This window comes from Tribolium madens, unplaced genomic scaffold (assembly GCF_015345945.1).
Source record: "Tribolium madens isolate multiple individuals breed KSU strain unplaced genomic scaffold, Tmad_KSU_1.1 Scaffold_71;HRSCAF=194;Tcas5.2_LG6, whole genome shotgun sequence".
NCBI classification, from domain to species: Eukaryota; Metazoa; Arthropoda; class Insecta; order Coleoptera; family Tenebrionidae; genus Tribolium; species Tribolium madens.
In genome coordinates, this window is record NW_025401041.1 from 1,274,918 (window position 1) to 1,338,932 (window position 64,015).

The 64,015-nt window shown below is 30.9% G+C and overlaps 2 protein-coding genes across 5 annotated transcripts; both read left to right on the plus strand.

The window, feature by feature from the left end:
• Positions 1-1,376: 1,376 nt before the first annotated feature.
• Positions 1,377-3,676, plus strand: LOC123008639 (protein regulator of cytokinesis 1-like). Its single transcript, XM_044404564.1, has 4 exons — positions 1,377-1,564; positions 1,617-2,952; positions 2,996-3,322; positions 3,374-3,676. Exons 1-4 carry the CDS (start codon positions 1,512-1,514, stop codon positions 3,521-3,523), a joined length of 1,866 nt encoding a protein of 621 aa, XP_044260499.1. The 5' UTR covers positions 1,377-1,511; the 3' UTR covers positions 3,524-3,676.
• A 6,964-nt stretch (positions 3,677-10,640) lies between these two features.
• LOC123008435 (diacylglycerol lipase-alpha) lies at positions 10,641-59,000 on the plus strand. Of its 4 annotated transcripts, XM_044404230.1 has the most exons (10): positions 13,465-13,652; positions 18,248-18,584; positions 26,336-26,547; positions 29,792-30,077; positions 35,602-36,247; positions 38,028-38,471; positions 38,524-38,750; positions 42,722-42,854; positions 50,865-51,656; positions 58,294-59,000. In XM_044404230.1, the coding sequence occupies exons 2-10, from the start codon at positions 18,490-18,492 to the stop codon at positions 58,786-58,788; spliced, it is 3,330 nt and encodes a 1,109-aa protein (XP_044260165.1). In that variant the 5' UTR covers positions 13,465-13,652; positions 18,248-18,489; the 3' UTR covers positions 58,789-59,000. The 4 variants fall into 4 exon arrangements, with proteins under 4 accessions (XP_044260163.1, XP_044260164.1, XP_044260165.1 ...); XM_044404228.1 differs by lacking the exons at positions 13,465-13,652; positions 50,865-51,656; positions 58,294-59,000 and adding exons at positions 10,641-10,776; positions 38,807-38,830 and having other exon boundaries at positions 42,722-43,111; XM_044404229.1 differs by lacking the exons at positions 13,465-13,652; positions 50,865-51,656; positions 58,294-59,000 and adding exons at positions 12,469-12,514; positions 38,807-38,830 and having other exon boundaries at positions 42,722-43,111.
• Positions 59,001-64,015: the final 5,015 nt, after the last annotated feature.

Sequence of the window (64,015 nt, forward strand, 5' to 3'; positions counted from 1 at the left end):
TAAATTTAAAAATAACATATTTGACTCTAAAAAATGTAAATATAACGTTGTTTTTTAATAAAGGTTTGAAATTAAATGTAGAACTAAACTTAAAAAAAAAAAACGTCATTAAACAAATAAAAAGATTTAAAACAATCATATTAAAACACAAAACCCTGTAAAATAGTGTTTCGTACAAACGCGCAATCAAGAGCTCATAAAAAAAGATATTTTGTCACACGATGTGCAATGTCGTCACTGAATCGTTTAATTTTGGTAAAAAAAATATTTGGAAAAACATTAAAACTGTTAAGTACATTACAATTGTAATTATTAATAAAAAATGAGAAAATTATATGTATATTTAAAAAAAATGTTTGCGGTAGGCAACTTTCAATACATCAAAGAAAACCTACTTTTACTATCAGTAACGTCTGCAGTGTCTTGCTATGGAATCTTACCCCTTTCACGCCAATTTTCCTTCTATATATTCTATGTAGTTCTTTGCCTGCTGTTAAGACCAATTTAAATTAATTATATATTATATATTTTTTAATTTGTGGGCTTTTAACCTAATTTGTTAGCTGCCACAATTAAGAAAAATATTTGTTCTTTTTGTTTAAAAACTAGCATTTTGATGAATTATTTGTTAATTTAAAAATCCATAAACTACAGCGCATGCGCTAAATTTTCGTTTGAAACTCGCAGTTTTTAATACCTATTTTAATTTGCTTAATTGTAACTTTACACATTTTTAATTACTTACTTATGGAAGCGTTTTTTACCCGATTGTTTTTTTTTTTGTTAATTGTATTATTTGTTCATATAATTTTTTTATAAACTCTAGCAACTACACATGCACACCTGTCGCAATAATTTAATAATATATTAATTTTTCCAATTTTTAAATTTGTAGATTTGAACAAAATGTTTTGTTGTCACGATTAAGAAGAATGTGTTCCTTTTTGTTTAATAACTGGCCTTTTTATTATTAATTCTTTGTTCATTTAAAAAAAAAACCTAAACTACTGCGCATGTACCGCACTAGCAATGTTAATAAATTAAAGTTTTTAACTTTTTTATTCGATTAACTGTAATCTTACATTTTTTGACTAACTTGTTTCAGCTTTTCTACCTGAGGGGCATTGTTTATTAATATCACAATGAATATTATTTATTTATTTTTTTTATAAACACTGGCAACTACGCATGTGCACCTGTCACCTGTCAAACGAATTTAAGTTAATTTTTAAATTTTACAATTTGTAGATTATTAAACAAATTCGTATGATGTCAGGATTGAGAAAAATGTTTGTTCTTTTCGTCTAATAACTGGCATTTTTATTGACTATTTGTTTATTTAAAACAGGTATAAACCACTGCGCATGCGCGCTGCCTCTACTGACATTAAATGACGTTAAAAGGAATTCAAAAGTTGTTAGTGTTCTTACCGGTCTCGTGTGTTCAACTCCTGTGCTGTAGTTTTTAAAGTTTTAACATTTTATTATTTTATTTACTTGAATCAAGTCATAATGTGTGACGTAAAGCGTCAATTATCTAAAATGAACGAGTTTGATGAAGAAATGTAAGTGCAATGCAATTACCATAAAAAGTCGTAAAAACCGTTTCGATTGTAGTTTCAAGGGCAAGCCATGGGCCGAAAAACTCCTGGCAGACTCGATAAGCAGCACAAAAAGGGCGGTGTCAAACTGGTGCGATATCGTGTGCAAAATCGGCGAAGCCGATTTAGACCTGGACCAATACGTAAAGATTTTCATCCACCAGATTGAAAATCTTTATGAGGACTTAATTGCCGACATGGACACTATCCAAGAAAAAACCTACGACCAAATCATGAAATCGCTGCAAAAACTGGAGGATTTATGCCGCGACTTGCACCTCCAAATCCCCACATTTAACTACGAGGGGATCCCCTTGTGCGAGCTCCACCGCCAAATCAGCCTAAAAGTGGAAGAGTACGAAGTTTTGGCACAAATTAGGCGTCGTGAGCTGTCGGAGTTAAGCCAGAAACAAGTCAAACTGTGTGCCAGTCTGGGGCGGGCACCCAGACCGCTCGAGGAGTCTCCGCTGCCTCTGCCTAGCCAACTGGAGGATTTCAGGGCATACGTTGAGGGCTTGGAGACCGAAGCCCTCGAGCGTGAAGAAATCTTCTTCCAGTTGAAAGAAAAAATCGTAGAGATTGTCACCGAATTGGACGTTTGCCCCAATCTCGAGTTCGAAAAAGACCTTTTAAACTTGACTAACACTCAAGTCATGATCACGGACGCCGAGATGGCCCAACTGCGGGAGTTCCACGACCAGTTGGTCACACGACTATCAAGTGTGAAGGAAGAGATTGGAGAATTGAGGAGCAAAATCGACGACTTGTGGAAAAAACTTGAGATTGATATGGTTGAGCGGGATATTTTCCTACAAAACAACACCGGTCATTCATTAAAGACGCTCGATGCCCTCAAAATTGAGTTAAATCGGTTAGAGGAGATGAAAAAGGCCAACTTGAGGAATTTTATTGAAAAACAACGAGCCGAGTTGGTGGAATTGTGGGACAAGTGCCATTGCACTCAAGAACAGCGGGATGTCTTCACTTTTTATCACTCGGAGTGTTTTAATGAAGATCTATTTGAGTTACATGACCGCGAAATCGAAAAGTGGAAGCGGTATTATGAAGAGCACATCGACATTTTTACACTACTTGAAGAATTTAAGCAATTGTGGGCCGAACATCTCGAACTGGAAATGAATTCCGGCGGCGCTAACCGATACAAAAATCGCGGAGGGCTACTCTTACTCGAGGAGAAAAATCGCAACAAACTCAAAAAACAACTTCCACTAGTCGAAGAATCGCTTCGAAATTTGGCACAAGTGCACTATTTGCGTATTGGACAGGAATTTTACACTTTTGGACAAACTATACCAGATTATATCCAACAATTGCACCAGGACAAGGAAAAGGTTTGTAAAAACGCAATTTGGATTTTGTTTGATTGAATTTTAGGAATTTAAGCAAAAATTAAGCGCCAAGAAACAGCAAAGGGAGCAGCAGTCGCATCGTATGGTCACTCCTACGTCATTAACCCCTCGTCATTGCTCCAAACGTAAAGTTCCGGGCACTACGATGACAGAGCCGCCCAAAAAGGCGAAAATTTCGGTTAAGAAGGAAGTGTGCAAGACGGGTTTGCCGAAATTGAACATTTCAAAGACTAGGAATCGTCGCAAGTCGGCCCGGAGGGAGCGATTAAGGCAAAGACTGTCATTTAACAGGAGTTCTGATAAAGAAAATCAAAATGTGGGGGAGGTTTCGACCAGTTATCACGATTTTGAGGTAAGTTTTTGAGGAGTTGTAGCGATTTTGTTACATTTTGAGGGTTTGTAGAAGGAAATTTCCGGAAAAGAAGGCTGGCGAAGTACCACATTTGGAGTTAAAGTCACCAATCCTGAGGGAATTTCTATCAAAAATGAGAAGTTTCTTGTTCCTGGAGAGCTGCCCAAGACTCCGAGGCCGAAGAATACGTCCAGATTTTAATCTGTTTTGTTTTGTATTATTTTTATTTTTAAACTGTAAGTTCATTTGTTTTAAACTTTTTGTATTATATACTGTATTAACGAAGTTTTAAGTTGTGTAGGTGCTCTTCTATTTTTGTTAAAAAATTAAAAATATATTTATAACATACTCAAACTTTGCCCACTTCTTTTGTATCAACAATTTAGTCGTTCTTGTGCATCTCCTGGTACGTGTACAGTCACGAGCAGAAAGAATGACACCCCTATAAACCCGGCCGGCTCAAATTGCAGCAATAAATCTCACTATTTACTCAAAATGATTAAAACTGTATTACGTATTACGAGGAATTATTTGATGTGTCAACTTTTTAAGTAAAGTAAAATTTTAATTTTCTATAGATTTCCTACGCAACAAAGTAATCATAATGTGTCGCCCATTAGCTAAGAGTCGTTTTACTGAAGGCGAATTAAAATTTAATAATTTGAAATTAGTCACAAATTAAAATTTGATTGCAATTATACGTGTTGTGTAAATGCAGGATTTTCATTACTTTTTAAAATTTTTGCAAAAACGCTTTTGAAGTTGAGTTAAAATGTAATTTAAAACCCATCGAATTGCATGAAATGGCTCGTCTAAATTAGAGGTCAAAAAATTATTCAAAAAAAATTAATGAATTTTGCACAATACTATACAGAAAAGTTGATTATCTTGGCTAATGATTGAAGTTTGTTAAAAATTTTAATAAATCTTGTCTTAGGCACTTTTATTTTTTTTTCAAGGAAAACATTATTAGCAAAAATTGTTTTCTAATTTGCGTTTATAATACGTTTATTAACGTCTCCAGTAGGAGTCGTTTATGGCTATCTACAAAAGCACACTGTGTTACGTGTAAAAATTCATCCTGACTTAGAAGGGTGCGGTTTTAATGCCCTTGACGGCCTTTGAACGAACGACTGACGTCGGAGCGTCAAAGTTCCTTCTGTGTTGTCCCTTTCTTTGTATCAACTTTCTCATAAGGTTTTCTTCATTTTTTATGTGGCTCGGTGCGTCCAGCATTCAGTCGTGGGCAAACTCGAACGCCATAGCCTTTCAGTGTCCATTATCCCTGTAAATGTCTCTGTTTAAAAACATCTCGAGTTGGTGCTTCATCGTCGGAAATGCTATTCGTTGGGGCCGAATAGCCACCATATTTCCTTTCGCCTGCCCTAGGGATTCCCATGTGGGCTATGGGGGCCTCAGTTTAATTGCCCACGTTGTTGTTTACTTATTAGTCTTCTGTTTTGAACTTGAATCTAACCTTTAAATGTCATTTTCAGTTACATTCTTAAAGTCCCTAGTTTTGCTCTTATCTCTTGTTTGGCGCGTACATTTAAAATCTTTACTTCCGTTATCACTTTTTTCTTCAGGTCGTTCTTTAAAACGCGGAGTGGAAAAACCGTTCAGACATTTTTTGGTTCAGCTCTAGTACGGGAGCCGTGTCTCATCTAGTTGAGGTTCGAGTTAAATCTGGTTGTATCGTGAAAATTCCAAGTCATCGACTTTTAAGTATCGAAATTTAAGTATCGTATCGTTAAGACGATAGCGGGTCTTTTGTTTTCGACTTACAGAGAAAAGTTGACATTTTGGCGAAATCTAAAAAAAAATATATCTTCGTTATTATAGAAGATACGAATTTGAAATAAAGATATTATACAGACACTTTTTTACGAGGAATTTAATAATGTAGTTAACAAATTTTTTCAGTTATTGGTTTAGCCATAATAAGATAAACTTGTATTGTTTTAAATGGAAATCATAGGCGGCTATTGCAATTTTGAAGAGCTTATTTTTTTTTATCTAAAAAATATAAATTTGTAACAGAATATTTTTTTTATAATTATACTTAAAAAGTGAAATACATATTTTGTTTGATAATAGTTGGCCATGGAAAAACTCTTTCACTCCAAATGTGTAAATAATAATAATATAGTCGTCACCAGGAATATTTGAGATTGACGTATGCAAAGCTTTATTGAGGATTAAGCAGCCTTGCGGTCGGCCATAATAATTTTTCACTGCTAGTGGTACTACCCTGAAGATTTACAAAAGAGTCTTATTCAGGAATTTTCGTGGTAGGCTTGTAATTTATTACAGACAAACATTTGGGAATTTATATATTAATTTAATATTAAAGTGATAATGCACATTTGTAAAGAAACAATCTCAAAATATAGCTGAATATTTAAATGAATTATTTTTTTTTTGATGAAAGCCCAAAAACAAATTTCTCTTACGGACCATCTCTTCCTACAAACCTTTGAAACGTGCCTGTCCTAAGAAATGAAAATTTCTTTATGGCATCTCTACCGCAAACCTCTTAGTTTCGGAGATTCCCTATTCGGACATCCAAACTGCAGCGCCCTATACATTAACAAAACCGTAATATTCCTTCTTATTTTTTTCTCTGGCCAAAACATAGATCTATGCGTTTGTGGCAGACAAATTATATAGATTAATTATATAATTAATTCATTTTGCTAGTAACTTTATTTTCTGTTCAGCGGTGACATTTTAGATTTTCAATTTTTTTTAGTAATTTCATTATTAACTTTTGCTTTTAAAACTTAAATTTTTTTTATTACTAAACCTATTTTTCGGGATAACGTTTTTTTCTTTCTTCACCCTTCTAGTTGAGGGAAAACAATTAGTGAGGCCCAATTTTTTTGTTTTCTTCCCCTCCCCACGCCCAATCTGAGAGCCGGCTGGCACCAACGTGTGTTACCGAAATTAGGTATCATCGGAGTCCACTCTAAAAAACAACATTCTAGTCAACAACATAATTATGCATCATTCTTTGGTGTTTACTGTTGGATTATTTACAACAACCCAAATGTCTCTATTGTTAAGAGTAATTCGAGTACCCGACTTAAGATTTACAACAGTTCAAATATCGTGACGAGTAGTATAACAAATGAATTTAGGGTGATTTAGTTTTTGGATGCCGCTTCTGACTTAATTAAATAAACACAAAACTTTATTAAGAAGTGACGTGAAGTCATCTCGAGTCATCTTAAATGTTTAAAAAACTGTAAAAGACGAGGGTGTAGCCTCTAAGATAAATTGCATAACTAAGCCAAAACAAATAAATAACCGTTTAACAAAAAATAAGTTTATAAAAAATACCTGTATCATTTCTTAGCTAGACGGTTGAAAGGCGTACCAAATCATTAATTTTAATGTAAAATAAGTTAATTGAAAGATTCTTCCCGAGCTTCTCCTCGAGCTCGCCCTCCATCTTTAGGGACTTTTGATATACAGAGTCGAATTTTTAACTAGAATAAAATTCATAATTTGAATATAAGCGAATTTTGTAAAAAGTCCTGAAACAGGTCGATTTTTATTTTTCCTTGCGCAACATTTGACACACATGTTTTTGTTGATCTGCTTTCTAAAATGCACAACTACCTATAACTTTTTTTCCAAATGTAATAGTATAACAAGTGACACCTCATTTCAAAGCCCACATCACAAGCAATACAACGCACTATTTGTGTTCTGAATATTTTCAAAGCCTACGTAATAGAAAAATAAGAATAAATCTTTAACTTAAATAAATGAATACTCTTTAATGCAATAAATGTTCAAAATGGGCAACGTTTCTTTCCGGGTACATTGCAAATCAAAAGTAACATGCATTTCGGGTGATTTGCCTAATTTTTTTCCTAAAACGTTCCTTAAGGTCCTCAATGTTATTCGATTTTGTCGCAAATCACACTCGAAATGTTGCAAAATGTAAGGAATACATGTTACAATCGTTTTGTAGTTTGTGAGAAAAGGAACGATATCCATTTTAAATATCTGTTGCATTAAATAGAATTCATCTTATAGGATTGGTTTTATTTTTTTCATATAAGTTTTAAAAACAATCAGAAAATAAATAGTTGTACATTGTATTTCTTGCAAAACGACCTTTCAAACGAAGTGTCACTTGTCATACCGTTACATTTGAAAAAAAAATGGTAGATGGCTGTGCATTTCAGAAAGTAGATAAACAAAAACCATATGTGTGAAATAATGCACAAGGAAAAATAAAAATCGACCTGTTTTAGGATTTTTACAAAAATCGTTTATATTAAAATTATGAATTTTATTCCAGTTAAAAATTTTGTCTACCCAAGTGTAAAGAAAACGTTTAAAAAAAAATCAATTCTCTAGAACTTTTTTCCACCGATTTGTCTATTTTGACTGAATTAGTTATAGTGATCAATCCGGTATAAAACTTTTGCATGTAAACTCCTAGTCAAAAATTCAAAAATAAGCCATTTAGTCTCTGGAGTCACATTTGTTCAAAAACGAAATGCTATCTTGTTTACATTTAAGACATCGACGATATTTAAATAATTTGTATTCAAAATAAAGCAAAAAAAATACAAAGTAATACGAAGGTATTACTTTGAGCTGCGTACACTAATTCACTAATTGTTTCATGTGATCTCCCAAAAAAAACACACGTATTTAAATTTGGTGACCGCGGTGGCCATTGGCGACCAATCCGTCTCTAGGGAAAAAGATTGTTCAATCCATTGGTGACGACTTTGGCATAATCTGATGGAGCTCCATCTTGTAAATACCACATATCTCCCTTCTTGTCGTCAAGGGCACGTCTTCCATCAGATCGGACAACAGATTTTCCAAAAAATCCTGATAAACGGCGCTAGTTAAACGATGAGGTAAATATTAGGGTCCAATTAAAGTGATCTTTAATGATCGCTGCCCAAACATTTTGTGAAAATCGGTCTTGGAAGTGATGCCCGTACAGTTGGAGACAAAATACTTTGGTCGTCAATGTCACTTGAGTGACATTTAATTGTAAAGCATGCTTTAGGACTGTTAACCTTATTTTTAGCTACTGTCAATCATAGTTCACAAGTTGTATGTAGATATTTTTGATAGGAAAATATAATAGCGTCATTAATTTGAAATTGTCATTCATTTTGACGTTAAAGCTTGAATTACATTAAAGTGTCACAAAAGTGACGACCAAAGTATTTTGTCTCCAACTGTACACTAGTCAATTCGGCGTTTGAGTAGTTGGCCATAATGACTTGATTGACAATTTGATTTCAACCTGCTGATAATTTTTTGGGGCAAAAAGTTCTCTTTTTTAAAAAGTTACATGGTCAACATTCAATGCAAATTATTTTCATTGATATTTTCACTTTCAATTGACAAGGACAGACACACTGAACGGCTCGTGAAAATCATGAGGGGGAATTATAATTACAATTCGTGGCTAATATGCGTATTAGTTACGTTGCTAATAGCACACAGGCTAAATTTAGCTTTCTGTCATTTATTTTAAAATTTAATTTAAGTAAATTTTTTTGTGGTGGTTGTAGGAAAAGTACAGTATGTATAGAAAAATCACGTTCCTTTGCAAGTGTTGCTGCACCCACCAGAATAAAACAGGGCCGTATTTAAAACCAAAGTAGTGGTAGAGTTTTACCAAGCTATTATTGAAAAAATCTGATTTATTTAATAATAACTTGTTGATAACCACCTGGCTTTTTTAAATTTCTTAAAATACTTGACTACATCAAAAACTATTAAAATATTTCAAGTATTTTAGACAAAAAGAAAGTAAATAATCCGACCCTGTTAAAAACTGACCTGTTTCCTTGGTTTCTGGATCCGGGTGGGTTCCACTAATTTATGATTTGTTTACATCGGGTTTACTCTTAACAATACCGCATTTAACTTAAAAGTAATAAAATTTTTAGTAGGTCTTAGGAAAATGCTTTTTCTAAAACACGTGTATAAGCTTCTCTAGACATTCGTTTCATTAAACACTCGCTCTGCTGCGCTTCGCTCGTGCCTAATAAAACTCATGTCTAAAGTGGCGTTTATAGTTACATAATATACTATTTTAAAAAACTAACAAATTTAACAATAAATTAATTCTAACGACAACAAAAACAAAAAAAAAATAAGTTGCCTACATGATAATATGAAAATTGATAGTTTTGTGTTTATCAATAAAAAAACATGCTTAAAACAAAAATCTGCATTCATTTTTATGTTTAGCTGAAAGTCTTCTATCACCATTTGAGAGTTGGTTCGACATTTTTGAATCATCCTGTATAAACAAATTTTTGCGCATTTTTAACTACACTTGAGTGCAAAAAATTGTTAAAAACAAAATTGTCAAATTTTTCAGAGATTTACATAGTGTGAAAAAGGTTGTTCCCAAAAAGGTTAGAAAACTATGAAAAGAAATGTCGTATTTGGTGATAGTGTTATAGTCAGTGATAAAAACGAAATGGAAAATTATAGAAAAACTTGATAGAAATTTGGAAGATGCCTCACAGTTATGAACTTGTGAATTGTGACAAAGACAACGTCAAAAAACTAGCATTTATTAACAGGCCAAATTACTCTACCACTTACAGTGGGAGACAAAATACTTTGGTTGTCACTTTTCTGACACTTTAATGTAATTCAAGCTTTAACGTTAAAATGAAAAATAAATGTCAATTTTAAATTATTGACAGCTATTATATCTTTATATCTAAAGCATGCTTTACAATTTAATGTCACTCAAGTGACATTAACGACCAAAGTATTTTGTCTTCAACTGTACACTTGAGTGCAAAAAAAAAACGCAAATCGATTTTTTTTTATATCGACTCTCCCAATGAAAACTATAGTAAGTAACTCAAAATTTACAGTTTTGAGAAAAACTGCATTGAATCTTTGATTGTTAATAAAAAATCAAGGAACTGTTTAATATTATTGAAATTAACTGAGGGTCTAAGTTTTGGTAATAAAATTGTTTATTAAAAAAAAATTTGTTCATTGTTTTTACATTTTGGACCCTGCATAAGCCATCGTAACTCTAAGCCAATTTTTATGAGTTACTATAGTTTTCGTTGGGAGAGTCGATATAAAAAAATCGATTTGCGTTTTTTTGCACTCAAGTGTAAGTGATAAAAGGTAGTGTTCTTTTTAGAAATGTCTGTTACTCAGTGGTGACTAAATCCGAAAGAATTTAGATGTGGTCTCAACGTTGTTTGTGGTCAAATTCTCTATTAACACTAAAAATAACCAACCAACAAGAAAAAAGACAACACCACATTATACAATGGCGAGCATTAAATTCTGGTGGTTTGTCATTGCTTAACATGCTCTCTTGTGAAACGAACGTGTGGATGTCAAATGTCTTGAAATTGACGGAATTTTTTACTAGCCCCAACTGATCAACTATCTCAACTTCAAAAAATCCTTTCTCCATCATGGTAAGTAATTATTTTCACTTTGTTGAAATTAGAGACTGGCTACACAATAAAAAAAAATTTTGTTAACTAGTTTTTGGGGTAGTGTTTTGACATTTATTGTATTCATTTTTGAAAGAAGGTTGACAAGAGATAAAATTAAATTTCAAAATGAAATTACCTACCAAAATTTAATACTCGCCATTGTACAGAGTGAATATAAAGTATGAAACCAAGCGGATTTATTTTTAATCATTTGCCTGCAGAAAATAATAATTAATATAAATTAAGGTAATATAAAAAATGTGATCGTATTTTCAGAACGAAATTTTGTTTTATTTTTGAGTTATGCGATTTTTTTTTGTCAAAATTGCAATTTATGAGAAAAATTAAAAAAAAAAATTAAATATAAATTAGATAGTTGTAATTCTTAGAGTATAGCTTTTATGAGAAAAATGATTTTATAGTGGGTTGCCATTTAAAAAAATTAAGTTTTTTGTAGAACTCAAAAACAAAAGGAAATTTCGAAAAATTTTATTCTTCTTCATCACATTTTTATAGTACTTTATCAATTAGTTTTTTCAAAAAATAAATAGTTTAAGGTTCCATACTTTTTATTCACCTGGTATGTATATTGACATACGAGTTTTTTAACTATGCATTTTGAAATTTGAAATAAGTTCTTAAAAAATATTATAATCTAATAATTATGTTAGTGCATAGAGTACCAAATTATAGCTTACAATTATACAGCGTGTTTTAAAATGATTTTCATCTGGTTGCCTATGGAATTTCCATGCAAAATAAACAATGCCGCTTTAAAAAATATTGAATCTAATTAACCTCAAATGTTAATGTTATTCTAATTGACAGTCGTCACTGATGTTGACAGAACTATCTGATTCAAAAAGAGTAGAGCGACACAGAAAAATTTACATGCAAAGGCGACTAAAAGAAAAATCATTTTAGTTAATATCGTAATAAATTTACAGGGTGTTTCAAAAAGATGTTGCCAAACGTTAGGAGGTTATAGCGGTCAATGCGGTATAAAACTTTTGCATATAAACCCTTAGTCAAAGGTAAGCTATTTGGTCTCTGGAGTCAATTTTGTCCAAAGACAAAATGTTGTCTTGTTTAAATTAAAGAACGTCTACGGTATTTAAATAATTTATTCACAATCACTCTATAAAGAGACTTTTTTTTCTACTTTAGATGCGTATAAAGTACCACTTTATCCACTAGTGGAAGAAAGTAACTTTATTCCACTGTTACTAACCAGCGCACCGCGTAACAGCTTACTACGTTTAACCGAAAGCACATTTGGCGTGACGTTTAAATGTCAGTTTAATTTTTAATTAAGTTTGGAATAATTTGGGCCTGTGATTATAGATAAAACGTTATATTGCAGTCGTGTGTTAGTCGCGTTTTATCCACTTGAGAAATTTAACCGCGTTCTCGCGGTTAAACATTCTTGCGTGGATAAAACGCTACCTAACACACTCTTACAATAAATAACTATTGTGTCTAAAATGGTATAACAAAATAAACATTTAAAATGGCGACATTCAACTTTGTTACATAAATTTGCATAATTTACAAACGCAATAATTAACCGTAAACGTAAATTGGGGGGGGGGGGCATAATCTATTTTCGATGTGCGAAAACGTCCTCGGCGCATTCGCGCAGATGAAGCACTCGCTCCTTTGTCGTTCGTGTGTCAAATAATATGCTCATGCTCGAAAAATGGTCTTCTTGTACTTGGTTCGTAAATAACTATTTTTTTGATTTTTTTTTGTATTGAACTAGGCACCCGCAGAGATTATGGTCAGGGGGGGCAAAAAAAAGAGTCAAAATGAATAATAACAGTTTATTCGTTATTGTTTATTGTGATGTAAATAGTAGTTTCTTGAAAATTTAAGTTAGAACGAGTTTGTAAAAAATCAAAAGAATCTTTTTTTTTATATAAAATAACAACCACTATATCGTGCCTCTCCGCCCATGTTTCTCTTTTTTAACAAAATTAAAACTGACCACAAACGAACGATAAGCAATAATACACTTATTATTCAATCTATTTACAACTTCCAAAATTTTAGATTACTAAGGCATATTCCACAAATGAACAAACAATTGTCTAATGCAAAAAAAGAGTTCTGAATGTGAATTTAAATATAAACTGATTTTTTCCAGATCTTTGTTTTAAATAACTTTTAGTAAATACTTTGCTAAATTAATAGTTTTTTTTTTGGTTTGTTTAGTATCAAAGTTTATTCAGTCTATTACGTGCATGTAGAGTTTACTAAAACAAGGTTTTTGCTATATTGTTGATTAAAATATTCCATTATTTTGTTTTAATAATCTAGATAAGGTTTATATTTTCCCTTGTAATTACCAAAATATTATCAGTCCGTTAGCTGTGGTATAAATAACCAAATTTATTATCACCATTTCCACCTAATAAACCCGTCAAAACTCAAATGAAGAGATCTTTCTACCGATTTATTCACTTCGGTGGTAGGTATATCTGGGCCGTGCATATCGGGGGCGTCGTGGCGCCTGCGTCGCGCACCCCGTGAAAATGCCGACGCCAACAAAGAATTTTCTTTCCTTGTCGTTAGCAAAAGCACCACTATCATTCCTTCTTCATTTCCATACACCCGCGACCTTCTTGTCTTTGTCGGACACATTGTGAACGAACTTCAAGCATTCACCCAGCAGACGCTGACACCGACGTCTTAGTAGGCGACATAGTGCGTAAACGACGGTCGGAATGGTAACTTGATGCAAAAACTGATTTTCTCGTGAATAATATACTATGTGTTAAAAAAAATCGGGGAGAGTGAAAGCATTGATGTTTTTTGTGTTTCATTTATGATCAAATTGTGTCACCGTGACTAAGGTAAATAGCCATTCGATGCCCGATGGGTATAGTGAGGAGTGAGTAATGTAGGTGTTGTACTATTTTTATTACTGTTATTATTGTAATTACATCACAGACGGATGTGTAGCTTGCTCCTATTATGTAGCTCGTGGCTATTCTTATTTTAATCGTGCCCTCAAGTATAAACAAATATTTAAAATGTTTGTGTGTTTTATGATAGATAATACAGAATGTTAGAGATTTTTTTATTGTTGCAAGAAATAATATACAATTTGCATTTTTAGTGGCACGCCTTTCTTCTGAATAAAATTATCATAAATTAACCGATTTTGAACTCTCAGAGGAGAATATTAGATTCGAAGTATTAGATTTTGGAAAATTATGTGTTTTTTTTGTAAACTTTTTCTCCCCAATTTTGTGGCCTAGCTAATGTTGCATTTTCTCAATTATTTTTGATTAAAAGATGGATTTATACATGGTGCACCAGAACTCGCGCCTCAGAGAAAAATGCCATATAAGGTAAGACATCAGGAACATGGAAAAAATGTAAAAAAAAATCTATCTATAAAAATTTCCAAGTTATGAGAGTTTAATTTTACACTTTGACTCTATTTATTTCTGTTGGAAAAATAACTTTCCAAGTTTTTTTGCTACAGACTATTAGAAGAGGAAACAAGGAAGCTGTATCCTAAATTATAACTCTGTTCAATGTTATTTGTGGCTTTTATTGGCAAAATGTTTGTATCTTTACTATTATCGTATCAACAAGAAATTACTCCCTAGGATTTAGGGGTATTCGTAAATAGGTTGCCATAAATTTGGTTAGGTTGGTTTGTAGTGACAAACAAAAGAGATCGTAGCTAGTGTCAAAAATTTAGGTTATGTCACCTGTCGGTTGTATATGACAGCAGGTTAACAGAAAACGTCAACCGTTAACAACAAGGGGTTACCAACCCTAGGCATTCAAAATTACTTCTGAAAATTCAAGTAAAAACTACATGAAAAACGTAATTTTCCTAAAAATTCAAATCCTAGGTGGTAATTTCTTGTTGACAAATCTGTAAATAATTATAAAAAACATATACATGATTATCGGTATCATTAAATAGACATAAAAAATGTCAAATGTCAAAAAATAAATGTCAAAATTATTTGACATAGAATTTTTTAAACATTTTTTCCATGTTCCTGGTGTCGTATTATCTTGCTTGAAAGTTTTCTCTAGAGCGCGAGTTCTGACACATCTACATAAATTATGCTTTTTTACTGTTTTAGGTAACACGAAAGAAATTTTTAAAGATAATATTTTTCTGATGAGGAAATGAATTATTCCAAAAATCAATAAAAATTTAGCATAACGACGGTGATTCGGAAAAACCTTTATGTGCAAAAATTGTTAGTTAGTCAGAAAATGAAAAAAACAGTAGTAAAAGACAATTTTACTATTTTTTTTTTGTTACAATTGGAGATTATACACAACAAAGCAGGTATTACTATATCATGTAGAGCAAGAAAACTTTGAGGATGTGTAATTAGATTGTAAGAAAGTACAATCGACGTAAACGATGCACTTAGTAGGTTTTCTATAATCAATAACTTTATATTGTAACTCATTTCTAAAACAGTTTGTGTTATATAAGTCGTATACTTGAAAATCATTTTAGTTTGGATTAGATTAGACTTTTATACTACATATACTCGTAATATAATAATAGACTACCATTTTTAAGTTTTTAAGTATATCTACGACTACCCGTATTTTATAATAACATCTGTTCAATTAAATTTCCAATCATAGTAATTTGTGATTTTAAAATTAAGTTGGCAACAATAGGAAGCATAAACACAGAAGACATGATCTTCACAAATCTCTTATTTTATGTCTTTATATTATTCAGTACTTCCAATTTGATTTCAAACGAACAGGCCACTAAGATTAGAAATTAAATTGAATACTTGATGAATAGCCATTTACTTTTTCCAATGGAAAATTCGTGCTTTAAAATTAAATGTTCCGTAACATGATTTAGCTGTGACTAACATATGTACAATTTTTTCGTATGTCGGTACTATTTTCTCGATTAAACCTATTTTTAGCTCTCTAGCGTCATCCATGAGCTGCAGTCGCTATTTTTTTGTGATTTTAATTTGCCGCTTCGTGATTTTGACCGTTCATATAATTATGTACATATCTTTAACGAAGAATTTATGATGACACTGCATGCAAAATATTAATTTAAGTGTGTTGCATTGCATTTACTGTTCTTTATCTGACTGTGATAAAACTGACACCTACTGCTGACACTCAACAATTTTATTGCAAAGCTTTTATTACTTAAATAGAAAATCTATGTATAACCTATTTTTTTTTAATAGTTTGAAGAATATTTTTAGGAGTAGAAGCAGTACTATGTTTTGGAACTATACCAAAAATATTAATGTTATATTAGAACTATTATAATTCTATTAACTATACTCATAAAAAGTTGTCTTTTTGCCAAATTCATTCATTTAAGTTTATAATTTTAATAAATTATTATTATTAGTTTAATGACAGATATTTGGATTCATGTCAATACAATACAATACATTTTTTGAAGGTCTGTGGTCAACTACTTTATTTAGTTTATTATTTAAGTTGAAACACCGAATATGGTTTTATTCCTATTTCATAACACAGGGCGACAAAAAAAGTCATGTCGTGACAACTTGACAAATTTTAAATCATTTTGTTCGTCTTAGTGAGACAAATCAAATGCACTAAAAAAAAATTAAAAAGTCCACACACTTTGAACAAAATAATTTTTTCTAGTTTAAATGAATTTAAAATACTTCAATTTAAAAAATCATTACTCAATAACTATTAGGCCGATTTCTTTCAAATAAAGTCCATTCTAAAGGGATGGCTTTGCCCTTTAGAATGATGTAAAATTTGAAGTTGAATATTGGCAAACTTTGCTTCGAACAGTGTTCGAAAAAGTTCGAAGTAAATCGAAATAATCTAAGAAAAACCCTACGAGTAAATTTTTTTTCATCATTATCATTGTGTAGAGCATCTCTTTATTAGTTGTAATCCAAATTAAAAAAAAATATACTTAGTAGTTTTTAAGATATGATTTTTTGAAGTTAAGATTTGCTATTCAGGTATTGCGCCATATAGGAGAAATGCATGTTAATCTTACTTAAAATTGCATTTTTATAAAAGATTTGTTTTAAGACTTTTCTTTTGCTTAAAAATGGTCAATCGCACCTTCTTTGTTCTAATTACAATAAACAAAAACTGTTTGTTCACTTAAAACAAATTGAACTTTTTTTTAAAAATGTTCTGAACAAATGCTGTCTCATCATTTTCGAGTGATGTTAAATGCAATAAGTCACCTGATTTATTTTGTTGGTATATTCTACGATTAGATTCAGTTAGCTTGTAGGTAGTAGTTGTTGTGATAACAGTTGCACACGAAGCAACTGACTTATTGCATTCAACATTAGTAAAAAGTGATGAAAAAGCATTTGCTGAGAACATTTTCAAAAAAAAGTTTAGAAAGCTAGAACAAAGTGAACAATCTGAATGGAAAGTTATTTAATTTGAAAAAGATTTGTTCTTATATTTAGAGCTACTGCTTTAAACTTCTAGATCCTTTTTGTTCAATGATCAGTGATCATTTTTAGAACAAAAAACTCTTTATTTGCTTTAATTAGTACCCAGGTACTCTTTGTTTGTTTTAAGTAAAGAAACAGTTTTTTGTTTATTCTAATTAGAACAAAAAAGGTGCAATTGACCATTTTTAAGCAAAAGAAGAGTCTTAAAACAAATACTTTTATAAAAATGCAATTTTAAGTAAGATTAACATGCATTTCTCCTATATGGAGCCATACGTGAATAGCAAACCTTAACTTCAAAAAATCATATTTTAAAAACTACTCGGTATATTATTTTAAAAATTTGGATTCTTACTAATAAAAAATGCTCTACACGATGGTAATGATGAAAAAAAATTACTCGTAGGGTTTTTCTTAGATTACTTCGATTTACTTCGAACTTCTTCGAACACTGTTCGAATTTCAAATTGCATATTATTCTAAAGGGCAAGTCCATCCCTTTAGAATGGTTTTTATTTGAAGGAAATCGGCCTAATCGTTATTGAGTAATGATTTTTAAAGTTAAAGTATTTTAAATTCATTTAAATTAGAAAAAAATATTTAGTTCAAATTTTGAATTTTTTTAGTGCATTTGATTTGTCTTACTGAGACGAACAAAATCATATAACATTTGTCAAGTTGTCACAACGTGACTTTTTTTTTTGTCGCCCTGTGTAATTAAAAAAAATATTATGACGTTATTTGTTCTTAAAAAATATTTGTATGTGCGAGTGATTGCAAAAATAATCAAACGAAAATATTTATTTAAAATTGGATGTAGTTAAGAGATATTTTACTATGAAGTTTGATAAGAATAAGATAACGATATCTGATTCATGTTTTTCGTTAAATTTTATAAATTTACAGAAATGAAGTTTTTCTAATAAAGCTAATTGTATTTAAATTTGTATTGGCATATACTCTTATCACCCTCTAGTGACATTTAAATAATACTCTGTTGCATCATTTTACAGCCTCAACGAGGACAAATTCAAGGTAACATCAAGTCTGGTCACCACTAACCAACAAACTTTCCTCAAAACCAGCCACGAGAGTTCTTATTGATAAAAATGTGAGTGTGATGTGTTCTCGTACAATGCCAGAGATAATGACAGACGCAACGGCTCCTAAAAGTGATTCCCCCAGTGTTATGTAGCAGTGCGACGAAGAGAGAATGAAGAGTTAGTGGTGGACTGTTTTTTGAAGTTGTGATAATATGCCAGGAATAGTCGTTTTTCGGAGACGATGGAGTGTTGGATCGGACGATTTGGTCGTGCCTGGGGTTTTTCTCTTCACCGTCCACCTGATTTGGTAAGTGTGTCTTAAGACTTTCTGTGATGCATGAAAGCAGCGCGAGTGTATCGAACCAAATAGTGCAATGGGTTTATAAGGTCAAAGGTCGCAGAAACGCTTAATAGGGGTTTCAGCGAGGGGTTGCCAATCGTTGAATTGCTTGGAACAATCGCTTGAAGAGAATTATTTAGGGTTGAATTTTTTTTTTGCATTCGCCAGCGTCTTAATTGGGTGCAATCCCCCCGATTACTGTATTATATCACCAAACCAAACTGTTATTTTAAAAGCATACACTTTTGATCCAAAATTTTTCTAGATTTTTTGAAATTAATTAAATCTGAATTTTAGGTTACCTAATTTGTTAATTTTTTACAAATGTTTATGCATATTTATAATTTCTAGGTCATTGTTATGCGTATTTTATAAAAGTTAAGTATTCCAATTTTATTTTACCTAAAATATTTTTTTTGTTGTTTTTTGTTAACTGTGTTTTTATTTGATACCCACTTAGTATTTTTTCACAAAAATAAAATTCCTTTAAACATATTGTTTCGTATTTTGATAATCAAATATGTATCTCAAAATGTTGTAAACAAAACATTGCTAAATAATTCCGGGGTTTATTTTCGTGTAAAGACATTTAAAGAGTAGATAAGAAAGGCAAGATGATCTAAAAAGTCAACTTCAACTTGTTCTGTTGCATTTCATATAAGTACTATACTTAAAAAGACATAAAGACAACACCGATATTTTTACATCGAATAGCGAAACAAAATCACAATAAAGTTGTGTACAGATAAGATGAAAAATTGAAGTCTTTTGCACATTTCTAATCACTTAATTTAATCAGTTATAGTTAGTACTCCGAATACCAGAACACAGAACACAGAAAGTTCTATTTACTTGCAAAACTCTATTTTTTATTAATAAAAAAGTTTAAGTGAAATCAGGCATTTTCAAGATTTTGTAAAAAAAATTAGAACAACAAAAAAACAGAAAAACTTATATGCATAATTTTAGGGAATGACGGGTTAAGCTAAATAATAACTAATAGTGAAAAAGAAATTAATAAAAGTTTCTTACTGAGATATACCGTGTTAAAATAGTATATGATGATTGGCGCACGAATCCCAAGTTATAAAACGAGCCGTAGGCGAGTTTTCTATGGGATGAGTGCGCTAATGCCATTATAAAACGAGTATTTTATGCTATTTTTTCTAATTTGCACCCCCTTTTTTTCTTATTTTAATTAAAAAAAATATATTTTTGTCGTCTAGAGAATTTTGTGTTAGTTGGTATCGGTTGGTAAGACTCGGCGCCCACCTGAATTTTTGAATCATTTCTGCCGTTTGTCATTAAAAATAAAATTTGAAAATTATTAGTTATTAGTGTTACAACATTATAATAATAAATAAAATATGAGCCAACAGAATTTAGTTTGCATTCCGTCCGAAATTCGCGAAATTGCCGAAGCAACAACGCAAAATTTGTTACCTGACAAGTCAGAAGCGACATACAAAAACTAAATAACCCTAAATTCATTAAAGTACAGTGTGCTTTTATAGATAGCCATAAACGACTCCTACTGAGAAACGTTAATAAACGCAAATTAGAAAAACGAATCTACAGATGAGATAAAAAATGTTGTACTTTTCTAATCACTTCATTTAACCACTTATGGTTAGTACTCCGAATACTAAAACACTTAAAAAATATATCGAACGACAGAGCAAAGTACTATGTATTTACTTGCGGAATTTAATTTTTTATTAATAAAAAAATTTAGTGAAAGCAGGCACTTTCAAAATTTTGTAAAAAAAAAATTAGAACAATAGGAAAAAACATTGTTTTGTGGCAGTGTGCTAAGTAAACCAAAATACAGGGTGAGTCTTAACTTATTGCATATGACAGGTTAAGCTAAATAATAACTAATAGTGAAAAAGAAATTAATAAAAGTTTCTTACTGAGATACACGGTGTTAAAATAGTATATTAAAGTTTTGTAGGGCAAGTTTTATGAAACGAGTTCAGGTTTATGAAACGAGCAGCGAAGCTGTTTCGGAAGTTTTGGGAATTTTTGCTCTAATAATAATAATAGTTAGTAATACAAGTCACAAAGTTTGGAAAATTCGATTTTCGAAGTGTCAAGTCTCGAATATTTTTCAAAATTTTGTTGGATTAACAATGAGTACTGCAAATATTTCGTGCACACCTTCTGAAATAAGAGAAATCGCTCAACAGGCCGCTGAAAATGATCATTACCAACCTTTAAAAAAAGTAAATTGTACTAGTCTATTTCAGCACTCGAATTGGTGTTGAAATGGTCCATTAAAGCATCGGTTTTGGTATCGAAATAAGCTTTCCTTCAGACTCAAAATCGAAAAAATCTTTTGCTCTTTTCTAATCACTTGCAAAACTCTATTTTTTATTAATAAGATTTTTATTGATTACATTACATTACATTTATTCACGCCACACCTGTCCACAGCTATTTTCTTGATTTTGGAAGAGTTAAGTGGTATTTTTTTGACATTTGTCCAAAATAAGAAAAAGTTTCATTTAAGTTATTTACCTATCATTTTCTAAGTTTATGCGTAAGTTAAAACTCACCGTGTATACAGGGTGTTTACGATCTTGAGGTTGAAGCTGAAATGAGATGATATTCACTGTAAAAGAAAACTAACTCACTATATAAAATATAAATTCACGTTGTGAAAGGAAATAATTTATTTTATATTATTTGTTTGAGAACTGCTGTTTCGGCTGCAATAATGGCCATTAATATCATTACTTGTGTTTTACCGTAAATCATAATCATGACAACCAATTTATTATTTTATTTTATATTCATAGATTTTGGAAAAAAATTAAAGCAAAAGCAAATCAAATGATGACAGTGTCAAAACTATGAAGTCACTTTTCTCTTTCATTGTCATAGATACGATTTTTTTATTTGTTACAACAGTACAATTTTATCTGAACTAGGAAATAAGCTCAGTGACCCTCAAACTGTGTACCAATATTTTAGAGTTAAATAACATTCTTAGTAATAACAAATGTGTGAGTTTTTTTTTGTTACAGTATTTCTGTACTGTTACTATTACTAGGTCAATTTTGACAACCTGTATAATATTTGCATTGTTTAAAAAATGACTACTGCTCTTAAAGCTTTTATAGAGGAAAAAATGAATCATAGTCATACTTTATACGATTATGACGTATGTTTGTAGTTTATTCAACAGTATGGAGTAGAAGGAATATATTTTTTAACGTAACTATTATCAACTTTTAAAAATATGGTTGGATTATATGTATAGAGATTAGTGTTTTTTGTCACTACTAGCTTTAGAAGACATGTATATTGTGTTTTTGATATTTTCTGCCCTAGCTAGTAAAGAATTTTTCTCTCTCGCTACCATGCTTATGCATCTTGGGAAATCAACAGCTATAAAAAAATCTCTTCTCTACTTTGTAATATAATATACTATTTCTTTTTCTTGGTGTAATTACTATTATTATTTCATATTGAATTTTAATTAATTGTTGAACTTTTTTGCAAGACATACCTAAAATTTTTTAGGTGGAAACCTGTTATAAATTACGAGTACTATAAATGGAATTAAACTGTTTTAGATTGCTTAGAAAAAAAATACTTTTTAGTGATGTGAATTGCCCATAACTTAAAGCTTGTATGGTTTGTTGGTCTCTTGAGTTTTGGGGGTAAGGAAGTCTTAACCGAAAACATTCAAATATAACAAATCAGAAGTCTCTTATAATTTATTGTTTTTTGGGGGAATCCCCTTGCAGTTACAGATCCCCTTATTGATCGATGGTAGATGTGAATTACTGGACATTAAAGCATCCAATAACTTGAATTATTGCAATTTTAGCTCATACTTAGGGGTGACTAAGTCTCGAGGTGCTTATATTTAGGAAGGGACGGCACCCTATTTGACTCCCTATTTTTAGCATTTCTTATTACTTCTTGTGGATTTAAATAGTCGCAGGTGGATAGTCTACTGTTACATTTAGTTAATTGTTGGGCGAAATTTCAATGGAAATTAGTGTCTTGTGTGGCTGTAGAATCGATATTCAACCCTAGGATTACTCCATCTTCCTTTTCTGTCCTTTTCGACGTCACCCTATTACGAGTCCTTTCATCTTATATTAGCATCTCTACAAGAGCGATTGCCTGAACGAGTAGTAGTCAATGATGATCCGTTTGGAAATAATTAATACCTAAAAGAGTGATAACTAACTCTTTTCTTGCTCATTTTTTAATTTAGATTATTTCCTCTTTTACGTACACTTTTATAGATGTTTTTTGAGACCTATGATCTGTGAAACGTGGTTATCGCTATAATGACGGAAGCAATGATAAATAAAGGCGGATTTTGATTAGACACTTTTATTTTAATACACAGATTTGTTAAATGAATCATTCATTTCTTTTTGGCAGAAAAAGTATAATCAAATGTGTTTGTCAATCTTTGCATTATTAAATTAAGAAAATAAGAGTTTAACATTATAAGACGCGTAAAAATTTTAGTAAAGACCATTTCCTTATTATTTAATTTTCCTATTACATATTTTAAATTTGTTTGGTTTTACTGATTCTTGGGTAGGGCTTGAATTTTTTGTTGTATAGGTCATAGAATATCATGTTATAAAAACATTATAAATTGAAGAAGTTTCCCTATCTGATCGTATTCGGAACGAAAGTGGCTGTAAAAAGACGAATAATTTGCCAAATTGTTCTGTCTGTCACTTGTCTAAAATTTCTTTCTTTCTTTCTTAGGGTGCTAACGTCTACAAAAAGCAATTTTATTGTGAAGTATCTTAAAAAACATTAAATTGTAACATCTAATGAAAAGTGTAACAACAATTAGTCAAAGAACTAAATAAATATTGATTTATCAGTTACTTATATCGAGGGCAATGTGATATCTAATTATGTCATAATTAACTCAAAATTTATTTTTACAAATAGTACAATTAGATAAAGTAATAACTTTTTATCTCTAATAAGAGATTATTTCATATTGAAAGAGGTGCATGTTTTAATGGTTTTTGTTCAATATTTAGAAACCATTTTAGATAAAATTACAAAACTTGGTATAGTTGATTACCTTTATACACCCACACAAATTTAAAGATAAAAAAAAAACTCTAACTATTTTAGCTGAAATGTTTTACCACTTTCAGCAACAAAATACTAAATTTTATAGTTTTTCACAAAAAAGAGGTTTCTTGCGTTTTTTCGATGCAACTTATTATCTTTTTTGAGTAAAATCATTTTAAAATTTATGTTACAGACCCTGCACAGCATTAAAATTAAATCCGTTTTACTCTCTAAACTCCTCCAGTTAGGACATCTCTGAATAAAAATTTCGACATTTGATCCTTGAATTCGTCAGGTGTTTAAAGGTTATCAGCTGTACCAACTTTTGTAATTTTATCTATTCTTTTTTAGAAAACATTTTTCGCTACATGTTCATACACTGGCGCCCACGGAATTTTGGACGATTTGTCATTCGACTGACATAAAAATGTAAAACGGGCTTTAGCAACTAACCTTACTTTTGGTTTTTAGAATTTTTATCCTGATACTAGAGAAAAAAATGACGACAGATCAAAATAATAGAAAATTGACGCTAAAATGGAATTTCAACTAAAACTTTAAAATTTTAGTTTCAAACGTCAATCATAATGACAATAAAGCATGGCTTACATTGACATTTTTTGAACTGACATAAATTTGATGTCCAAAATTCCGTGTCCGCCACTGTAGGAAACATTTGATGTCTTAAAAATAAATATTCTATTCTTTCACCTGTTTAAATTTGTAACAATAAAAATGGAACACCTGTATATAACTTATTTTATACATTTATAAAAAAGACTGTCAAATGCATTGTTACAGTGACGGTTACGATTAGCCATAGGTAACTAAAGTCTTTAAAATATAACTTGATTAATATTCCACTCTTATGGGAATCAATGGGAGAGTAAGTTACACTGTTACATTTTAAAAATTTCACGTTGAAAATTTAGTTAAAATTAAGGTTTAAACCTAAGTTCGGTCTTTTTTACCCTAATCAAAGTAAGTACCTATACTATTTTTCACATTATGTGCATCAAGTAGGCTGTAGAAGTCTAAATGCATTTTTAATTTAAAGGCCGATTCACACAAAAGTCATTTAGAACAAGTTGAATCACATGAATAATGACAAAAATCTTTATGTTTGCCGCCCTGTGTTGATTACATAGTTGATTTTAATTATTTTTTATTTTTTGGTACCTCAAAAACTGGGATACATATTTATTTGAGAAAATAATTTTTAGGGAAGATTGAGGTTGTGATTGTTTGAATTTTCGCATGGTTGCCACCTTAAAATGATCCCTTTCACCGACTACTTCGATCCATATTAATAGGAAAAGGATTATACATACTACGTGATAGAATTATACAGAGTGGTATTTTCAACTGGAATAAAATTTATAATTTGAATATAAGCAATTTTTGTAAAAAATTCTGAAACAGGTCGATTTTTAATTTTCCTTGCGCATCATTTGACATATGGTTTTTGTTTATCTGCTTTCTGAAATGCACAGCCACCTATAATATTTAATTAATTTATTTTAAAAAATCACAGTTAAAGTCTCATTTAATATGTACAACAAACAAAATTATAAAAAAAAATAGGAAATACGATTTAATTCAAAATTAATGCCAAAAGTACTGTGGTCATCACTTTCGCCCAAATTTATAATTATTAAATCTTCTAAAACATCCTCCATAAATCCATTTAAATTTCAAAAATTTAAAAATCAAAAATTTATAATTTTTTTTAGTTTAAATTTCACCACCTTGGAGACATTTTTCATTGGTCACTAAGAAAACCGAGTGGGTGGGGCAGATAAAAATTAATTGCGGCTGATAAAAATTAATCACGGCTCCAGAATAAACTGTAATTTTAATTAGTAATATTGGTTGCCTAAGACTAATCCTAATAATTCCAATGGTGACAAGCAGTTAGTGTATTGTGTTTTTTATAATTATAAACAACGAGCTATGTACAGTTGCGGCCTTTGAAAATTAAGACTTTTGGGATATACTATTTGCTATTTTAAAAATTTGTGAAGTGAAATTAGGTTTTCTTCAAGGATGACAATGTCTGTTTTAATTTTTCGGAATGTGTTGCAATGAAATATTAGTTTTAATCTGTCTACAAAATTTAAATTCATTGTTTTGAAATAAAATTTGCTACTTTGTGATACTGATTCGTATTATTTGAGTGACATTTTAGAGACTTCACTATCAAGGTATTTTACAACGACAAAATTTTGGATTTGTCAAAGTGTCTTAAATTTAACGGTCGCAACTGTATCTACACTAATAAAAAAATCTCTGTATATGGATAAATTGATTCTCTTGATATTTCGATGAGCTTTCAGCAAACGAGTTCTATTTTTCTGATAGGATAAACACTTCTAAGTTTGTTTGGAAAAGGAACACAAACTAAGTTCTAAGTTTGTTTATTTTATTTTGTAGGAAATATTTTTTTTGTGCATAGGAAAGCTTGACTCCTTGTTCTTTCTGTTTATTATTATTTTGTTTATAATTTATGAATGTGAACTAATGTGTCGGTATTGTTAATGGGTGTATAAAATTACTTACATCTTACATACTTACATCATTACTTACATCTACTAAATCTGAATTACGAATTCAAAATGATTATAATGAGCTTTTATCTTTTGTTTCAGGACTGTCATCTTGACGGTATTTCTTAGCTTGGCTACATTCGAAAATCTCGTATACTGTGAATTGCAACTGCTGGGATTGGTTTTGGGTTATGTGGTAATATTGGTATTTTCTATGGCCCTTGAACTAGCCATTTGTGTAGTAGCAATGAAGGGGAGTATTTTGGATACGGCGCCACGTTCTTCTATGCAGTATATTCTTTATTTTAGAGTAGGTAAGATATTTAGTTTGTAAGTTTTGTGAGTTTTGAATTGAAATTATTAATAAGGTTTAAAAGTCTAACAAATAAATACCTATAGGATTTAAGATTTAAACTTTGTCTACAAGTTTACAAAAACAGGTTTTTTTCACAGCCTACTTTATGTAATTGAATTTTTAAATTGCCTAAAAGTTAAAGTTAATGATAAATAATAGTGAGTGTTGTTGAAGGACAATTTAACGAGGAATCCAAAAATAATAAAACATACAGTGTGTTCCATTTAAAAAATTGAAATCAATGTCACTTTCGGTGAAACAGGAAGCATCACTGATTGATCATCTATCTCAAAAAATAGGCGACAATAAACTGTGCAATTTTATTATAAAAAGTTAGGTCATGTTTTTAAAAATAATGGAGTAATGACTTGGGGCGTTTTTCATAATCCAGCTTGTATAACTTATCCATTCTGAAAGTTATAGATTACTTGAAAAATGTAGGTATTGAGTTGTAAAACGTGTAACATTTAGTTGATTAATACCGATGTCTCTATATAGAAGTAATTAATTTGCGTGTGGTGTGATTAAAGGACGAGCTGCTAATATGTTAAAAGCTTTGTTGCATACCATCTTTTTTAATAATACATTGGGCAGTTCTTATAACTATTTTAGAAGTAGAAATATGATTCCAGGGGAATTTATTTAGTAATTAGAAGTCTTGTTACTGAAAATACTTGAAATTAAAATCTTTCAAATTCGCATTTGGGGACATTTAACTGGTTATTCGAATTGAAAATTTAGTGTGCGATAGTATCAAAAGTGATTTTGATGAAGTTCTAAGCTGGAACACTTTCTATTCTGTTTCTTTCTTTACTCTCTGTTATACAAAGGTTATGCAAGGCTGTACCGGCTAAACCCCACATTAAAAGTATTGAAAGTTCTTACAGTTATATTTATCTAAAATTTTGATTATAGCCATAATCGTTTAGATCCTGCTCAATGAAAGTATTTTCAAAAATGGCAGTACTACCGGTTACACCGGAAATGGGTATTAACTTTGTTATTTTAAATAGAAAGTTATGTTTTATTATTGTGTTTTTGGATTACTCAAGTGATTTTGAGAGTTCTTATCAAACTTCCCTATACCTAAATTTAACCGTTTTTGAAATATTTTAGACATTTTTGAAATTGTTTTAATTTGCATCTTTCTCTCCATAAATCAATAACTCTACCATTTTTAATTATTTTGAAGTTGGGCATATAAAAAAGAAAGATTAGATCTTTTCTTTAGTGTATTTATAATTGGAAAAATAATTACCAAACCTTAAAAATTTAAGGTTACGTTTGGGAAGCATCAAATACCCGTAATAGATTTTTTTTAAATGGAAGGTCCCAATTTTTTTTTTCACTAAATGAGTGAGAATTTCATTCTTCATCGATTTGTATCAACATTCCCTATACCTGAATTTAATTTCCAAGTTATTTTAACTTTTTTACAATGGAAGAAATTCATTACTATTCATGGTAGTTTTCGCATAGTTTGCCATGGAAATATTTTTCACTGAAAAAACGCCAAGTTTTTTTTACAATTGTGTTACTTTTTTATAAATACAAATTAAATTTATTTAATCTAAATTTGAATAACTTTGATATTTAATTTTTTTCTTATTTCTATGACAATAACTATGGCTAATGAATTTTTCACAATATCAAAAGAAGTTATTATAACTTGAAAACTATCAAATATAGGTATAGGGAATGTTAATACATATAGAAGCAGAATTAAATTCTCCTCCATTCAGTGAAGATAAAATTGGGGTGTTTCAGTAAAAAATTAAGGGTAACCTTACATTTTGGCGGTTTGTTAATTAATTTTTCAATTATGAATACATCAATGGAAAGATTTAGAGGGTTAGTCTTTCTCTCTCATATATCCAAATACGGTTTCAACATAATAAAAAATGAAAGAGTTATCGATTTTTGAATAGGAAGATTCAAATCCAAAATTTTTTAAAAAAGGTTTATATATTTTGAAAACGGTTTAATTTAGGTGTAGGGAAGGCTTATGAAAATTCTCTCAAAATTACTTGAGTAATCCAAAAACGCAATAAAAAACATAACTTTCTATTTAAAATAACAAAGTTGATATCCACTTCCGGTGTAACAGGAAGTGCCGCCATCTTAAAAATATTTTCATTGAGCAGAACCACCACCTCTTTAATGAAATGTATCAATATCCCGCCTGGGCATTTCGTAAAAAATGCATTGGAGCAGTGATTCCGAGTTTTTCCTTAGTTACGGGCGTTGCTAAGGTAAAACTGAATGATTTTTAATTATTAACGACAAATAACGCAATTAATAAAAGCAGAGAAGGAAGGATACAACAAAACAAAATACGCCAGAGAGAATAGATATTATGAGGTTGAACCGTTTAAGTTAAAAAACTGGATGTGTCAAAAATTTCCCCAGTTTAAAGCGCCAACGGGAATCAATTGAACTCAAGAAATGCCCAGGCGAGAAAAGGATTGTTTTTATCGAGACGGCGATGAGCAGAACCTAACCGATTAGGGCTATAAACAAAATTTTAGTTAAATATCATTGTTGGAACTTCCAATACCTACTTCTAATGTGGGGTTTAGCCGGAACAAGCTGTATAATATAATTATAATTTAATGTCTAATGTAATGTACACGTAATTTAATAATCGAGTAAATTTTCTAATGTGGTTACGGGACGAGCTGTTTTAAATATTAAAAATTTAATAAATAAATTACAAATTTAATTAAAGTATAAAGGGGTCAACACTTAAATAAGAAGGAATGTTGTTAACCTCGTGCATATTGTGACATTTTTATGTACATACAGGGTGTGTCAGAACTCGCGCCGCCAGAGAAAAATTTCAACTAAGATAAGATACCAGGAACATGGAAAAAATGTTTAAAATATTCTATCTGTCAAATAATTTTGACATTTATTTGTTGTCATTTAACATTTTTTGTCTTTTTAATGATATTGATGATCTTGTATATGTTTTTTTTTATAATTATTTAGTAAAGGAACAAAAAATAAAGGAATTTTGAAAAATGTTACTTCTATTTTTGATAAACGATCACATTTTAATTGTACTTCATGCTACACTAATTGTTTTTTTCGTAAAGTTGGTTCACGAAAAAAAACCGCTTGGTCCCATATTTTATATTCACCGTGTATTTGATTAGTAAACTATTTAATGAAAATGATTAACATTTTGTTTCATTTTTCAGCTATAATGCTCATAGAAGGAGGTTGGTTGTCGGCTGGTGTGGCTTGGTTTGTCCGCAATTATTTTACTTGTAAAACCGTCAACCCCATGAATCCTAAAGAGACTGTTTTGGGCATGGTTGTGTGTAACTGGTGTATACTATTTTCTGTACTTATTACCGTGTGGTGTACTTACGACGCGGCAGGACGCTCGTGGGTCAAGATGAAGCAATACCAACGATCGATGAGAGAATCTGAATCAAAATTTCAATATAAGAGATCAGGCAGTACACGAAATTGGCGACAACGGTAAGTAAACTTCCTAAAAATTAAAAATGATCTTTTCTTTTTACTGAATCAGAATAATAAGTTTTAATTATAGATATGCTCTTATATATGCTCTTTTTAAGTAAAGCAAAAAGTGTTTTTCTTTTGCAGTTTTAGCGTAAAATCAAAGATATTTTTTTTTCTTTTATAAACAATCCGGGGACATACTGTATAAACAAAATGCTATTATTGCTTTGGTGTTTTGTCTTCTGGCTACAAATGGCACCTCAGGAATAATCATGAATTTCTCGCCCTTTATGCATAATATACTATTATTGAACACCTCTTAATTAAAGTGGTGTAAAAATTAGATGTACACGCCTGGGCGGCGCCTAATTGCACGCAAACATACGAGTACCAATGGTGTAATAAAATAATAATTGTTATCCTTTTAGTCTTTTCTCAAAAATTGCGATAAGAAACAAAAACTCTTTTCTTTTTTAAAGAACTCGCCCGAGACGCATTTTGGTCACCCACGCATACACGTCGCTTTTACTCTATTCTAAACAATAATTATAGCGATTTTAACTGAATTGGTTAGGTTCTGCCCAATGAAAATAAATATTTTTAAGATAGTAACACTTTCGTTTATACGGGATGTTATGTAAATAGACCAAAATCTCTCGAGGAATTCTTTCTTCAAACAAGACTAAAACGTATTTTCTTTTTTCTATATTTACATCTGCAAGTTACAACTTTTTGAAAATGACCAATAAGAAGAAAAAAATAACAATCTCAAAAATATGGAATCCAGTAATCATATGTATAAACTTTGACAATTATCAATGTTGAAAGATGCAGTCAGGCACGATGCAAATGGGGTGGTCATCATTTACGTGTGAGGAATAAAAACATTAATCTGAAATGTTTTACAACAAAAGAACTAATAATAATTAAACCAAACTTAGTTCTAATAGATTTATTGATAACAAATATTTAAAGATCTCGATTTAGAACCAAATCAGCCGGTACCCGATTAAAGCAGCTACTTGTTGTATCTACATACCTTAAGAGTATTGTTCCAGTCCAAAATTTCTTCAGAAATCGAATTCGTTTGTGAGAATTTACATTCGTATTTTCCAAATTGTTTTTTCTTCGTAAATCTGAAATGCCTCTATTTGGATAATTTAAATGAGCTCTTTCTTTTACACAAAATATAATAATTATGCATTACCAGCTTAGAAATTTTAGTCAACTTTATTATTTTAAATAGAAGGCTATATTTTTTATTGCGTTTTTGGATTTTCAGAATTATTCTATGAGAGTTATTTCTTATCTTCAGCCATTTTTAAAATATTTACTTTTTTGAAAATTTTAATTTTTGAACTTTTCTCTTTAAAAATATAGATCTTTGTAATTTTTAACTATTATGAAATCGTATTTGGCCATTTAAAAGGGAAAGGTTCGATTTTTCTCTTGCTGAATTCATAATTGCTAAAATTAATAATTTAACTCCACAAAATTTAACGTTCCGTTTGGGGAAATTCAAATACCCATGACTCAATTTTCCTTCTCTAAATGGAAGAGAATTGAATTTTGCTTCGATCCCTATTGATGACATTCCCTGCTATACCCATGTTTAATGGTTTTTAAGGTCAAGGACCTAACTGATTATGATTATATGCAAATTTTTAGGTAAATATCATTTTTTCGTTATCAACAGTTTGCTTGTCTTAGATAAAATGAATAAAAATGTTCTTATTCTTTCTATAGCATACTTTATTTAATTTAATTTTCAATGTGCCTAAAAAATCAAAAGCAAGTGATAAATAATAGTAAATATTCTTGTTGAGAGACAATTTAATGAGAAATCAAAAAATAATAAAACATACAAGCTGTTCCATTTACAAAACTGAAATTAATATCATTACCGGTGAAACAGGAATCAGTATTGATTAAGCATCTATCCCAAACAATGGATAACAAGAAACTGTTTAACTTTGTTCAAAAAAGTATTGTCATATCTTTAAAAATAATGAAATTATGGCTTGGGGCGTTTTTCATAATCCAGCCTGATATGTAATATATTAAAAATACAAGGAGTAAAAATGGTCTAGGTTCGTTACGGCACTTGAGTTATTTTGTGGCTCACTGAAATTTACAAAGACAGGTTTAATTATATCAACATAGTCCTTGTAAGTGCTTCTTATAACATGGAAGATATCATCGACATTACTACTAAAACTATTGCCATTACTTTGCACTAATTTTGAATCATAATAATAATAATAATAATAAAGGTCTTTATTATATGCAAAAAAAATAAACAATAAAATAAAATACAAAAAAGAAAAATAAAACAAAACGTGCATATAAAAGCCGAAGATCAGATGGGTGTACAATGCTAAACTCGCGATTGCACGCCCCCTGTTTTTCATCTTAAGCTAAGCAAAACAAAATAAACATATACAGTGTGGTTTAAAAAAAAATTAAAATGAAAATTGAAACACGAAAAAAGAAAAAGTATTAAGTAAAATAGTCTTATGACATGTTTACTAAACATGTTGCACATCTAAACATTCAAAAAAAAAAAGATCAAAAAAGAAAAAACTAAATCAGGCTTAATTAAAGGCTTGGTTGGATAAGAGTAATTTTTTCAACGTTTGTTTAAATTTAGCAGAGTTGAGGTTTTTAAACGAATGAGGTAAACTATTGTATAATTTAGTAATTTGATATGAAAAAGACTTCTTAAATAACTCAGTAGAGTGGAGTGGAGGGGTAAGTAAACCTTTAAATCTAATATTTAGGTTGTGAACATCCGATCTAAAACTAATTTTTTGGTACAAATAGATCGGTGTCTTTAAAAGAATGATTTTGTGGAAGAGTGAAGCTGCATGAAGTAACCGGCGATTTTCCATATTTAACCATCCAATTTCATTAGTTTATGAGAAATGCTTTGTCTTCTTCGGATGCAAGAAATTAAACGCAAACAAGAATTTTGAATTACTTGTATTCTGTGACTGTCAGCTGCATCAATACATGATCTATAAACCGAATCACAAAAATTGAATTTTGAGAGCACCTAAAGCTTCACACAGAATAATTTTAATTTTTTTAAACAGCTAATTTGAACGTGACAATTTATGATGACCACTTAAAATAACAAATTGAAACAAAATTAAAAATGCATTTTAAATATCGAGATTAATTAAAAGATTAACAAAAAATGTTAGGTTTACATAAAAAAATTTTTGCACAGCGGCATTTCTTGTAACAAGCTCGTTGTCTAGAAAAAAATTGTGGTAGGTTTCCATTAAAAAAAAATGTTGCTATGTTTATCTCGTAAGTATAAACAATTAATTGATATTCAAAATTTCTATTGAATAGCATTTTTGTAGCCATTGCACTCCTATAAATTTATTTGAAAAATGATAGTTTCGTCAGAAAAAAATCGTTTTCAGACTTCTAGACTAACCTGTACCTATGTACAGGGTGCTGCATTTTGGATGTCAGAATAGGGAATCTCCGAAACTAAGAGGTTTAGCCAAAAACGAGTGATACATTCTGGGGCTCATTTTTTGAGAAAATAATATTGGTTAAAACCGCATCCCGCTATCGTCTTTTGTTTTCGACTTACAGACAAAAGTTGACATTTTGGCGAAATCTAAAAAAAAAATTCATATCCTCGTTGTTATAGAAGATACGGATTTGAAATAAAGACATTATACAGGCACTTTTTTACGAGGAATTTAATAATGTAGTTAACTTTTTTTTTCAGTTATTAGTTTAGTCGTAATAAGATAAACTTGTATTTTTTTAAATAGAAATCATAGGCGGCTATGGCAATTTCGAAAAACTTATTTTTTTCTGATCTAAAAAATATAAATTTGTAACAGAATATTTTTTTATCACTATAATTAAAAAATGAAATACATATTTTATTTGATAATAGTTGGTCATGGAAAAACTATTTCACTCCAAATGTGTAAATAATAATCAATAAGAGTTTTGTCAACTGTAAAATAGATGAAAAAATATATAAAATTATACAAATTTAAAAAATACGCTACGGTAGAAGCATTGAACAAATATGCGAGCAGAACAAAATTATTACATATTTTTAAAAAATCCAAAAATAGGAAAAACAAATGTATCAACAGTCAACACAATTAGAAAAAACATTTTTTGATGATCTAATGGAGGTAGGATAACGTTCCACATAGACGGAATTTGGGTATTTGAATATATCGTCATTTTTGTGTCATATAAAATATATTTTATTAAAGAATTAAAGCGGCTTTTTTTACAACACTCTATGTATCACTAGAAGTTACAATGGTAATGTTAGCTTGTTTAAAAACAAAGAAATGTTATTAGTCGCCAATAAGTTGATTTACGATTTATTTTGCATTTTTTTCATTACTTAGTAAGTACTTAGAAAACTCTTTCATTAGTGACACTGGTTGAATAATACAGTTTAAATCCGTTTAGTTGAAGATTCAACATTTTTTCATGGCCAACTGCGAACAAAAATCAAAGATAATTTTTTGCTAAAAATGTATTATAATAATTTGTTTTAAATATATATTTTTTAGATAAGAAAAAACAAGTTTTTTAAAAATGACAGCCATCTATGATTCCCATTAAAAAAAATACAAGTTTATTTTATTACGGCTAAACAAACAACTGAAAAAAATTGTTACCTACATTATTAAATTCTACGTAAAAAAGTGCCTGTATAATGTCCTTATTTCAAATCTGTGTCTTCTATAATAACGAAGATATGAATTTTTTTAGATTTTACTAAAATGTCAATTTTTGTCTATAAGTCGATAAAAAAAGACGATAGCGGGGATGCGGTTTTAACCAATATTATTTTCTCAAAAAATGAGCCCCAGAATGTATTACTCGTTTTTAGCTAAACCTCTTAGTTTCGGAGATTCTCTATTTGGACATCCAAAATGTAGCACCCTGTACAGTTGGAGACAAAATACTTTGGGCGTCACTTTTCTGACACTTTAATGTCATTCAAGCTTTAACGTTAAAATGACTGACAATTTCAAATTAATGACAGCTTTTCTGACACTTTAATGTCATTCAAGCTTTAACGTTAAAATGACTGACAATTTCAAATTAATGACAGATATTATATTTTCTTATCAAAAATATGTACATACAACTTGTCAACTATGATTGACAGTAGCTAAAAATAAGGTTAACAGTCCTAAAGCATGCTTTACAATTTAATGTCACTTAAGTGACATTGACGTCCAAAGTATTTTGTCTCTAACTGTATGTAGATAAAATACGCTGATGGATATTTTTTTGTCAATTTTGATATTATTTTGACATACTTCTTTATAATAATTTCAGAATTTAGTAAAATTTCTGATTTAATATTAGTGTTGCAAAAATCTTGAAGACAACACGAGTTTTATAGTTTAAAAATCTCAGTCCTTTAAATTCTCGCTCCCTTCGGTCGCTCGAATTCAAACTACAAACTCGATTTTTAAACTGTCTACAAAGATATTTTGTCTTGTTTTTAACATTAAAATTACTATTTTAGAAAAGTCCTGCGAGCCTATCAGGACAGTTGGCAGCAGCGTTGCCGTTTCCTCTTCTGTTGTTCGTCAGCTTCCGACCGCAATCGCAATTCATTCGCCGACATCGCTCGCCTCCTTTCCGACTTCTTCCGGGATTTGGACGTAGTGCCATCCGATGTCATCGCCGGCTTAGTTTTGCTACGCAAATTTCAAAAAATCGAACGCAAAGCTATAGTGGAACAGCGCAACAACGACACCTACGAGTTCCTTTCTGGCGTCGCTGTAACTTCCCGGACGCAATTTCTCTCCTTGCAAGAAGGTGCCGATCTGGAACTCTTCCAGACGGTTATTCATTTTGCCCATTTTGCCGTCCGCGCTTACGGTTGGCCCATTTACGTCATGACGTCATCGATGGGACTTTGTCGATTGTGCACTGATTTGAGATGTTTTTGCTGTTTACCGTGCCAAAAACCTGATTCGGCCGAAATTGTTAAAGATAATTGCTGTAAATGTAATTATGCCGCTCTACAGAAACTTACCAGTTTAGGAGATATTGAAATTATTTACGTGACGTATCATGTGGATGTAGGACAGACTCCATTCTTTGTTGCGTTGGATTATGATAGGAAAAAGGTTGTGATTAGTATTAGAGGCACCCTAAGCATGAAGGTAAGTTAGGAAGGAATACCGGGTGGGTCGACATAAAACCGAGTTTTGTGGCAAACTTTACATTACAGTTTAATGCTTTTTTATCTTCTATAGAGAATAGAACGGAAAATCTTGTCAATTTGCTAATGTACATTATTTTGTTGTCTTCAGATCTAGACTAACCTGAAAGTTGAAATAGTTATTAACGTCATAAGACCGATATGTAGCACAGGCCCGTAGCTAGAAACAATTTTTAAGTAGGGCGCCTAAAATTTTTAGTGGAGCTAGAACAGTTCTGCAGTTTTTTTCAAAAAAATCCTCGAACACGTCGGTTTTATTTTTTTAAATGCTATATTTTGACATTATAGTGACATTTATGACGCCATTTGTTTTTGAGTTTTTTATTTTTAATTTTTTTAAATGACAACTGACATTTTTGTTCACTGTTTTAAATAGCACACATCTTTATTTTCCTGTAAATAAGAAAAAAAATGAAAATTTAATTAAAACAAAAATGATAAATTTGAAAAAATTAAAAAAAAATTGACAATTAAATACTAAAATCTTTATCTTTGTGTTCTTGCCTTATTTTATAAAAGACTATTGTTTTTTGTATATTTTGTAATTGTAATTAGCATGGTAACACTTAATATGAAACCTAAACACAAAAAAATAAAACAAAAAACAATCACCCCTTATAAAAAACTCTTTGTATAAAAGTACACATTCTTTAAAATAACTCGCCACTTGTTATTTAAAGTTGAATTTATGCTTGAAAACTGGTTTTATGAAGCTTGTAGTAAATTAAGTTATACTCGTTTTCATATGAATGTGCATTGAAGTAACGTTGAAAGGGATCAGTTTAAGGTGGCTCCAGGTAGCAAAAAATAATTAAAATTAACAACGTAATTAACATAGGGTAACAAACATAAAGATTTTTGTCATTATTGATGTGATTACATTTGTTCTGAATGACATTAATGACACTCTTTGTGTGAATCAGCTTTTAAGTTAAAGATTCATTTGGACTTCTACGACCTACTTTTGATGCACATTAATATGAAAAAGAGTATAAAACATCTTTAGAACTTTTAGAACCATTGATATCAATGATATATGATATGATATATGAATTGTTGTTGTATTGAACTGGCTAGTCCAATAAATGCAGTTGCTAAATTACGTTATTAACTTTTAAAGTTACTAAGTTAGAGAAACAATAAACGTCAAATGTCAATGTCATTGTCGCCCGACAGCTAGGGGTGACTAAAATTTGATAATATCGTTCTTTTGATCTTTTTTTTTTATAGTCGCTCATGTTTTTGTATTGTCAGTCACTTTCAATCACAAATTTATTCTTTTTTTTGTAAACGGGACCTCTTTCAAGAACAGATTTTTGCTAATACAATTTTTTATTGGCGATTAATGATTTGTTATAAATTTGTTATTTAGCATTTTTAAAAGGCATATTAAAAACACAGCTATTATTTTAATTTCTTGAGTAACTTTATTTTAAAATAAGCATTTAGATGATAGAAGTAAAAGTTATGGCATAAAAGTTTCACTTTTACTTTATGGCTTAAATAGTTACAAACTTTACAAAAGCCGAAAGGTTATAGGATCTTTGTTTTCTCGGATCCAAAGGAAACAAAAACTATAAAGATTAAACGATCTTAAACTGTTGGTTAAAATAACAGTAGGTAATTTCTGTTTCTTTAGTTTTGCTCGAAATACTCATAAACGTTTTTATTCTGGGCCACCCGGTTTAGTGACTTTACATAAATTCAAAGGCAATTTTTAGGACATTTTGACAGATCTGAACGCTGAAGGTGAAACTTTACCGCTAAATCCGCCAAGAGAAGATTGGTTAGGTCATAAGGGAATGGTTCAAGCTGCTCAATATATTCTTGAAAAATTACAAGAGGAACAATTGATTGAAAGAGCATTACAACATGCTCCTGAACGTGGAACTCCAGAATTTCAAATTGTTATAGTAGGACATTCATTAGGTGCTGGTACCGCCAGTATTTTGGGAATTCTTTTAAGACAGTATTATGCTTCTTTGAAATGTTATTGTTACTCGCCACCAGGCGGTCTTCTTAGTTTACCGGCGGTGGAGTACACCAAAGCCTTCACCGTCTCCGTGGTAGTAGGTAAGGACGTGGTGCCTAGAATCGGACTTAACCAAATGGAAACACTCCGAGCGGATCTAATCAATGCTATCAAACGCAGTGTTGATCCAAAGGTGGATTCATTGTGTAGTACTCAAAAGCGATATTGATTTGGTTGTTTTTTAGTGGAAAACCATCACTTGCAGTATTGTTTGTTGTGGCTGTTCTCAACCTACTTCAGCTGTAGAACTGTCCACTGGTGAAAGCGACGTTGGGGAATACATGAGGTCGAAACGCAACGCCCGTGGAGGTTTGCATCCTTCGGATAGTACCATTGCTTTGACATCTCATCAGCCATTGTATCCTCCGGGACGAATAATTCACGTGGTGAGACATCATCCGACACGTGGCGAGTAAGTAACTTTATCATTTTTGAAAGAAATTAATGCTACACCGTTCCTTATTTCAGACAAAAGTATGAAAAAAGATGGAGGTAATAAAAAGATGTGATTGTTGCATGTTACCCCTTGCACCATGATTTTTATACTTTTGTAGTAGTTTGATTTGTTGTTACGTTTTTCCAAAGGGTCTATTGAGTGGGTTTAGATACATGTGAAAATATGTAAATATCTAAATAAATTACTTATTAGTGGCATTAAAATTGCAACACCAAATAGCTTATCTCTTGTATGGTGTCAATGTGTAGTATACAGGGTGCGCTAGAACTTGCGCCCCAGAGAAAAATGCCATGTAAGGTAAGATACCAGGAACATGAAAAAATTGTTTAAAAAATTCTATCTATAAAAATTTTGAAGTTATGAGATTTAAAATTTGCACTTTGACTTATTTTTGTTGGAAAATTAATTTTTCAAGTTTTTTTGCTACAAGTTATTAGAAGAGGAAACAAGGAAGCTGTATTTTAAATTGTAAGTCTGTGTAATGTTATTTATGGCTTTTATTGACAAAATTTGTGTATCTTTACTAAATAATTATAAAAAAAAACATATACAAGATCATCAGTATCATTAAATAGACAAAAAAATGTCAAATGTCAAAAAATAAATGTCAAAATTTTTTGACAGAGAATTTTTTAAACATTTTTTCCATGTTCCTGGTATCTTATCGTACTCTTTTTCTCTGGGGTGCAAGTTTTGACACACCCTGTATAGGTACAAAAACATTTTGTTAACTTTTTTATGATATCCATAACAACAATAAAATAAGGTAGCCAAAAGGTTAAAATAAAATAAGATTTTAAAAATGTTTTAGGAGATATATTTCAAAGGGTTTGCCTATTTTGATGACCAAATAATTAAGCAAGTTGTAATTTTCCCGAAAAGGGTGAAAGGTTAAGTGGTGGGGGAAGGTGGGGAATTGAACTTTAGTATCATCAAATGCGGCTACAAAAGTTTAATGAGTTTACGTAAAATGTTTAAATTTAACCTTTTATATAAATAATTACAATCTGTTTATTTTTTTGGTCAGCAAATTGGAAATCCCCTACTTCAAACATTGCATACATTCCGACAGATGTACTCGTACATGTGTATTTTTTTCAATCTTGCATCGTTTTTAGCTGTAAAATATAAGGGGTTGATTTTTAAGCACTACAAAACATTTTTGTTAACGTTTCAGGTAAATGTATAATTCAATTTTTTAACTAACGACAATTTGTATTTAAAAACTTTAATAGTATGTGAAGGGAACGAAATTGTGTTCAGGTCAGGTCAGGTCACACGATTATCGTACAGTACAGGGTGTCGCAAGTTTTTGGCTTGGCGCATAATTAAATATTTCTAATTGATTGAAAAAAAATTGCTAGTGCAAACGATAAAATTTTCAATTTGGTTATTCAAAATTTTTATCGTGTCAGTGAGACTCCAAAAACCAAATTTGCAAAAAAATTTTTTTTAATTAATTGGAATCGTTTCTACATAATGAAATTCCTTGATTTTTTCTAATGGTAACTGTGAAAATTGAATAAGTAATGTAAAAGTCGATAGATTTTGAGTAATTAACATTTTAATATTGAAAATTGGAAATTCTGGTATTTTATGACAAAGTTTTGAGATGATGTGCTGCTAATGCATTAACAATAGAGTAACGTTATCATTATTCTATTTTTCCACAAATACTACAGAAGAAACACAAAGAATTTTATCGCGTAGAAAATATTCCAATTAATTGAATTTTTCTTTCCACTGCCATACGCTAAATTTTTTACAATATCAAAACATCAAATTTAAGTGTATCTTCTAACGTTTACACTATCAGAATTCTTTTTTAATCAATTAGAAATATTTATTTGTGCGCCGGCACCAAAACTTGGAACAGCATGTACATACATTCATACATACATACAAGTGAACCAAAAGTAACAAAATTTATAATTCTATAGGTCAATTAAAAAAAAAAAGACTTCGAATAGGTCGATTTTTGTAAATGATACATTTTCATTATACCACACTACTTTTCCTAAATTATTTGGTGATTTTTGAAAGGTTGTATCTCATCGAAAAATTGTCCTATCTAAAATTAAAACATTAGTCTCCCCATAAATATTAGTGAATACGCGGTAGATTTACTAAAACAATGCAAAAAGTTACTTTTTCTCTTTTCTTTAAATCAATGTTGAGAGTCAAAAAAAATATTTTTCAAAAAATCATGAAAGGATCTTACTACCCTTACCCTACCCTTATATACTCTGCGTGATCATTGTTTGCTGAGATGTCAATGATCAAAGACAAAAAGATCTTTTTTCATTTAAAGTCAGATATCTCAGCGACAAATTGACGTGAAGAGAATATGAAAAAAGCATATTAAAGGTGAACAAATATGCTATCCGGCCTATGTATTAACTTAACTAAAAACCAAAACAAACAAATAGCTATTTATGTATCAAAGTAGGGTTGTAGGAGACGAATCGTAATTAATGACGAGGCGACGTAGGAGCCGAGTCTTTAATGAGAGGAGTCACCTAAAACTTTTTGCGTACGTGGTGCATACAAGTTTTTGTTAAAGCTCCCAAGACAACAATTCACACCTCTTATTAATAAAAAAAAATTCGCCATCATAGTTAAAAATTTAATTTACGTACGCAAAACTATTTTATTGAGTCAAGAAAAGACTCATTTTGGGGACTCAAATGAGTCCACAAAATAGCTATTTTTGGGAGGGTATACAAAAAATTAGATTTTTATTTTCTCGCGTTATTACTTACTTCGGATTGCATGATAACCGTAGCATAGAAATTTTTTTTACAAAAGATCTCAAAACTAGAATCTTAAAGCTTCAAAATATTCTTTTTTTTTATTTGGATACGACTATTTTTCGATAGTTTCAAGCCTTTCAAAAATCACCAAAAAATTTAAGAAATTTTTTGTTCCTTTAATTTTTTGGAGTAATATCGTCAATGATTTTTAAGTTACGACGTTATCACTTATCAGTATTTTTTTTAATGGCAACCAACATTTTTTTGTTTACTACTTTTGGAAATATTTTCTTTAAAAAAAAACAGAAGCGTGCACCTATTACCAAAAACCGTCAACAAAATTATTGGTTGCCATTTAAAAAAATTAATGATGACATTATTACTCAAAATCCTATGACACCATAGATGTTACAATATTGCCAGAATGTAGCATTTATAAAAATAGAATCGACCTGTATGAAGATTAAAAAAAAGATCCTTAACAAAAATATAAATTTTGTGGTTCACTTTGTATACTATGTATACCGGGTGTCCGGTTTCAATTGCAAACATAGGGATTTAACATGGTAGCATTTATTTCTGCTGATTCCTGCTCTCCAATACTACCTAGTAAGGTATGGTACCTGTCGAAAGATAAAATTATTTTTCGTCAAATGACGCCAAAAATAAGAATAAAAATAGTATTTTTACTTTAATATACAATTTTCAAATTTATCAATACCTGAAATAAGTAAGCGCTACTTGTCAAAAACGTCAAAGTTTTTTTTATAATTTATTTGAGTAAGTAAAAATGAATAATTTTTTCAATGCAAAAAGGGCTTCTGCGGTAAAAACGTATCTGATTTTTTTTTATTATTTTAGACTTTTTGTTATTTATTTTATTTTTAATAAAAACCAATTAAATTCTTGATTATTTAGATATTTGTTTATTTTATTATCAAAAAAAAAAATGGCAAAATACTTAAAAATCGCATTCAACATTAGTTCCATGTGTTCGAGTTTGAGACCGAACACCCGGTATAGTACGTCTATTTCTAGTGCAATTTACAAAAATTCTTGTGAAGCATTTATTCCCCCTGATAGTAAGAGATATTTACCCTCACGTGTATACAGACTAGAGCAATAGACCCCTTCAAAAAATGTTTGTGTTTATAGTGTTTTTTCTCTTAACAGGCAAGCATTATCTAACAGAGAACCCGTCTATCAAGCACTTTGGGCAAACAATACTGATTTCGATGAAGTGTTAATATCTCCCGTTATGATACAGGATCACATGCCTGATAAAGTATTAGATGCCCTCAACAAGGTACGGTCGCATCACGCTCATCAGCCCGATATCTACATGTTCAGTGACCAGGTAGATTAGCTGTAGCATGAAGCATTTTGTGACAAAACAGCTTGAAAGTCACCAACCACAGAAACGAGCATTTTACAGTATGAAAGTAGCGTGTAGGTTTTAAACTTAAGTTGACTTTTTACCTGTACTGTGATTTGAGACTCAGTTTATTTATTTTCTAGTTTATTTTATGTTCATTTTTTTATCAATATACATTTTTTGTATTAGTGCTGTGTTTTATTTTTTATTTTGTCAAGGATTTGCAAGTGTCTTGGAAATCTTTGACTCTCAGTAATGCAGTTTGCACCCTTTCACGCAAAATAAATGTTAGTCGCAAGCAGAAGGTGCAGCTCTGATAGGCCGTGTGTATGTGTGGGCAGGTGGAACGTGGTGTTCTAAGCAGAGGTCGCCCCCAACATAGTTCACCAGGGTCGCCTCATGACCATAAACCTCCCCCACCAGATACAAGGTACTGACACTGTTTTCAACACTTTACCCTCCCGTTTATTTTACATCTACAGGGTGTTTTGCAAACAACTGGCGGTTTTATAACTTATTTTGAGAATATTTATTAGAATTTGTCAATATGTAATTTTTGGTCAGGTGTTTATGGTACACCTTGTAATTTTTATGTTGGAGAATTTTTGCCAGTTTTTAATATGAGAATTTGCTCTTAAATAATCGTAAAATGTTTACTCAATTTTTTTTTACAAAATTGTGATGACGTGTATAAAAGTTGTACTGATGTTTTTTTATTCACACTATCGGCATCCGTACTATTGTTTAACTGTTGTTGTTTAATCAACATTTTAATTAGTTTATGCTATCCCGATCAGTATTATTTTTAAGGCAGCAGAGATGTTTTTGTCTTTGTTTTGTCTTTATAATACTAGGTTAAAAAATTACGATTGTTTTTAAACTTTTGAAAAAAAAATCTATTCTATAAAATTATAGTATGTATTATCATTACGTGTTGATTATATTTAAAAATTGGCGTTGTTTAAGTTATGATACTATTCTCTTTACGGTGCGATATGGCCTAATATTACTAAAGTCGTATTCACATTGAATGTATGAGTCTAAAGGTGTTGCTGTACGAGGCCTTTCCGTGTCTGAAATAAGACATTCGATGTAATACATTTATTTCTCTTACATGTTATATTTATACTTTTATCTATGAAGCTACTATCTACTTTTATACAGGGTGATTCAGCTTAAATGACCCATTAGACCCCTCTTGGCAGACAACCTATAATACGCAAAGCAATTATTGCTTGATTCATATTCGAATTTTGAAAGTTTCATGAATCGAAAAATATCGTTCTTTGACTCTCGATATTTTGAAAATTTAATTTTGAATCAGGGAATAAGTGCATAATGTATTATATGTTGTCTGCCAAGAGGGGTCATCACCCTGTATGTATAATATACCGTGCGATAAAAAAATAAATTAGAGTAGGCGGTGATTAAAGTCCTTCAGATGGCAATCCTGTTTTTTGACGTCAAATGTAACAAAAGGCTAAAAAAGAAAAAACGTTTTTCTGCAAAATTTGTCAGTGGACATATACAGGGTGTTCGGTCCAAGTCGCCCCGGCTGATAACACCTAAACTTACTTCTTTTTTTCAAAAAGTATATATTTAAGTAATAATATTCATTCTTGGCTTTCTTAATAAATGTATCAAATTTTTTTAGCACATGTGGTGTTGCCGGAAATGCTACCAAATTTAGTTTTTCAAATGGAACACCTATGTTTTTTTCCTCCAAACAATAATAATTGACATGGAAAATACTGTAAACCACTATTTATTACATTTTGCGTAACACAATGCAATTAAAAAACATCTTAAATCTTAGAATTTTATAAGGAAATTGGTCGCGTGGCCTGATTTTTAATTTTAAAGAAAAGGTGTGAATAAAAAAAATGCTTGGATACAGTTCAATTGTTGTTTGACAAATCTAATTTGTCAGTTGATGAGCGAGTTCTGTTATGGAAACTCTTGGATTTTCTTCGACTGATAACAGAACATTCAGATTTTCTTGTTCTTCACTAAGAACCACAGGTTTTTTTAGTTTTAAGAAGCGAACCTATTCGTCTCAGTTGTTTTTTAATTCGACTAAATTTCCAACGATTTGGGTGAACTCTATTTGAGAGTTTTTCTCTTTACTGTTTTCAGTTTCCGCTCTTTTTTTATTGCACTTAAAAAAACACTTCAACCTGATCTACCAATTCGTCGTCCATTATTAAAAATCCCAATAAGATTTATTGACAAATTAGGCTTTGTCAAAATAACAATTGAACGGTATCCAAGCATATTGCTTTTTTCATGAATACCTTGAGAAGTAAAATCCGCCTACGTTGCAAAATTTGCAATAAAATTCAAAAATTTAAATTGTTTTCTGAGGGCATTATGTAAAGTAAAATGTAATAAATACTGGTTTACCGTATTTTTCATACCAATTATTATTGTTTCGAGCAAAAAAACATAGATGTTCGTTCCATTTGAAAAACTAAATTTGGTAGCATTTCCAGCTACACCGGATGTGCCAAAAAATTTTGATGCATTTACTAAGAAAGCGAAGAATGAATAGTATTATTTGAAAATTTAGTATTTGAAAAAAAAAAGTAAGTTTAGGTGTTATCGGCCGGGGCGACTTGGACCGAACAGCCTGTATACTATACCTCCAGAATTTGGTGATATATTCTTATTTAATCCACTTATGTTGTTATAAAGGTTACCTACCACGAATTGGTATAAATTAGCATATACAGAATGCGCCAGAACTCGCGCCCCAGAGAAAAATAACATATAAGGTAAGATACCAGGAACATGGAAATAATGTTAAAAAAATTATCTATAAAAATTTCGAGTATGAGAGTTTAAATTTTGCACTTTGACTTTATATATTTTTGTTGGAAAAATAAGTTTTCAAATATTTTTGCTACAGGCTATTAGAAGAGGAAACAAGGGAACTGTATCCTAAATTGTAACTCTGTTCAATGTTATTTGTGGTTTTTATTGGCAAAATTTTTGTACCTTTACTAAATAATTGTAAAAAAATATATACAAGATCATCAGTGTCATTAAATAGAGATAAAAGAAATGTCAAATGTCAAAAAATAAATGTCAAATTTTTTTGAAAGATCTTATCTTACTTGAAATTTTTCTCTGGGGCGCGAGTTTTAGCGCACCTTGTATTCAGTTTCATTAATCACTAGAGCCTGATACAAAATGGTCAATTTATTGGTGAAAAATTACTATGAATTAGAAAAATATACAATTATAAAAAATATTAGAATCTCTAGACTTAAACAATGTTTTTACCTCGGTTTTTACTAGTGCAGAGTAAACGAGTAAATTAACTTCTGTGTTTGTTACTTATCCGGAACAAACCTTTGGAGGGATAATTCCTTAAGTCTATATAGAAAAAAAGTTCTACGTTTGGAAATGCTTCTTATGGGAGCTAGAACTCTGATAATGACGACCAAATTATTTTTTTTTATCTAGTATCCTGTTGAGGTAAATACATAAAAATTGGAATCGGGGTCGTTTAGAGACTGTTATTATGGTCAACCCATTTCAAGCGTAAAATTTGGCTTTGGATATACTTTTCTGAAAATTAATTTTCTTTAAAAAATGTTTTTTTGTATATGCTCCCGAAAACAGCTGTTTTAGGGGCTCATTTGAGTCCCTAAAATAAGTCTTTTCCGGACTCAATAAAATAGTACGCAAAACGGTTATTTTAGGTACTCAGTCCCCAAAAACAGTGTTTCCGGACTAACAATGGCGATTTTTTTTTAATTAATAAGAGGTGTGAATTCGTGTTTAGGGAACGATCACATTTTTATATTTCTTTAATGTATATTAATTATTTTTTTCTAGTGGCAAATAATTAAAAAAGCCGCTTGATTTTGTACTTTATATTCACCCTCTATATTGACCTAAGTAATTACCCCTACATCTTTCTGGTGAGGGAGTTACGTTAGACTAAGACGGCAGTCCGGTACTAACACCCACTGTAGAAGATTTTTACTAAAGATTTGGTAAAAAAGCTCCATGCTTTATTCTTCCTAATATGTTTGAAAAGCACAATATTAAACAACTCCTCGCAATCTTTTAACGTTCTTTCCGGACATTCTGCATATGTAAGATAAGTTTGAGTCATTAGCTCGCTTACGATTATTTATATGTAAACCTGTGGTTATAGTACATTACAAGCGAGATGGTAAATATGGCATTGCCCCGAGTGCTTATGTATGTATCGAATAAACCACAAGGGGTAAGCCATTACCACCGGGATTTGTATGCTATTTTATTCACAATCACATAATTTTTGTCAAAAATTTGAATAAAACAAAATTGTAACAAAGTTAAGGTTTAAACGTGGTAGCCCATCGAAATTCCGGTTGATTTTTGACATTTCAAAAATGTAAAAAAAAATATTGAAATAATGTGTCAATCTGATATTAAAATTGTTGAAATGAAGTAGTGCGCTCCCCCAGTAGTACGAAAAACTGCCACAGAAGCAATTGAATACTAATTTAGCAAAATATTATGCGTAACTTAACAATTGAAAGAAAAAATTCCCGGTATTTTAACGTTTTAACGTTGGCTGTCCAGCATATTACCGCCTAAGAGAAATAATATGATTACTCCTCATGAGATACAATAACGTGTTTTCCAACCTTTAAAAGGTTAGTAATCGGCATATTACATTGGGGCCCCATACACGAACGGAATATACGTCGGATCATATACGTGCGAGCCAAATCCGTTAAGATATCCGCTCGTGTATGGAGCGCTGCAGATTTAGTCCGTACGGATCAGATCTGCTGATCAGATCTATACAGATTTGATCCGACGAATAATCCGTTCGTGTATGGGGCGCTATTGGTGATTGTGAATAGAATACTTTAGCGACGACTCCAACGAGTTTGTCCTTACCAACAATAAATAAAATACTTACGGACAAGTTTGGGATAGCAACGAGTAAATACAACTTACTGCCTTAGAAACAGATGTAGTAAACAATCGAAAAGAGTCTAATCGCGCAAAAATGTCTACAGTTAAATAAGTATTATAAGTTATGCGACTTATTAACCACAAATGGTCTCAAAAGTTTTGAAAAACTTCAATACTTCGCTTCAACTTTTATACTTTCCGTTCTGAGCAAATAAAAGTTTATTAGTATAGATAAATCGTGAGCTGACAACAGTTATGTGTTGTCTATGTTTGACATTTAGACTAACAAATTCAAATTTTCTGTCGTACTATCGACGTCAAAAAATGGAAACACCAATTTTTATACAGGGTGTTTCACACAACTTTACGAAGCTTGCGCCTAATGTACGCACCCAAATATACAAAAGTCACAAAACACAAAATACAAAAAATACACATTTATTATGTATTCACAAAACTCCCGTGACGTTTACAATGTCAAACCAAAATTTTTGAGTGTATCTTAAGACTATTATTTCAACTGACTGTACTTGATATCAAATTTCCATGGTACACGGCACATGTGTCAAACGATAATAATTAAATCATTTCAAATCAAGTGATAGCAACCAGGTTAACTTTGAGTGAAGTTGTCACCAACATAGTTATAGTGACTTTTTGTTTAACTAACTTAACGTCATTTTGCCATATCAGGAGTTTAGTGAATATATTATAATTATTTAATTTTTGGAAACCCATGACGGTAGTTGTCATACTAATCCCTGTTTCATTAATAGTCATAAACTGCAGTTTTTCAGAAACAATTATCATTTGTTCTATCAACAGATGGCATGAATATGATTCTAGTTTATCTAAAGTCTGTTTTTCATTTAAATGGAAATTATCAAGTCAAAATTTTAGTGAAAAAATTGGTAGTAGCTTATCTCCATAGCCACAAATTTTGTTTGTTTTTTGTTTTAATCCCTAGAAATTCTGTTAAAAAATTATGGTTATGTTTTCATGTTGTAATTTTGTAAGCTTTTATAATCGAATACCTGAAGACAGGCACCACTACCTAATGTCCAAAGACAGAATTCAATGCTAATAATATTGATAGTACCACACTGCAAGTAAGTACAATGTTGTGGAAAATGAGCTTTTTACTACAAAAACTTTAATAAAAAAGGGTGTCTCTATAGAAAAAAGTTATTTTGCAAAAGATACAAGCAGGGTTGATGAAGAACGTCAATAAATTTTGTGTAATTTATTGAAATGAGCCCAAAGTTGATGCATTTTCTAAATTCTTCTTCAGTTTTAGTTTCAAAATTGTTACTTTTTCAACTCGTTCTTCAGAAACGGTGCAACCAGACCTACTAATTTAATTGCGTTCTTTCTCTTTGATGTTTATGTTGTATTCTCATCAATTTCTCACTAAAAATTAGAAAATGTTTAGCAACCCTGCATTACAAATCGCTTATAAATTTTAGCGGTGGTCTTTTTCTGACTTCCGCTTACACACCTTTCGTCTTCAAATTTCCAAAAACTGTTCGTGGTACCCAGTTTGTCCCCGTTTTTGTGTCTTCATTTCTAAATTTTTTTGGACGATTTTTTTGCTTTTTAATTAATTCAAAATTCGGAACTGCCAACTTCCTTTATTAAAATTACCATGTATGAATTTGTTAGGGGTACCAACGTTAAGACTGTTTGACAATTCCATTAAAAAAAACAGACTTTACCTTAATCACTAACCAACTAAAAACGTTGTAATTATTGAAAGGGTGAACAAACTAGAGAAGATTATCCCATTTTTCAAAATTTGTAATCGAGTTCGTATTGGAATAGGTATTATTGATTGCATCTTGCAGGCGCAGGCCTCGTAAAATTATGTTGAACATCCCGTATTTTGTAAACCTATAAATCTACATCTACCGGGAGAGGCATCGGTTACGCGCAGAAAAAAAATCCCCACTTCTAATTAAATAAAATTGTTGAATTTTTTCACACTTACCTGGGCATTAGTAAGGTACATTCTCTAATTTTTTGGAAATTTTTCATTCACAAACAAAGCCAAAAAAAAATAAAAAGGAATTTTCTCCCAAAAAGTTTAATTTTAATTTTTATACTGACCTACGCAGATTCACTTCCTACAATTGTTTACAAAATCAGAGAAAAAAATACCAATTAGATTTTGAATTAAACGCAATTTCCCATCTTAACTTTGAAAATCATTTTTATTTATGACCTGCTACTTGTGCCATCGTAAATTTAGGTGACAATGGGGAACTGCAATTGGGCTAAGATTCCAAGGTTTACAACAAAAAGACCCTTTAAAGCGGTCGGCTACCAGTAAATGATTCTTTTGTTGGCAAAGTATACCATTTTGTCATAAATCACGGGTCTGGTTTGTGTTTAACTAAAAAGCCATTATTTGACTAACCAAGTCAAAATTTGAAATTGTGATATCAAAGTTTGATGCGCTGACAGGTACAGATTCATTTAGTGTAAAAACTTTATAGGTAAATTAACAGAAAGTATTCATAAAACACACAAAACTGTTACGGACTCATTTATTATCCAAAAAAAATAGAAAAATTCTCAAATTATAGCCTATCAATAACTAGTTAGGTATATGAAATATCGCCAGTTTTAATTAATTTGAAGTCGCGATTTATCAAGTGCGCGTAACTGATGCCCCACCCGGTATAAAACATAAAATTTACTTCAACAATAATTCAAAATTCTGTCATTGCAAGATAATCTTGGAAAGAATAAAATGTTAGTTCTTGTGCAAAAGATATTAAAAGTGGAACAGACAGATAATGCAATGTAGAAAAAAAAAATATGCTAATCTAACTATAAAAACAAGCTTTGAATGTTTCAAGCATGTGTCAAAGTGAGTGTTTGGATGCAGATGGCGTGCACGTCTCTGCATGTCTTTATTTTAATTAAATGTAAAACGAGGACATTTGTAAAAAAAATCCTCTACTGCATGCTAAAATTATTCAAATAACTTGTTTAAGGAGTTTTGAATCCTTTCAGGTTGTAACGACACTTGGCCCGAGAAAACCTCAACGCTCCTCTTCGAGCAATCCCCAAAAATGCTGGGAGGAGGATGGTCTCCTTTCTGGTCTCAGTCCCACTCCCCCACATCGAGTGTATCTGGAAACAAGTTTCACATCATTACAGAGTCCAAGTAGTGCTCCTAGCAATGCCTCTTCCGTCACTAACGGCTACTACTCAACTAGGAGCCAACCCTCACCCATATTCCCTATAACGAAAAGTTTAAGTTTGACGCTCAAGAGACAAACACCAAGTCCTGCCTTGAAACTGGACTTAATTCACGACGACTGGTTCGGACTGGCACCGTTGGCCAGTCCTGAGAGTCTGTCGGAGGTTTCCAGTATTAGTTCTAGAGCCAGTGTTTTGGTCACCCAAACAACGATTTGTGAGATCAACACCCCGAAAATTATGCGACGAACACCGAAAATCATCGGCAGTTTAAGCACTTGTGCTGATGATATTCGAAACGTAAGGAATTTCCAAAAAGCGGAAGTTTTTTTGAGGTGTTCGAATAGCGACAGTCCGGCCACAAATTCCAGCAGTAATCTCAGTTATGAATCAGCCGCTTCGAGTAAATGTAATGATCCGGAAATAAAATGTTGTGAAAGTGACGAGTTTCAATCAGCCGAAGATATTTTAGATAATGTTTTGGCGAGTGCTGGATGCAAAGATTTTTTTAACAATAATTCGGGCTTTTTGGAAACACATTTTGACATGTTTGATGATAATCCAAAGACGAGCAAAACTGTCCAATCTCCGTCCACCCCACAGGTAAGCAATATGTTTTTTTAAATTTATACATTTATACAACGTGTCTTTGAAAGAAGTGCAATAATTTTAACCACGTGTAGAACTCGTCAAGGACATTTTATTCAGTTCAAAAAAAAAACACTAGAAAATTTACTGTACGATAATCGTGTGTTTTCTGCAACTAAAACAGTCTACCATAGTTTATCGTATTTTAAGAAGTAAAATGTTATAAAACAAGAACCAATGAACTGATTTGGGTGAAAATTTAATCGTTTCTTGTCTCAACTATATACTAAACAAATATACAAAAAATTATTGCGATATATTTATAAATACTAAGTGTTCTGTTTTCTATGTCACTTAGTATACATATATGGTGCGCCAGAACTCGCGTCCCAGAGAAAAACGCCATGTAAGGTAAGATACCAAGAACATGGAAAAAATTTAAAAAAAATCTATCTATAAAAATTTCGAAGTTATGAGAGTTTAAATTTTGCACTTTGACTCTATTTATTTCTATTGCAAAAATAATTTTCCAAGTTTTTTTTGCTACAAGTTATTAGAAGAGGAAACAAGAAAGCTGTATTTTAAATTGTAACTTTGTTTAATGTTATTTTTCGCAAAATTTTTTGTACCTTTACTAAATAATTATAAAAAACATATACAAGATCTTCATTATCATTAAATAAACAAAAAAAATGTCAAATGTCAAAAAATAAATGTCAAAATTTTTTGACAGATAGAATTTTTTAAACATTTCTTGTTGTTTTTGGTATTTTATCTTACTTGAAATTTTTCTCACCCTGTGTAGGGTGAGAAAAAAAAATTAAAATAAATATGAAACCTTATCTAACCCTTAAAAAAGGCCAATAAAATAATGTGAATATAAATGATAACTCGTGTCCTATCTCTACTGATAAGAATTCTACAGCCCTCGGAATTTGAGTATGAAAAATTGTTGTTTTTTTGTAATAACTTCGGCACCATTTGACCAAATATTATAAAATTTTATCACAAAACAACACCGATCAGATTTAAAACTTCAATAAAAATTGTCAGCTGAGACCCGGTAAAAAACTCCCAAATTCACGACCATTGCTTTTAGGTGAACTAAACGGCTCGTCTACTTTCAGGGGGCACAATACCAAAATACCTCAAAAAAACATCGATTTAACAAAAAGAATATATAACAATTTTGTTGTTCTTAAGATCTGTCACTGGTTAAAATAACTTTTATTGAACTTATTTCGAAAATACGTTTATAATTATTATCGGAATAATTGATTCATTCATTCATTCATTATTATTAATAGAAACATGAATAGAGTAGAACAACTTCAATGTCAGCATATGCATATTATTGTTGACCGACTACTTTCTTAATTAAGTTAGAAATGCTTATTATATCAGGATACGGCTTAGGTTTCTATGTTAAAACTTTTAATTCATTTTGCTTTAAAAAAGTGTTTGAATTGAAACAAAACTATATTTTCTTTTTGTTAAAATATTCAAAAGTGAGTGTATCACTCGTGGTTGAATTAAAAATATAAAAAATAGCTTACAATAAAAAAATATCAGTTGTATGTACAATAATTGTTTTTTTAAATATACTGTAATGAACTGGTTTTATATAATTTTTTTATACATACTCTTTGAATAGAAAATGCAATATTAACTTGCTATTTTACATGCCAGCAAAAAATATTACTTTGAAAATTATTATTTGCTCTCCCAAATAGAAAGTATTAATTTATTTGAAAAATTAGTTGCTCGTAATTTAAAAAATATGAGATAAGTAACAGGTCCTTTCAAAATTGTTTTTATTTATTGCAACCTTGATTTCAATTTATAACACTAGCAATTATGAAAGTTTAATCTTAACATACCTACACGTGTTTTGCAAATTTGTCACAATTTGATGTCTTTACTTCTGCAGAAGTTTTACTTGCTTACTTCTTTGGGTACAAGTAGGTATCATAAAATGTAAAACAACATTTGAAGACAAATATGCGAGCGTTCAAAGCTATTCTAGTAAATAAAAAATGTTACCAAATAAGGTGGTTTTTGGTCATACATATAGGTTGTATCAGAACTCGCGCTCCAGAGAAAAATTTCAAGTAAGATGAGATACCAGGAACATGAAAAAATATTCTTATTATTATTAAAAAAATATCTGTCAAAAAATTTTGACATTTATTTTTTGACATTTGACATTTTTTATGTCTATTTAGTGATACTGATGATCTTGTATATGTTTTTTAATAATTATTTAGTAAAAGTTCAAAAATTTTGACAATAAAAGCCTCTTCTAATAACCTGTAGCAAAAAAAAACTTGGAATTTTTTTCCAACAGAAATAAATAGAGTCAAAGTGCAAAATTTAAACTCTCATAACTTCAAAATTTTTTTAGAAAAGAATTTTTTTAACATTTTTTCTATGTTTCTGGTGTCTTACGTTTCTGGTGTCTTACGTTTCTGGTGTCTTACCTTCTCTGGGACGGGAGTCCTGGCGCACCCATTCAGACTGTTTTAGAACTCGCGGCCTGGTAGGTATGTACAATCAGTCGATTTGAAAATGTCGTGTTTATAAAACGAACCGCTGGGCTTGCTGTCTCTCTCTGGCCGCAACCATCCCCAATAAATCATTCCGCATCGTAAAATTGAAGATTTTTTACATAAGATTGGCAACGAAATGTGAAGTTTTGTATTCACTAAAATTTTATTATTTTATTATAATTGGTTGTTAGTTATGCTGTTATAATGGTCATTAGAAAACTGCACGAAAAAAATAAATTTAATAATTAAGTATTATAATTTAATTTTACTCGCGTTTTTAAGATTATTAAATACGAGTAGCACTACAGATTATTAAAAAATTGACTAATTTTGTCGATGATTTGAAAATGCTTGAGTTAATGTATTTAAATGTATTTAAATAAACAATCAATGTATTTAAATAAACAATCAAAAGTAATAGCTTGTTAGTGAGCCAAAGTAAAAAAAGTACATTATTTATAGGAAAGAGTCTCCTAATAGTATATTGATTTGTTTTGGATTTGGACCTCCCTATTCAAAAATCGATAACCCTGGTATTTTTCAAGAAAAAATTGGGGGTGTTTTATTTAGAAAAATTGAGTTAAGGATATTTGAAGTTTCCCAAACGCAACCTTAAATTTTGTTTGTTAATTATTTTTGCAATTATGAATTCACCAAAGACAAGATCTAGCCTTTCTCTTTTATAGGCCCAAACACGATTCTAAAATAATTAAAAATGGTAGAGTCATTGATTTTTGAATAGAAAGGTGCAAATTTAAAATAATTTAAAAAAACTTTAAATATTTCGAAAACGGTTAAACTTAAGTTTAAGGAGGACACATAAAAACTCGCTGAAAATTACTAGAATAATCCAAAAACGCAACGGTGTAACCGGAAGTGCCGCCGTCTTGAAATATTTTCACTGAGCAAAACCGATTATGGCTATAAACAAAATATCATTGTTTAAACTTTTAATACTTCTAAAGTGGGGTTTAGCTGGAACAGCCTACATTAATAAAAAATAATAATAAATAATTAATTAATTGTCTTTTTGAATATTAAAATGAAGACTTTTTTGAGGCAGAACGCAGAAGCCAAAGCAGAGGCACAAAACACAGAAAAAAATTAAACAATGTTAGATTAACCATAACAATGCGAGTAAAATTAAATTATAATAATAATTAAATTTTTTTGTGTAGTTTACTAATGAGAATTTTACTATATCTAAAGCATTTGATTTAATAGATTGTTTTATCTTTGAAACAATATGTAACTAACAATCAATTATAATAAAATATTAAAATTCTAGTAGATACGAAACTTCACATTTCGTTGCAAATGTTCTTAGGTAAAGAATCTTTAATTTTAGATGCGAAATGATTTTATTGGGGATGTTTGCGGTCGGAAGAGCGACAGCAAGCCCAGCGGCTCATTTCATGGACACGACATTTTCAAATCGATTGACTGTATCTTATCTTACTTGCAATTTTTCTCTGGAGTACGAGTTCTGAAACATCCTGTATTTAACGAAAAGTAACGTGGCATTGTTCAGATACGTTCACGGGGAATTTTAATAGTCATACAGCTACTGGGGTAATATCTGAGAATCAAAATTAAAGAAAGGAACTAAAAGAAACTAAAATATATTAACTTTTCTTGTCCAAATTTTGACGATTTTCAAAACACAGTTTCAGCCCTTCAACAAATTGCAATACACGCTATTAGTCGTGACGTCACAGACGAGACTGTACTGAAGCTAAACATACAGTGTTGCCAGTTGTGATACTATAGTACCAAATTAATACTAGATTTTTTTACTAGATATTTATATTTACTTGTGAACAAATAATAATTTAATTCTCAGCCAAATACACTTTGTGTGAATGTTAATACTTTTTATTTTGTTTTGTTTTCGTACTACCTATACACTCCATTTGATATCTGTCGTTTGCAACATTCTGGCAACACTGTCAACATACTTTGAAGTACACAAAGGGTGAGGTTAGAACAGATTAAATTACAAAAATGTTGACTACAATTGTTAAATCCATTACGAAACGACACACATTTTTCATAGCAACTATTTCCTTAGAAACAATCTCCCTACACGTCCAGGATTCAAGAAATAAACTTTTATTTGTTTAGCTTCAAAGGTTCAAAGGTGTTTAGCTTATTGACATCACACTAATAGCGCGTAAAACAGTAACAGAAATTTTGTTTTTTTTGTAAAGAAAGAGGAAAATACATACAGGGTGTCAATTTTAAAACTTGCAATCGGCAATATCTCTAGGACCAAAAAAGCTATTGAGAATTACTCAAAACCGTTTCGGTGGTTCCTAGGGGGAATCAAAATGACATGGTGACTGACGCCCCTCCACCTACCCTTGAAGCCACAGCCCCCCAAGTTGGAAATTTTAAATGGCACTACCCTACTTGTGATACATCGTTGGAAAGCTCATAACAAATGCTTTTTAAAAATGTTAACAACAGCCAATTTGGTAAAACCGTTTTCCAATTATTCAAAAATAAAGACTTTACATTTTTATTTTTTATTATAAAATTATTCGATGTAATAAAAGAAAAATTGTTGTTATTTACAAAATATGCAACCAAAAAGATGATTTCATCCCAATAGACTGTGTTTCATGTTTTGTGTATGATTTTTTTGTCTTTTGAATCTTTTCAAAGCTGGCAAAACAGCCTGGTTTGTGCACCGCTATGCCTATTTGTTAAAGCCGTTTTTAATTACTCAAAAAGAAACACTTGAAATGTTTAAAAGCTCTTAAAAAATGCTTTCCTAAAACGCTTTCAAAATGCTTTCACCTAAAACATAGTAATGTGATGAAGTCGTTTCTGAATAATTAAAAAATAAAATGCAACAATGTGTAAGTGATTAATTTTCATTAAGTGCTATATTAGATGTTGGAAATGATTTCCGTTGTTTGCTAAGTTCTTGGAGAACTTGCATTTTATAGGGATGAAATTTATGAAGTTTTAACACCTTTCGTACTGATTCGTGTGATAATCCAGTTTCCCTAGCTGCCTGACGAGTCGACATTGTTGGATTCATGGCATATTGTCCAAGCACTTCAGTTTGAGTTTCCTCAGTGAGTAGTCTTGGTTGCCTTCTTTTTTTATTATTAACAGATCCTGTTTCCTCAAATTTGGCGACTAACTCCTGGACGTACGCATGACTGACATGTTTTCCTGGATATTTGTTATTAAAGACTGCAGCCGTTAGCAGAGCACAACGATTTTCAGAACCATAAATAAGTATTAATTCAAGACGCTCTGCTGTACTATAAACCATTGTTAACTAGTTATAGTTTACAATATCGTTGACAGGAACAGTTGATAAATGGAAAGTACGAATTTACAAAGACAGATACATCAATGTAATCAAAATCAGCATAGCGATACAAAACCCAGGCTGCTTTGGCAGCTTTGATAAGACTCAAAAGACAAAAAAAAAACAGACACAAAACATGAAACGCACTCTATTGGGTTGAAATCATCTTTTTGGTTGTGTATTTTGTAAATAACAATAATTTTTCTTTTATTAAAGAAAAATGGAAAATGTAAAGTTTTTTTTTTGAATAATTGGAAAATGGCTTTATCAAATAGGCTGTTGTTGATATTTTTGAAAAGCGCTTGTTATGAGCTTTCCAACGATGTATCACAAGTAGGGTTGTGCCATTTAAAATTTTCAACTTGGGGGGCTGTGGCTTTAAGGGTGGGTGGAGGGGCGTCACTTATCATGTCATTTTGATTCCCCCTAGGAACCACCGAAACGGTTTTGAGTCATTTTCAATAACTTTTTTAGTTCCAGAGATATTGCCAATTGCAAGTTTTAAAATTGACACCCTGTATGTATTTACAGTTAGCAACAGAGTTAGAGTTTCTTTATTTTTAATTGGCAAACATTGTTACAATTATTAAATTGACTTAGAAATGAGGTACCTACTTAGAAAATCCAACCTCCAAAATCCAAGTTGCATACCTATCTTAGAAAATACAAATACATATTTCAATGTTTTTATGGAAACATTTTTTTTTCACTTTTCAATCTCTTCTTTTAAATTCCATACTTTTAAACAAAAAACCAATAAAACTATTTTATACAGGACATCGATCCCGACATCATCTCCAACTTTGCCATCGATCTGAATTTAGACGAAGAGCATCGTTCCCTCCAATTTGTCAGTCGAAGCGCCGAAACTTCTAAACCCAACAGTGTCGATTCCGGTAGCGTTTGTCGCACCCCATCCGATACCAAGAACGTCACATTCAACCCACAGGTCATCAATATCGACAGTAGCATGGTTTCGACCGATTACAGCTCACCTCGCAAACACTGGCACCTATTCAAAGGCCGCAAACACAAAAGTGGCGAAACTCGTGTCACCTCCCCTCGGATAATTCCTGATACGCCAGTTCCCAAAACTATTTTGTGTGTGAAAAGACGTAACAGCGAAGAAGAGTGCTTTTCTCGAACTGAGGCTTTGCCTCTCTTAAGCGGACTTAATATTAACAGTGAGAGGACGTCTCCTAGTTTTGTTAGACGGAAAAAATATGTTTATCCTCTTGAAATGACTATTAAAGGAGAGAGTAGCGTGTAGTGCCTGTATTTGTTTTATGGTGTTTTTATTTAGGCCAGGATTCTTAAATTCAATTTATTTTAAGGTAAGATTGTCAGAAATTGCTTTTCTTATCATCACTAGTGAAAATTTGTCTATTGTCAATAATTTATGCTTGTGTTTATTCACACAAAGTGGCCAAAATGTTCAGAAACGATTGCACAATTTAAAAACGTTTTATACCAGAAAATCCTTTGAAACTTTGCTTAAGTATGCACAGTTGTACAATTTGTATAATTGTATAATTTTGTATAATTTTTTTCAATTTTATACTATAATATTATAATTTTTAAGATAATTTTAAGTCAGTAGAACTTCTTTAAAAAGAGCATTTTTCACAGAATTTAACTGGATAGCACACGTATATCTTATCGCAATAGTAAACTGAATAATTTTTAAAAGTCATTTAATCAAAATATAAAGTTTAAAGAAAACACACCAACTTAGAGAACTACCTGCTTATTAGTAAAGTAACAATGGTAATATACACGGTTTTGCAAATAATTGTTCAAATTTTGCGTTAAAGAAAATCATGTTCAACGTTATTTACAATTTGTAGAATGATGTTTCAAATTAAAGAAAAATTTACGACTGACGGAAGCACATAAGTGTTTTTATTCACAACTACTAATGTAATATGCCGATTACTAACGTTTTAAAAGTTGGGAAACACATCATAAATCTCATGACCAGTAATATTATTTTATCTCTTGGGCGGTAAAATGCAGATTTGCCAACAGTAAGATTAGAAAATACCGGGAATTTTTTCTTTCAAGCTGTCAAGTTATGCATAATCATGGACCTATTATAGTTATAGTATAGTAAATACTACCTCCATGTGCATAATATTTTGCTAAATTAGTATTCAAGTGCTTCTGTAGCAGTTTTTCTTACTTCTGGGGGAGTATTAGTAGTCACCATTTCAACAGTTTTAATATTCACACATGTCAATTTTTTTCACATGTCAATATTTTGGTTTTCGACATTTCTGAAATGTCAAAAATCAAACGCAATTTGGATGGCCTACCACGTTTGCACCTCAACTTTGTTAAAATTTTATTTTATTCACATTTTTGACTAAAAATGGTGTGATTTTGAATAAAATAGCTAACAAACCTCGGTGGTAATGGCATTACCCCTTGTGTTTTATCCGATCTCGAGGCTGGCACCTCTCGATCGTATACATAAGCACTCGGGGTAATGCCATATTTACCACCTCGTTTGTAATGTACTAATTTTTCACTACTAGCTGTAAAGGGTACCATTATTTAGTTTGTCGAGAGGTTGTGAAGTTGTTTTTCTTTCCTAGTAGTCAATAATCATTTTCATTATGGACCAAGGGCTATAATGTATTATAATATTCCTAGAATATTATTATTGAAAACTATTACCATCACAAGTACTAACAGAAGTATTTCTAAATGAAATTAATGCAAAATTAAATAAAACAAGACTTAAATTTCCTCATTAAAAACATCAGAATAACCCCAACTCAAATACTTCTGTCTATGTCAAAAATTGTTAAAACAACAAATATGTTTATTTCATGTTGAAATCCTACCGGTAGTAGCACAAATTTTAACTCTTTTTACCTTTTTTTGCAGTTTTTTTTGTTATTTTAACAATTATTTCTTATTATGAAGTTCGAAAATTGCTTTAACAGTTGCAGAAGTACAAAAATGGCATAACCTCATTTACGATAAGCATAAATTAATGCATACTTCCAATTTACGTTAATAACTCAGATAAACAATTAATTACTGTAGGTAACAGTGAATTAACAAAAATAATGTTGTGAATTACAACATGGCAACATGTCCATTAAAAAGGTACATACCTAAGGTTATATTTTATACTGTTGTATTTCTGGGTAATGAATATGTTAGTAGTGAAAAAAATATTATATAAAACACATGGAGAAGTTTTTTATAGCCTCGCATTTATTATTTCTCTCGATGCTTTACATCTCAGGAAAAAAACAGCTCGGTTTAAAAAATCTCATTTCTACCTTGTGATATAATATAATATTATATTAAACACTTTATAATATACACCATAACTGCTTTTCATATTTAATTTTAGTTTAGATTTAATAAGTTTTAAAAATCAATTTTGCTCTTGTGGTAAAAAATTAAATATGCATGTGCTATATTGTTAAATTCAGAAAACATCGAGGAAAACACACAGGGTGGCTAAAAAGTATGGATACAGCTAAATATTTTCAGTACAGTTTAGCAGAGTACGTTGAAATTTGGGAATCAGTTTATCTATTTTTGGTCAAAGTTCAGGCGGCAAAAAGCTAACGATAGAAAAAAACATTTCCAAGGATAAAAAAAATTACATTTTTCAAAATTTAATTAATTCGATTATTTTTTTTTTAAATAAGGTATGCATGTGTTACATCACAGAAAAAATGTGCTTCTTAAAAATGTTAAATTTGACCTTTCTTGACATAAAAAAAAATCAGGTTAGTCTTGTATCCCATCCCCAGAACAAATGGCGATAAAAATTTGATAAACATATGAGACGATGTAATTTAAATAGTTTTAAGCGTATACCAAATTTCAATAAGTTTTGATGAACAGTTTTTATAATATTTAACTGTATCCATACTTTTTAGCGACCCTGTATAAGTAATTTAAAAATCTTAATTTGATCCCTATTAGCAGGTATTAAAAAACACATTATATACCTTTGTATTTTAAAATCAAATGACGATGACAGTGCAAAACTATAAAATTTACTCAAAAAACAAGATTTAATCCAGTAAGAAAGCAAAGTTGCAAATAATAATTCTGGTAAGGTGCAAAGCATTTTTAAAATGTGTTTTTCTACTCTCTTTTCTAAAGTGTCACATTTTGCACTAACAAGTGTGCAAAGCGTCATTTTAAATACGTCTGTTCATTATTAAGCTGTTGCATATTTTGTTTGACATATCAAGCTTGTAGTTTATCAGTTTGGCATTCAGCTTAAAAAAGTACGTCATTGAATTGAAATAATTTACGTTTTATTTGTTTATTTGGTCGTAGAAAAAGTATAATTCTCGTATGCAACACGTTTTATAATCTTCTTAGGCACTTATTTATTAAACACTTTTGCTCGTCATAAAACTCATGACTAAAGTATCGTTTATAACAATTGTTGCATAATATTATATATGTTTTCGAACTTTTTGACAGCAACCATATGAAATTTGAAATTAAAAACAAAATTTTTATTGTAAAGATTAAATTTCAGAATGTACTCTTGCCTTAATTTTAAGTTTTAAGGTGAAAATTTACGTCAAGTAAAAAGTTTCCCTCTAAACCAAAACTAAGAAGTCATAGTCCGAATTTGAAATCAGGTTTCCGAATTCAGAAATTCTAATTCTTTTGTAATGTTAAGATTTTAACTTAACTTTTTTAACATAATTATGTGGGCACGATTTTAGTTATATTATTTTGTTGAAATATTATTGCCAGTGTTATACAGGGTGATTCTTCAAAAATGTCGGACCAACTCTTAATTTATTTATTGTTGAATTTGTTAGTTTGTCACCTGTTTTTTGGACCATAAGACACAAATTGTGAGTTTAGTCTTACAAGATCTGCCGTTTCCGCTAACTAAATTCAAGATTACATAATTGAAACGGCCAAAAACTTTTTTGTCATGGGAACTTTTAACTTAGTTGGATGTCTTTTATCACCACCTAAGAAATGATCCGACAATTTTGCAGCTTGAAACATCTTGTAGGTGGTCGGGATTTGTTGTCTCCCAATCCCCTCTCACCACTCGTAGCAAGAGTCCGCCCAGTGCCGTAGAGTCCGTTTTTCTAAGAGGTACACAGCAATATAATGGCCCAGTAACACATTTAAGACCAAATTTGTAACGCGCATGTTTAACGTAGGGGTTGCATGTCATCAGTAGCGTACTTTAATTTTCCTTACACTTACCCATACCAAACGCAAAACGGCCATTAGCAAGCATAAATCAAATTGTTTTTTTTCGTCTTTTGTTAATTGTTAAGTGTGTATTTTGGTAACAATTTTTTTTTAATATCTCAAGTTTTTATTTGGTACCTACGTAAAGAATGTGATGCAAAATTATTGTGAACATTGTTAAATCTTTTATTTTACTGGTATTATTTAAAATTAAAATGTTCAATAATTAATAACAAATGTACCATGGTTAAAAAAAAATCATACACAGATGACGAACAACAGATCCGAAAATTATAAATTTGAGTTGTGTAAACATCGCTTTTTTAAAAAAGGTTATGTATGGATAGGCTTGATAGGACGGACGGACTCAGATGTTAAAATAGCTCAAATTTGAATCTGCTGAACATCACCTTCAGCAGCAATTGCCCGTATCGAAATACCGTCTCTTAAATTTCGTGCTATAGTCTGTTTTTGAGTTTCAGTGAAACCCATTTTATCGTATTGACTGGCACTGCAGACTTTGATTTACAATATTAAAATTTTGGCTGTACGAGTTTTTTATCTCCACCAAGTATGTTACGCCACTGGCAAGCGATTTAAGCTCCCTTCTCTAAAAGTTCGCGCAGATTCTCGATCTCGCCCATGTAACTCTTAGAAAAACGGACTCTACGTAGCGGAAACTCGTACATTGAGTTTCACTAAAAAATATTAAAATAACAACTATCAAATTGTAATAGTAGTGCAATGGACATTTACAGCTTTATCTAATGGTACGACATTCAAAAATTAAATGATTACATTTCAGAAATTCGGCTCGCAAACAATCGCGCGACGGCACTGGGATATCGCTAGGTAGTGGGATAAATAAACCCCGACCGCCTAAGCTATTGTTAGAAGACCAATTTTTACTTTATTTAGCCAGTTTTTTATAAAAAAACATACACTTTTCAAATTGTTTTTATAAATACATTGCTTTCAAATACCATGTTCGAAAACGTGCAACTAAACAACATGGATTTGAATGTTAGATGCAACTTTGTTTACTTTGTGAATGCTGTAATACGTTAAATAATACGTTAAATGTTAAATTAATGCAAAAACAAACACACAATAGAAAAAAGCTTAGATTTGCAATAACTTTATCGAACGATGTAGAGTACGGAAAGTAATGTTAGTTAGTGTGACAAGCGATTTCTGGGCGTACTTACCTGTTTTAGTATATTTTTCATAAGAATTTTGGTCTCACTACCCCGACCAAATGTTCCAAACGCCTTTTGGCCCGATTTCTG

Coding starts and splice junctions, on each gene's coding strand:
- LOC123008435 (XM_044404230.1), top strand. CDS start 18,490: ATGCCAGGAATAGTCGTTTTTCGGAGACGATGGAGTGTTGGATCGGAC. Junction 26,548..29,791: donor TATTCTTTATTTTAGAGTAG/GTAAGATATTTA, acceptor TTCATTTTTCAG/CTATAATGCTCATAGAAGGA. Junction 38,751..42,721: donor CATCATCCGACACGTGGCGA/GTAAGTAACTTT, acceptor TTCTCTTAACAG/GCAAGCATTATCTAACAGAG.
- LOC123008639 (XM_044404564.1), top strand. CDS start 1,512: ATGTGTGACGTAAAGCGTCAATTATCTAAAATGAACGAGTTTGATGAA. Junction 1,565..1,616: donor AACGAGTTTGATGAAGAAAT/GTAAGTGCAATG, acceptor TTTCGATTGTAG/TTTCAAGGGCAAGCCATGGG. Junction 2,953..2,995: donor TGCACCAGGACAAGGAAAAG/GTTTGTAAAAAC, acceptor ATTGAATTTTAG/GAATTTAAGCAAAAATTAAG.